This window comes from Mytilus californianus, unplaced genomic scaffold (assembly GCF_021869535.1).
Source record: "Mytilus californianus isolate M0D057914Y unplaced genomic scaffold, xbMytCali1.0.p SCAF_22, whole genome shotgun sequence".
NCBI classification, from domain to species: Eukaryota; Metazoa; Mollusca; class Bivalvia; order Mytilida; family Mytilidae; genus Mytilus; species Mytilus californianus.
Genome location: NW_026262671.1, coordinates 4,694,753 through 4,766,841, shown reverse-complemented (window position 1 = coordinate 4,766,841; position 72,089 = coordinate 4,694,753). Strand labels below are relative to the sequence as shown.

The window sequence follows — 72,089 nt, the reverse complement described above, 5'->3', positions numbered from 1 at the left end:
AAACAAACAATAACCAAAGTTATGTATGGTTTTTAAGCATTAAGAAAGTCATTTTGCTAGAAAACTTAAGACTCCTTGTTTTGAACACTTTAAAATATGTTAGGTAAAGCACTGTCTATATATTACATGGACAAATGTTATTTAATGACTAAAGCACTTGTCTTGGCACACTGGGTGATTCTAGGAAGTAGAAGCTGACTTGGCTGCTTTTAATACACTTGACTCTATACTAAAGTAATCCTTATCCTTGTAACAGTTTGTGTAGTTGTTAATCTTAACACTTAGGAGGCTGTGAACTATCGGTGAGTCAATGTTTTTCTGCTGTCAGTTTGGATCCACTTGAGCATGCTGAAGGTCGTTATATCTGCATTGGAATGTGAAATAGCTAGTATTTCTTTGCTGAATTGAAAGTTTATGTCATCAAAACCTTCCGATCGATGTTTTGACAAAAACAATGCACTTTTCTATCAAAGCCGGTATTTACCTTTACACATCCTTGGCGTGTGACATAGACAGAAGTAATATGATTATCGAGTATTTAATCAGTTCAGTTTCTTGTATATTCCTCCATTAATTGTGGAGCACTACCCATAGGGTATAATTGTAGCAACTATATACACCTTAGAACATAAGGAAGCATTTAATTATGTACAGATGGCTGAATTTAGGCAATAATAATTACTAAAAATTAATATTATAACTAATTCATAGGATTGTCATCATAAAATTTTAAAAATAATATTCATAATGTGCTGAAGTGTAAGAATAAGTTAAGTAAGAACTGGATATATTTACAAATAAGAATTTAGAATTTAAGTGGTCTTAAATTAAACTTTCTTATAATTGTTAGTTAAAGGTGCTATACGTACATCAGAATTTATAATGAGAAGGTTATTTTATAGGACTTATGTAAAAGGGTTGGGGTTTAGAACAATTCATCATATATACATAAGTTTACCTTCACAGTTTAAAGTTACCTTATTTCGGATCTTATCATTATTCTTTAAAGGTAACTGGATATCTTAAAACTTTGCAAAATTTTTTTTATTTAATTTAGGTCCTAATACGTCATAAAATAGTAAGATGGTAAAGTAGGGAACTATTTTATTTTAAAAAAAAGTTTACTTATACTGTACTTGTGTTCAAGTTTTTAATCCTTTTTGTGCGCAGCATGTGCATCTCGTAGCACATATTTCTAGCCAGAGTTTCAATGCTTTCATACACAGTTGAGTAACAGTTTATGTCCTTGCTAGTACAGTCCATTATGAGCTGCAGTAAATTCCCTTCTTGTATGATCTTCTTGTATGTTGAGGTATCGATTTCATCCATTGTCTGTTCTATTTTTGAGCAATATTTAGATCTTATTTGCTCCAATTCTTTGCAGCGTAGAATAAAATGTTCCAGATCTTCATTTTCCTGTTCACAGATTGTACATATCGGGTTAACTTTCGGATCGAACTTAGCTCTTTTGGCTTGTAATATGTACGTTTGAGTACTTATTCTTGCTTTTATTTCTCCTGCCTTTACATCTTTACTATTGATTTTTACGCTTTTCCATATATTGTGTGCTTCATTTAATGGATTGTTCTGTATCTCTATGTATTTAAGTGATGTTTTTTCCATTTTTTCATAGTGACATTCATTTTTCCAGTATTCCTTGATCTTTATTCCTACTAGTCTTTTCCATTCGATTTTCTTAAGTGGTTTTTCTATGTAGTAACTACTAGATTTCAAATTGTATTTTGATAGAGTTTTTTCCACTCTGTTGATAAAGTCTTTTCCTCTTTGGTCTGAGAATGCTATTTGTCGACGCAGGATTTCACATTCTATGGTTCCTGAATTTCGAACAATATTCATGAAGAAGGTAAGTAGATTTTTGTCTAATGTGATGGCAATAGGTTCTGCTCCTACCAGGGTATAGACAGCCATATTTGCTGTATTATTTGGAAGCCCTTGAATTTGTCGGAGGATTTTTCTCTCTGCCAGTTCTAGCATATCCTTTTCTTTTGAAAGTAAGTTCATCACCTCAAGTCCGTAGATGCTTCTTGGTACTGCATATGTTCTCCATAGCTTGTATGCGACCATGGGTGAGAATCCCCTTCTGACATGTAAACCGGCTCCGAGAAGGCTGTATATTGTTGCCCTGCCGGTTCTTATTCTTTCAGAGATATTTGCCCGGTTTTGCTCGTTTCTTTTGATACCTAGATGTTTGGTTTCATTGGTTATATTGATGTCATCGTCTTCGAATTGCAGTGTTGTTATGTTTGAGCCTTTTGCATTATATAAAACTGCTTCAGATTTAGTTGGATTGATTTTAACTAGATCTCTGCTTGTATGGTGCTGTACTATGTCTAATATTCCTTGTGCGTCTGCAGTACTATTTGCCATGACAGCAATGTCATCGGCACATGTGGGTGCAGGGACTTGTATATTACCAATACATGCTCCAAGTCCACTTTTTAAAATGCTATCCAGTATGACGTTGTTGTAGCATTTATATAGCGTTGTAGATAGTTTTGCACCTTGTTGAATTCCTTGTAACACCATTACATCTTCTGTACATTGACCTTCCCATTTGACCTTAATGCTCATGCCTTTATACATGTTTCTCAGTAGTATCCAGAGTTTCCCTTTTATTCCATAATGGTACAACTTGTTGAATAGTATTTCATGGTTTAGTTTGTCAAATGCTTTTTCTGCATCAAGAGTTATTAAAATCATCAGTATCTTTAATTTTTTACTTTCTTCGATTGCTTCTGATGTGAGGAAAGCTGCGCATAGTGATGATACTCCTTCTGTAAAGCCTCTTTGCAAGGAGTTTTGTATGTTATTAAATACAGAGTCAACTCTATCCTTCAGTATACTTTGTAATATTTTTGCAAAGGTTTTAGTCACAGTTATTCCTCTATAGCTAGATGGTAATGTTTTGTCTTTTTCTTTCTTTAGGATTGGTGTAAGAATCCCTGTCTTTAGGAAGATTGGTACATCCAGATATGTTAAAATTAAATTAAGCAAATGTACTATAAAGGGAGTTAACTCATCCATCCCATATTTGTAGTGTTCTGCCGAAATTCCATCCTCATCTGGTGCTTTTCCTGCTTTAAGTTTTTCAATAGCTTTATCAACCTCCTTTACATTGACATGATCAATGCCTTGACCTTTTTCCCGTTCTATGGATTCTATTATATTGTTTTGTATTTCTACAAGCTCTAGCTTTTCAGTGTCAAAATTTTCTTCTAATGTTGGCGTAGCTAGTTGTTGGAAATGTTCTTGCCAAATGTTCATTATGCTTGGTCCATCTTCTGCAGTCTTTTCATTCAGTTTCAGTATCTTGGTGTTAGTAAGTGGTGTTTTTCTTTGCATGTTAATAAGCTTGTAAAAAAGTTTTGTGCTTTCATAATTTTTCCCGCTGTTGATTCTCTCTGAGAGGCATAAGCTTGTCTTTGTGCTTTTCGAAGTATTCTTTTTGCAGCTGTCATTTTGATTTTGAGCTCGTTACTTCTTTCTTGAGGTGCTCCATGTTGCCTCCATACTTTATATGCATTTTTTGATTGCTTTGATGCCTTTTCTATTTGTTCATTCCATATCGCCTTTCCCTTTGATTTGATTTTGATTTTTCTTCTATACTTTGGGATTGCCGCTTCTCCGGCTTTATGTAGCAATTTTTCTAGATTTCTTATATCTTGCTCAATGATTCCTTTTGATTTTTGCATGAGGTTTGGTAGATCTTTATTGATGATTTCCTTATAAATTTGATGGTCACAGTCAGTCCATTTAGGTTTTGCTATGATAGTTGTTGCTTTTTCCCTTACTTTTTTCAGTTGGCTATTCAGTGTCAGAATAACAGGTACATGGTCCGAGGTATTCACTGGGTCAGTGTCAAGGACATCAATTTGTCTGATTTTATTTATTATTTCCGAGTTACTTTTGAAAAGGAAGTAATCAATTTGTCCTTTCGATTTACCATTCTGGTGATAAAATATCCTGTCACCTGTTTATTGTTCAATCAAACCATGGAAGTATTATATTGATATATCCTATAATGTGTTTGTATAACAGTCCATAAAGCTCAAATTCATTGTTTCTAAGAATTAACTTAACAAATGCAGTTAAATCTATTTTGTTGAGAATCTTTAAAGTATATTCTCCTGTGTGTCAATAAATTCTAATGCATTGATACCAATTTCTTCTAAATTGTCAATGATCATATTTGTCTACATTGGCGTACATCATAGGCAATAAGAATGCATACTTTTTTTTACCTCGTGTGACTCTATTTTATTAATGAAATATTTTGTATCTTGAATGTAAAAGTTATGCCTCTTCAATAATTGGATGTTGGATGTGTACTAATTGATAATTTAGTCTTAGATGCATGATTTTTTTAATTAGTTGTTAGTGGCTTTGAACTAGCTGTCAGTAACTGCGAGTACTCTCAGATATGTGCTTAGTGTCTATTTGTTGTTGGGATATACAAGTACCCGGCCACGTCCACTCTGTGTAGTATTTCTGTTTGTATCCATCTGATGAGTTAAGCATTTTTCAACTGATTTTTATAGTTCGTTCTTATGTTGTACTGTTACACCACTGTCCCAGGTTAGGGGCCGGGAGGGTAGGGATCCCGCTAACATGTTTAACCCCGCCACATTCTGTATGTATGTGCCAGTACCAAGTCAGGAGCCTGTAATTCAGTGGTTGTCGTTTGTTGATGTGTTACATATTTGTTTTTCGTCTTTTTTTTGTACATAAATTAGGCCGTTAGTTTTCTCGTTTGAATTGTTTTACATTGTCATTTCGGGGCCTTTTATAGCTGACTATGCGGTATTGGCTTTGCTCATTGTTGAAGGCCGTACGGTGACCTATAGTTGTTAATTTCTGTGTCATTTGGTCTCTTGTGGAGAGTTGTCTCATTGGCAATCATACCACATCTTCTTTTTTATATTTATAATTAGATCAAGTAAGTATCTCTCGCGCGGGGAGAGTTACACTTATTGATGATTGGTCGGTAACGAACATTAATGTGTCCTGCTAGCTGACCAGTTCGCAATGCCTCATTACTTATTTCTAGATTAATTTAATGAATTTTTGGAAGAAGGTACATGTGTCCTCCATGTTTTGAATTATTATTATTCTTTAAGAAATTATACGTCTGGGAATCTTTTTTTTTTTCTCTCCTTGCTTTAAATTTAACACTTCTCTCAACATGCCAAAATTGTAATGATTTATAATAAAAAGAAAATATTATCCTCCACACACATGGCCAAGATAACACTGATATATAATTTCTTATTCAGTTGAATTAATAATTAGAATAAAAATGTTCTAAGGTTCACGTATTGTCTTTTTTTTTTAAAAAGCAACTTGTCTATAGAATTAATTAATAATGATGTCTCGCACAAATCCATCAATCTATCAATCGGCACACATATGCAGATGTCGACTCGGGTAACGGAATCTGCCGAGGTTTGCCGATTGCTGTTTCCTAAGAATTTATCACAACTTTCGATTTCTTCGTTAATTTCCGTAATCGCGAAAGCAACCGAGAATGACGATATTGTAGGGCACCACACGCTGGTGTGTAAATAACGTGCCATGTTTCAAGTTAATTAACATGTCATTAAATTGCGCGCGGCATCGCAGATGAAACGTTTGAAGTCGGGTCGTAGTAGTTCCTGTCAATATAATACTTCCATGAACAGAACTATTATCCCTTTTTAATTAGCCGCCGGCCTGGTCAAAATGTAAACATGTTGCGTAATCAATAATGTCAGTAATACCAGATACTTTCGATACACCCGGGCTTTTACGTCTTTGATAACATTTGTAAATATCGTAGTAAAAAAATGGCGCCGGAAAATGTTCATTCATGAAACATTTTATACACGGGATTTGTTTTTGTCTTCAACCAGAGGACGGGAGGAGACCCCTGAAACCGGGATTATTGTAGTCCCGTCGGGAGGTTCACATGTATGGATCTCACGCATGTCTGGGGAATCCTGTAGAAGGCATTCAGGTAACATAAACATACAAAATGGCTGACAGTTCAAAGTATGCATAATTTATAGAGGGCAAACCTAATACCATTTAACAACGTAAAAGTTGAAAAGATTACAATATTCTTAACAATAAGAATACTTTAATTTCATGAATAAAAGGGAAAAAAACAACACCTACCTCGAAATAAATATCAGGCCCTCTAAATTTTCTATGAATTAAACGTAGAAACTGCTATCTCGTGTATTGATTTTATCTTCCGCGCAGGGCAAATCCGCGAAGTAGTGTTTGTGATACCTATTTTCAAAATGAAGCTGTAAGCTTATCAAAAAAGTAGTAACTAAAAATTTCAAAAGCATCTTTCTAGAATTAGTATTCAAACACGAGTACTACATTATCTAGGAGTAGAACACCGGAAGTAAGTTAGTCTGGATACTTCCGGTTTGAGGCCGATGCCTTAGGAAAGTAGTTATAGCAAACTTTTCAAAAATGGTGTAAACCTGAGAAATCTGACAAAAAGTCACTTTTTTCCATTTTAAATAAATGTCTTAGTAATGTTTATATTCGCATATCACATTTCGAACATAATTTAGAAATGAATAAATGAGTAAGAAATACGCCCATTTCTAGAATTAAAAACACAATTCAAGTACTCGCAAAGCGTTTTGTGTTCGTACCGACCGACAAAGCAGCAAACAATGTAGTTGTGGTATGACGTAAAACTACATAGAAGTCCTTAAGAATGAAATTATACATTTAACTACATCGAAGGCCGTTCGTTCCACAGAAAGCCATATAGTAAATAATCATGTCACTACCACGTCTCAGCTTAAGGCCTCCACTGAACATTTGAAGGTCCCCACTATGTATCTATGTATTGGTTACCTAAACTACACAAATAAAAACGTAAAATATCGTTTCATCTCGTCCTCTAGAATTCAGAGTGTTCTACTACTAACTTTCTGCTTTAACTGTTTATATTATGAATCTGATATTATTAAATTATATAAAGAAAAATAGCTTTCCAGATAAAAGCTAGTAAAAAAAAGAAGCCCGCCATCCCTCATTAACTCAACAAACAAAAACGTTTCTTTGAGCCTGTTTAATCACTTGGCGACAAGCAGTGTGCCATTCCTCACTCATTCAACAAACCAAAAGGTTCATGTGAGCATGTTTGATCATTTGGTGACAAGTAGTCCGCCATCCCTCACTAGCTCAACAAACAGAAAGGTTCACGTGAGCGTGTTTGAACACTTGGTGACAAGTAGTCCGCCATCCCTCACTAGCTCAACAAACAGAAAGGTTCACGTGAGCGTGTTTGATCACTTGGTGACAAGTAGTCCGCCATCCCTCCGTAGCTCAACAAACAGAAAGGTTCACGTGAGCATGTTTGATCACTTGGTGACAAGTAGTCCGCCATCCCTCATTAACTTAACCAACAAATGGTTCATGTGAGCCTGTGTAATCACTTGGTGACAAGTAGTCCGCCATCGCTCATTAACTTAACAAACAAAAAAGGTTCATGTGAGCCTGTGTAATCACTTGGTGACAAGTAGTCCACCATCCATCATTAACTCAAGAAGTCTCAACCAACAAAAAGGTTCATGTGAGCCTGTGTAATCACTTGGCGACAAGAATAGTCCACCATCCCTCATTAACTCAACAAACAGAAAGGTTCATATGAGCCTGTATAATCACTAGGTGACAAGTAGTCCGCCATCCCTCTCTAACCCAACACACAGAAAAGCTCATGCGAGCCTGTGTAATCACTTGGTGACAAGTAGTCCGCCATCCCTCACTAACCCAACAAACAGAAAGGTTCATGCGAGCCTGTTTAATCGCTTGGTGACAAGTAGTCCGCCATCCCTCATTAACTCAACAAACAGAAGGTTCATGTGAGACTGTGTAATCACTTGGTGACAAGTAGTCCACCATCCCTCATTAACTCAACAAACAGAAAAGTTCATGCGAGCCTGTTTAATCACTTGGTGACAAGTAGTCCGCCATCCCTCATTACTCAACCAACAAAAAGGTTCATGTGAGCCTGCTTTATCACTTGGCGACAAGTAGTCCGCCATCATAGGCGGATCCAGGGGAGAGGGGGGCCTGGGGGGCCCGGGCCCCCCTTTCGTGGGAAAAATTTGGTTGATTATATAGGGAATCACTGAAGCATGATCGTAGTGGGCCCCTTTTTATGGCAGTCAGTGCCCCCCCCCCCCCCCCCCCCCCCTTTATAAAAAGTTCTGGATCCGCAACTGGTCATCCCTCACTCACTCAACAAACAAAAAGGTTCATATGAGCCTGTGTAATCACTTAGTGTAAACAATATTTATATTTACATTCACAGAAAGGTTCATGTGAGCATGTGTAATCACTTGTTAACATAGTAGCCCGTCATCCCTCATTAACTCAACAAACAGAAAGGTTCACATGAGCCTGTGTTATCACTCAACAGTACGTCATAGTTTTTCGCCTTAGATATGCATGGCATTTTGCCACTAGACGTTCGTTTCTTGTGCGGCATCTCCAACATTACGGTAGGTATAGCGTCCTATTGGGATACTACTAAATATCGTCTAAAGGACTGTCATTTTCCTAAACCAAACATCCACCATCAAAACGTAATACCGTAAAGGACAACACGCTGAGACATTAACATACACTTCATACGGCTGGAATACTATTAAAAATGTCAAACAAACTGTCACTGTCCAAGACCAAACATCCACCATCAACACCTAATACTGTAAAGGACAACACACTGAGACATTGACATACACTTCTTACGGCTGGAATACTATTAAAAACGTCAAACAAACTGTCATTGTTCACGACCAAACATCCACCATCAACACCAAGTACCGTAATGGACAAAACGCTCAGACATTGACATCCACATCTTACGGCTGGAATACTATTAAAAATGTCAAACGAACTGTCACTGTTCACGACCAAACATCCACCATCAACACCAAGTACCGTAATGAACAACACGCTGAGACATTGACATACACTTCTAACGGCTGGAATACTATTAAAAATGTCAAACGAACTGTCACTGTTCACGACCAAACACCCTCATCAACACCTAATACCGTAAAGGACAAAACGCTGAGACATTGACATACACTTCTTACGGCTGGAATACCATTAAAAAAGTCAACCGAACTGTCACTGTCCAAGACCAAACTATCCGCCATCAACACCTTATACCGTAATGGACAACACGCTGAGACATTGACATACACTTCTAACGGCTGGAATACTATTAAAAACGTCAAACGAACTGTCACTGTCCAAGACCAAACCATCCACCATCAACACCTAATACCGTAAAGGACAAAACGCTGAGACATTGACATACACTTCTTACGGCTGGAATACTATTAAAAACGTATAAACAAACTGTCCAAGACCAAACATCCACCATCAACACCTAATACCGTAAAGGACAACACGCTGAGACATTAACATACACTTCTAACGGCTGGAATACTATTAAAATTTAAAACGTCAAACAAACTGTCACTGTCCAAGACCAAACCATCCGCCATCAACACCAAGTACCGTAATGGACAAAACGCTGAGACATTGACATACATTTCTTACGGCTGGACTACTATTAAAAACGTCAAACGAACTGTCACTGTCCAAGACCAAACATCCACCATCAACACTAAGTACCGTAAAGGACAACACGCTGAGACACTGACATACACATCTTACGGCTGGAATACTATTAAAAATGTCGAAAGAACTGTCACTGTCCAAGACCAAACCATCCACCATCAACACCAAGTACCGTAATGGACAAAACGCTGAGACATTGACATACACTTCTTACGGCTGGAATACTATTAAAAACGTCAAACAAACTGTCACTGTCCAAGACCAAACATCCACCATCAACACCTAATACCGTAAAGGACAACACGCTGAGACATTGACATACACATCTTACGGCTGGAATACTATTAAAAATGTCAAACGAACTGTCACTGTCCAAGACCAAACCATCCGCCATCAACACCAAGTACCGTAATGGACAAAACGCTGAGACATTGACATACACTTCTTACGGCTGGAATACTATTAAAAACGTCAAACGAACTGTCACTGTCCAAGACAAAGCATCAACCATCAACACCTTATACTGTAAAGGACAACACGCTGAGATATTGACATACACTTCTAACGGCTGGAATACTATTAAAAACGTCAAACAAACTGTCACTGTCCAAGACCAAACCATCCACTATCAACAACAAGTACCGTAATGGACAAAACGCTGAGACATTGACATACACTTCTAACGGCTGGAATACTATTAAAAACGTATAAACAAACTGTCACTGTCCAAGACCAAACCATCCGCCATCAACACCTAATACCGTAAAGGACAACACGCTGAGACATTGACATACACTTCTTACGGCTGGAATACTATTAAAAACGTCAAACGAACTGTCACTGTCCAAGACCAAACCATCCACCATCAACACATTATACCGTAAAGGACAAAACGCTGAGACATTGGCATACACTTCTTACGGCTGGAATACTATTTAAAATGTCAAACGAACTGTCACTGTCCAAGACCAAACATCCACCATCAACACCTAATACCGTAAAGGACAACACGCTGAGACATTGACATACACTTCTTACGGCTGGAATACTATTAAAAATGTCAAACGAACTGTCACTGTCCAAGACCAAACCATCCACCATCAACACCAAGTACCGTAATGGACAAAACGCTGAGACATTGACATACACTTCTTACGGCTGGAATACTATTAAAAACGTCAAACAAACTGTCACTGTCCAAGACCAAACATCCACCATCAACACCTAATACCGTAAAGGACAACACGCTGAGACATTGACATACACATCTTACGGCTGGAATACTATTAAAAATGTCAAACGAACTGTCACTGTCCAAGACCAAACCATCCGCCATCAACACCAAGTACCGTAATGGACAAAACGCTGAGATATTGACATACACTTCTAACGGCTGGAATACTATTAAAAACGTCAAACGAACTGTCACTGTCCAAGACCAAACCATCCACTATCAACAACAAGTACCGTAATGGACAAAACGCTGAGACATTGACATACACTTCTAACGGCTGGAATACTATTAAAAACGTATAAACAAACTGTCACTGTCCAAGACCAAACCATCCGCCATCAACACCTAATACCGTAAATGACAACACGCTGAGACATTGACATACACTTCTTACGGCTGGAATACTATTTAAAACGTCAAACGCACTGTCACTGTCCAAGACCAAACCATCCACCATCAACACATTATACCGTAAAGGACAAAACGCTGAGACATTGGCATACACTTCTTACGGCTGGAATACTATTTAAAATGTCAAACGAACTGTCACTGTCCAAGACCAAACATCCACCATCAACACCTAATACCGTAAAGGACAACACGCTGAGACATTGACATACACTTCTTACGGCTGGAATACTATTAAAAATGTCAAACGAACTGTCACTGTCCAAGACCAAACCATCCACCAACAACACCTTATACCATAAAGGACAACACGCGGAGACATTGACATACACTTCTTACGGCTGGAATACTATTAAAAACGTCAAAACGAACTGTCACTGTCCAAGACCAAATCATCCGCAATCAACACCAAGTAGCGTAATGGACAAAACGCTGAGACATTGACATACACTTCTAACGGCTGGAATACTATTAAAAATGTCAAACGAACTGTCACTGTCCAAGACCAAACATCCACCATCAACACCTAATACTGTAAAGGACAACACGCTGAGACATTAACATACACTTCTTACGGCTGGAATACTATTAAAAACGTCAAACAAACTGTCACTGCCCAAGACCAAACCATCCACCATCAATACCTAATACCGTAATGGACAAAACGCTGAGACATTGACATACACTTCTTACGGCTGGACTTCTATTAAAAACGTCAAACGAACTGTCACTGTCCAAGACCAAACATCCACCATCAACACTAAGTACCGTAAAGGACAACACGCTGAGACACTGAGATACACATCTTACGGCTGGAATACTATTAAAAATGTCAAACGAACTGTCACTGTCCAAGACCAAACCATCCGCCATCAACACCAAGTACCGTAATGGACAAAACGCTGAGACATTGACATACACTTCTTACGGCTGGAATACTATTAAAAACGTCAAACAAACTGTCACTGTCCAAGACCAAACATCCACCATCTACACCTAATACTGTAAAGGACAACACGCTGAGACATTAACATACACTTCTTACGGCTGGAATACTATTAAAAACGTCAAACAAACTGTCACTGTCCAAGACCAAACCATCCACCATCAACATCTAATACCGTAAAGGACAAAACGCTGAGACATTGACATACACTTCTTACGGCTGAAATACTATTAAAAATGTCAAACGAACTGTCACTGTCCAAGACCAAACCATCCACCATCAACACCTAATACCGTAAAGGACAACACGCTGAGACATTGACATACACTTCTTACGGCTGAAATACTATTAAAAACGTCAAACGAACTGTCACTGTTCACGACCAAACATCCACCATCAACATCTAATACCGTAAAGGACAAAACGCTGAGACATTGACATACACTTCTTACGGTTGAAATACTATTAAAAATGTCAAACGAACTGTCACTGTTCACGACCAAACATCCACCATCAACATCTAATACCGTAAAGGACAAAACGCTGAGACATTGAAATACACTTCTTGCGGTGATGATACCACTGAATATCGTCTAAAGAACTGTTAGTTTTAACATAATTTAATTGTATCTGATTATTGATGACTTATCAATATACGCACTGACAGAAATAATTGAGACAATCATGCATTCACTTCGTGCCTATCCCAGGCCAGGAGTCGGTTTCACAAAAAAACTTACGACTAAGATTAATCGTAAGTCATGAACAATTCAGTATACTTACGATCAATCTTAGTCGTAAGTTTTTTTGTGAAACTGACTCCAGGAAACTCGTCAGCTGTTGTATTATGTATATATTATAGCTTAATGTTATGTGTTATTATTTAGGAGATTGTTGTGTTCATTTTGCAGATCTTTTAAAGTAACTGTTGATTTATTGACATTTTTATGCCCCCGCCGTAGTGGAGGACGCATTAAGTGTTACCCTTGTCCATCCATCTCGTCTGTCCCGTCTGTCCGTCCCGAAAATTAGTTTGCCTCAACCAAAAGTTATGAAACTTATGCTTAAAATCACAAAACGGTCTTAACTACGTGAATTCTGCATCTGTATGTAAAAGTTGACTCATGCATATTTACAAGCGGGGGCATCTGTGGCTCATAGACACATTCTCCTTTTATTTAGACTCGGGACGGCATAGAGATTGAGCTATTGTACATTAACATGTCTTCTTTTAATTAATTGTTTGTTGATTGCTTAACGTCCAGTGGCAAATATTTCTAGTGTATGTAGGATGAAACAAATGAAAAATTAATCAGTAGGTTCTGCAAGATAGATCGAATAAGATGAATGCTAGACACTGTGTGTCAAGGCCAGGGATGAATGATAGACATTGTATGTTGCCCACTAACAGGATGAATGCTAGACAATGTATGTTGCCGACTAACAGGATGAATGTTAGACACTGTATGGTACCCACTAACAGGATAAATGCTAGATAGTGTATGTGGCCCACTAACAGGATGAATGCTAGACAATGTATGTTGCCGACTAACAGGATGAATGTTAGACACTGTATGGTACCAACTAACAGGACAAATGCTAGATAGTGTATGTGGCCCACTAACAGGATGAATGTTAGACACTGTATGGTACCCACTAACAGGATAAATGCTAGACAATGTATGTGGCCCACTAACAGGATGAATGCTAGATAGTGTATGTGGCCCACTAACAGGATGAATGTTAGACAGTGTATGTGGCCCACTAACAGGATGAATGCTAGATACTGTATGGTACCCACTAACAGGATAAATGCTAGACAGTGTATGTGGCCCACTAACAGGATGAATGCTAGACACCGTATGGTACCCACCAACAGGATAAATGCTAGACACCGTATGGTACCCACTAACAGGATAAATGCTAGATAGTGTATGTGGCCCACTAACAGGATGAATGCTAGACACCGTATGGTACCCACTAACAGGATAAATGCTAGACAGTGTATGTGGCCCACTAACAGGATGAATGCTAGACACCGTATGGTACCCACTAACAGGATGAATGCTAGACAGTGTATGTGGCCCACTAACAGAATGAATGCTAGATACTGTATGGTACCCACTAACAGGATAAATGCTAGACAGTGTATGTGGCCCACTAACAGGATGAATGCTAGACACCGTATGGTACCCACTAACAGGATAAATGCTAGACACCGTATGGTACCCACTAACAGGATAAATGCTAGATAGTGTATGTGGCCCACTAACAGGATGAATGCTGGACACCGTATGGTACCCACTAACAGGATAAATGATAGACAGTGTATGTGGCCCACTAACAGGATGAATGCTAGACACCGTATGTAATTCATTTGTTTTTATATTTCGGTGTTCTTGTTTGTCAAAATTGTTATGCATAACTCCTTATTGCTTGCCTTTATCCTCAGCCCTTATGACACATTATTTCCCGCCTTGTTATCTACCAAATAACTTGATGTTATCCTGTATCATTTTACAAAAATTGGTCATGTAATGTATGATAGTATTTGTTAGATTTCTGTCGGGACCACTTACTATCATATGAGTGGTAGGAATGAGCGTCATAATATATGATAAGGGTTAACATCTCGATTGAATATTTGATTATGAACTGATTGTAGCATAACAATGTAATTAAGAATTGAATGCTTCTTCTTGTAATTTTATAGGGTTGTATTTATATTAAAGTAATTATGATTGATTGACTGATTTTTGTTTGCTTAACGCCCAGTGGCAAATATTTCCCGCATATTTAGGATAATAATCAAACAATAAACCCGTCCTTCAGGGTTAGACTAACCTTGACCTCATTTTCACGGTTTGTTAGCCAATGTTAAGCTTTTGTGATAAGATCCGTATCTCAGATACTTTAAGTAGTAGGTTTACTACATTAGGTGTACAGTATGATAGAAAGGTGAAAATGTCCGTCTGACAAGGTTCATCGGACCTTGACCTCATTTTCATGGTTCATTGTTCACTTTGCAAACATTTACAAGTTTTGTTATTCGGTCCTAGATGTATTTGGACCTTTTATGCAAATAAAAGGTATTTATTAATCCTTCAGGATAGTCAATGTTCGTATCGAACTGTGTCATGGTATCTTTGTCATTTGAACCATTATTAATTGAAAATTTTGATTAAGAAAAAACCTATGTTAAATAAGAAAGTTAAAAATCATATATAATTTATTGGGACGGGTGAAAAATGTAATATGGGATATAGAATTAAATTACAGAGATAATTTCACTTGTACTACACTACAGACAAAAGGAATTGTGCTCAATTCTTCATAGTGGTCACAAGGGATTGTGCAAAGTCCACACTTCATAGTGGACACAACTGCACAGCCTCATATATCTTTTTAACAATGAGCTTGTTCAAATAAGCGTTTAACTGTTAAGTTATCATACATTCTTGGCTTTCAAATATTCGGCTTTGAGCGTTCCTGAAGAAGGTACATCCAGAAAAGCGCTTCGGACGCATGAAATTTATAACGTGTTGTTTTCAGTTTTAAGAGAGAGAAAAAATCAATTATAAACAACAACAAAAACAACATCCAAATTCTATCAGAGTCTATGTCCATACTTAAAGTGGAGAAGTAGTCTAGAAATTGCAGATTCCACCATGACTGTAATGTATTTAAAAAAATATTTCACAGTATCAGTATTACTTTTGATGCATCAGCATATGCACATCAATATGTCCAGGAAAAAAGTTTATAAATTAAGTTTTTTTATCTACTTCGAACTTTCGATGTGGTCCCTTAATCATGACAGACATATTAGATCATATTAGCTCTTACTAAATTTTTGATGTGTAAAAATCCGGTTTTATTTCGCACAACATCTTGGAAGTATTTGGATTCAATGATTTAGCCTTCCAACTGATTCGAGCAACACTATCTTGTGTACACGAAACACGCGTCTGGCGTACTAAATTATAAGTCTGTTATCTTCATGATCTTTGATGAGTTTTTGTTACTTGGCCCGAGGACACAGTTATCGTCCTTTGATTTTCGTTGTCAAATATAGTTCCTAGTGTGAACAGTGTATAACTTGCAAATTTTTTTCATACACCTTTCAAATTTATTTCTTAATATATTTTGCATGAAATATTAAGTAAGGGGTTTAAATAATATGTTAAAACATTTGGGTGCTGAATTTTAATGTTAAGTAGTGATTTGGTCCTGTTAAAAAACGTCAAAAATTAGAATGTCTGAAGCTGTCAAACTGAATTTTAGACCCCCTTAACACAGAATTGTCCATATTTTGAGTAAGAGCTGGTAGACTTTTCTATAATTTTGATATTATTTGTTCCAAAAGTAGTACACTGCACTGTAAAAATCTTTTTGAGATAGAGCAGGTGCGATTTTTTTAATTTCAATTTATTGTCTAAAAGAAATGCACTACGAAATAACTGTGTTCTCCGGGCCACTTATATTTGAAATAAAATGCTCAAAATTGTTCAGATTAAACAAAATTATCAACTTATACAAAACTCTTTCAAAGTGTAGAAATTCATGCTCGTGACAACATGGGTTTATTTTGCCCCATCTAACGGTGTTTATATATTTTAACTCGTTCGCTATGCCTGTGTCTGTAATAGCGTTTTGGTCTTCAATGAACGCAATCTATGTATTACTGGTAAATTCAAGGATTCCGTTACCACAAATTTTGTATCACAAATACATGTATGTAGTGTAATGAAATCCGAGTTCTATATCTTAATTAGATTTTGATAGTTTGTTCTTGTGATGTGTTGTTATACCACTGTCCCAGGATAGGGGAGGGTTGGGCCCCCGCAAGCATGTTTAACCCCGACACACTCTGTATGTGCCTGTCCCAAGTCAGGAGCCTGTAATTCAGTGGTTGTCGTTTGTTGCTGTATATCATACTTGTTTTTCGTTTATTGTTTTGTACATAGATCAGACCGCTTGTTTTCTCGTTTGAATTGTTTTTCTCATTTTGGGGCCTTTTATAGCTTATAGGTATGGGTTTTGCTAATTGTTAAAAGCCGTACGGTGACCTATAGTTGCTTAATTCTATGTCATTTGGTGTCTGGTGGAGAGTTATCTCATTGGCAATCTTACCACATCTTCTAATTTTTATATTATACATGTAGTTGTCTCATTGGATATCATACCAAATCTTCTTATTTTTTATTATACATGTAGTTGTCTCATTGGCAATCATACCACATATTTTTACTTTTATATTAAACATGTAGTTGTCTCATTAGCAATCATATCACATCTTCTTAATTTTATATTATTCATGTAGTTGTCACATTAGCAATCATACCACATCTTCCTAATATTATATTAAACATGTAGTTGTCTCATTGGTAATCATACCACATCTTCCTATTTTTATATCATACATGTAGTTGTCTTATTGGCAATCATACCCTATCTCCTTATTTTTATATTATACTTATATAATTGTTTTTGGTTGCCATTACGCTCATTTATGAAATAAGACTTAACATACAAAATTGAAACTGTAACGAGATGATGTAAAATAGCTAGATTGGTAACATTTTGACATACCCCAAGGATGACTGTGGTATAGAAATATGGTCATCTTCCAACCTTGGCCGTTTGTTTTGCAATGCGGGTACAAATTAGCAGCCACTTTCGGTCAGAATGGGGACGTTTAATCCGATGCCCCTTGTAAAGAGATTGTACGTTGAAGAACCTCGAAACAACTCTGATTTATTCAGTCGTTTTCATAAATAAATTAAATGTTGACTTCTAGATGTCTTTTTTTGTCGTTTGATTGCTGTCCAACAAATGGCTCTGTGGCTAACTTTTTCTTTTATGTTACCATCTGGTATCAACTAATACTAACTGGCAAAACAGATCACTACTTAGAAAGAAAACAATTACACACAGTTCAGTATACTACATTAAAATTAAACTAAAGGTACTGCAAATTAGGCTCATAAAAGGACAATCCCGTCCCACATATAAAGCAAGGGAAGTCATAATTTGTTTTGGGAAATCCGAGTTATAATTCGGAAAAAAACTCAGAATAAGATGTGCATAATGATGTTTTATGGTTACAATTGTGAGAAATGTTCAACATATTCTCTAATGAGGCGTTAAGGGGAAGTTGCGGATACAAAATGGGTTCCCCATCCAAAAAAAAAAAAAAACAACAGAAAACAATGCCAAACTCCACATGTGGAGCAGGATCTGCTAACCCTTCCGGAGCACCTGAGATCACCCCCAGTTTTTGTGGTGGGATTCGTGTTGCTTAGTCTTTAGTTTTCTATGTTGTGTCTTCTGTGTTATTGTTTGTCTGTTTGTCTTTTTATTTTAGCCATGGCGTTGTCGGTTTGTTTTCGATCTATGAGTTTGACTGTCCCTCTGGTATCTTTCGTCCCTCTTTGATAAGGGAAATCAAGTTCCGAAGTTTTGAGTCAGGCAGTCGTACTAACAACATCCGCCCAATTTGTAAAATTACATGTATTTCATCCTAAAATCTTTAAATTGTTAACTACTGCATGGGACTTGGGTCTAATTTGAACAGTGATGTTAAAGAGTGTGGTGTTGATCGGCTTTTCTTCGGTTAACAATGTTTTTCTCGGGGTAACAATTTGCCTATTACCCTATTAGCTGATATTGATCGGCTTTGCCTCGGTTAACAATGTTTTTTCTCGAGGTAACAATGTCCTTTATTACCCTAACATCTGTTATTGTGTTTAATTATATTGATATAAAAGTGTCTCAGTAAAGTTTTGTGTGCAATGATTTCCATTTTGCCTATCTCGATCATACCTAAGAGAAGATTGATACAGTATGAATCAAGTAAATGCTGGGTATACGTTGAAAGACAGCAACCTAACAACATAAAAAGGCAAAAGACATCCCAAGTGTCTTTACAATAACTTGAATAAGGTCAAAGACTACAGAATTTGTAATTTGTGGTTTCAACACAAGCAACATAATGTCAAATGTTCATGAAATACAACTGAATGTTTTCCTTATATATTTATGTCATATTTATCTGTCACTGTTATTCTTTTAGACAAAGGAAGTCTGTGATACGCTACAACTAGCAACAGACTTCCAAGAAAAACTAAAACTAGAAAAAAACGATACCTTATATATCTAAAATTGAATACTTTTCAAGATATTTTATCTGTTAGACTGGACCATGAACATTGAAGGAATATACTATCAAATGTAAAGTACTTTTCTGTGTTGTTTTTAGGTATTTGTCTTTTTAATCTTACAGTTTATATTGATTTTCTCTACCGCTTTGAAAATAACTAATGTGCATGGGTAACACGTGTCGCTTCTTTAATTTATACTCCTGTTGGGTGCAATAATTGGTATAAATAAAAGGAGAACTAGGGTATACGTCAATAAGACAGTCACTCAAACACACAACAACTAAAAGACATCTATAGGTAGACATATAGTGCAGTCTTGAAAACTAGAAAGTTGTCAATGAAATATTGGTAGTTTTGTCTCCCGTTCTCTTAACAGATAAACATTTGTTGGATAGGTATAGTAAAACGGATCGGCGTACATTGCTCCGGTTGTCCTCATAACTAGTTATCCATGGATCTATTTCGTAACACATTCCCCAAATTATTTTTTTGAAAGCACCAAGGTCAGTAAAATACCAACGATTACATGGTTTATCTGGTGTATAGGTCAATAACACAGCAACCCAACTGCACATATATTCTAAAGATATACACAGATTCCAAACTAAAACATACAGTCTTAAACAATAGACAAGGTCTAAACAACATGTCAAGCTCTAAGTCGTCCCGAGTCTAAATGAAGACATGAATAAACATCTAGCAATGTACTGGCTTTTGACACAGCTTATCTTTTACACGTTCTGTAATTGAGTACCATCGTTTGCTTTATTTAAATAGTTTAATATTGGACCTTCTATTCATTTTGCAAGTTTTAAGGTACGTAACATAACTCATTGTTGAAGGTAACTGGAAGGAAGTCATCTTCTTTTCCTGGTGGCATACACATGGTCTTTCCCTGGTGACAGGTACAAGTCATTTTACTGGTGATCGTTACAGGTCTTGTCCCTGATGATAGTCACATGTCCTTTCCCTGGTGACAGTTAAAGGTCTTGTCCCTGGTGATAGTCACATGTACTTTCCCTGGTGACAGTCACAAGCATTTTCCCTGGTGACAGTCACAAGTCCTTACCCTGGTGACAGTCACAAGTCCTTTCTTTGTGTCAGTCACAAATCCTTTCCCTGGTGACAGTTACATGTCCTTACCCTGGTGACAGTCACAAGTCCTTTCTTTGTGTCAGTCACAAATCCTTTCCCTGGTGACAGTTACATGTCCTTTCCCTGGTGACAGTCACAAGTTATTTTCCCTGGTGACAGTCACAAGTCATTTTCCCTGGTGACAGTCAGTCACAAGTCATTTTCCCTGGTGACAGTCACAAGTAATTTTCCCTGGTGACAGTCACAAGTCATTTTCCTGGTGACAGTTACAATTCCTTTTTCTTTTGATAGTCACAGGTCCTTTCCCTGGTGACAGTCACAAGTCATTTTCCCTGGTGACAGTCACAAGTCATTTTCCTGGTGACAGTTACAATTCCTTTTTCTTTTGATAGTCACAAGTCCTTTCCCTGGTGACAGTCACAAGTCATTTTCCCTGGTGACAGTCACAAGTCATTTTCCCTGGTGACAGTCACAAGTCATTTTCCCTGGTGACAGTCACAAGTCATTTTCCTGGTGACAGTTACAATTCCTTTTTCTTTTGATAGTCACAGGTCCTTTCCCTGTTCACAGTCATAGGTCTTATCCCAGTTAATAGTCACAGGTCCTTTCCCTGTTCACAGCCATAGGTCATATCCCAGTTAATAGTCAAAGGTCCTTTCCCTGGTGACAGTCACAGATCCTTTTCCTAGTGATAGTCACAAGACATTTCCCTGGTGACAATCAGAAGTCATTTCCCTGGTAACAGTCACAGGTCCTTTCCTATGAGATAGTTACACTTTGTACTAGACCGGTTTGCTGGTCCAAATTTTCAATGAGCTAGTTCGCAAGGGAACGGTCTGTATGAAGAAGTTACCATAGCGGTCGCATTATTCTCAGACAGACATTGCTCTCATTCCTTTATACCGCGTACTTAGCGGGGAGGGGCACACGTATCTAAAGGTGCATTTGTTAAGAGTAATTGTAGCAAATTCCCCAGGAACTAAATAAGAAGCAATTATAACATTACATGTATGTTTCATAAGAATCCGTACTTTTATACACACAGAAGTAGAAGTATACTTAACAACAAAATTATTTTCATTTACCTGTGTATAATATGACGCAGGTTTTATCAAAAGTGATGATTTTCTAATTTTTATTAACTATGTATTTGCATTCAGGTATCACAGATCAAATTTATTCGTTCATTGTGTGTTAATTTACGTTTTTTGATTGAGTTAAGCCTTCCAATTGATATCTTATAGTGTGTCGTTCTATGTTGTGATGTTACACTATTGTTTCAGAAAAAGGGAGAAGGTTTGGTACCATTAAAACGTTTAATCCCGCTGCAAATGTTTGCACCTGTCCTAAGTCAGGAATCTGATGTACAGTAGTTGTCGTCTGTTTATGTAGTTCATACGTGTTTCTCGTTTCTCGTTTTTATATAGATTAGACCGTTGGTTTTCCCGTTTGAATGGTTTTACACTAGTAATTTTTGGGGCCCTTTATAGCTCACTGTTCGGTGTTAGCCAATGCTCCGTGTTGAAGGCCGTACCTTGACCTATAATTGTTTACTTTTATAAATTGTTACTTGGATGGAGAGTTGTCTCATTGGCACTCAAACCACATCTTCCTATATCTATTTTAATTGGCATCCAAATATCATATTGTATTTCTAAATAAAATTCAACATTCATGTCTACACGTGATTTCTGTGACAACGTCACATTAATGCATGGGAAAAACAAACGGAAAGCATGATATAACTCTTAATTATGCAGTTGTAGCATATTTATGTAATTATAAGAAATGAATGCTTCTTTTTGTAATTTTTTAGGGTTGTAAAAGCGTTGATCTGCGCACATTTTAAGTATTAAGCGCTTTCGTGCTTCATACAAAAAGTGCTTCGGTCAACCTTTTTACTTCCCAATAAAATTACAAAAGAAGCTTTCAATTCTTAAATAACAAAATAATCTACAGAAAATTAATTTTGAAAACGGGCCCCAATAAATTGATTAATAGATTGATTGGTATTTAACGCCACTTTCAGCACTATTGGCTATTTCGTGGCTTTAACTCACAACCTTAGATGGAATACTTAGACCACTCGGCCACCGAGGTGTCACTTGTGGAGCAGGAGGAACCGCTTGCCCTTACGGATCACCTAAGTTCACCCCTAGGCCAAAAAAAAAACCATTGATAAGTCATTATATCTATTGATGAGGCATCCTATATATAGTAGCGATTTTTTTAATGTCTATTGTCTAAAACTAAGACGGCACATACCAAATACAATAAAGAGCTGCGCCATGAGCGTATGATACGACAGTCGCTTTTTCAACGAATAGAGTTTCAAAACTCCACAATGTCAGATTAGAAATTAAAAAAAAAAAAAAAAAACTAAATGGAGCTTATTTATGGATCATATAGATTTATTTATAAACCAGTCACCAAAGTTTCATTAAAACTGCTCAAAGCATTTATGAGTTATTGTCCGAAAACTGGAAAATCCCCCCTTTTTATGAATAAAGTCCTAATACTTCAAAATGTAAAATCAGAAATGTTAAAGAGTCAAAAGGGAACTTATGTCAATATATATAAACAATTTACCAAAGTTTCATGAAAATTGTTCAAAGCATTTTTGAATTATAGTAAGAAAACTGTAAAATCCCAAAATGTTATGAATAAAATCCCATAACTCGGAAACGTAAAATCCATAAATTATAAAAATCGAAAGGGAGCTTACGTCAATAGATATAAACAATTCACCAAAGTTTCATGAACATTGGTTAAAGCGTTTTTGAGTCATTGTCCTACATGTTGACGATGGTCGGATGGACGGACAAACGGTATATCATAATACGTCCCATAAACGGGCGTATAAAAACCATTGAATCATGTTAATTTTCTAACACTAAGACGTCACCAAATACAAAAAACATTAATACATGTTAATTCTCTAACCCAAAAGACTTGACCGAATGTGAAAGTTAGCAATGAAAACAAAGTTTCGGGGACGAAGGACAGTGGGTACAACATTTCTTAAACACGGGGAAATTAAATTCTTCAATGTTTTACTCGTTCTCCGCGAGGACGCTACTGCATGGCCATACGTCCACAAGAAAATGTTTCGGTATATAGTAAAAATGCAAAGAAAAACTAAACTTCCTATATCATGTTATCATTTCCCTCTTAATGTAGCAATCAATGAGAACATCAGGCTATAGGAGTTTTGTGAAAAATTGATTTGATATGGTGCTTTGGGAATACATTTATCGCGTGCAAACCTCAATGTATGTTTATACTGGCTGTATACGTATTTATATAAAGAGAGAAATAAAAAGAACCAGTTAAAAAGTTCTTCTGATTGTGCGGTGGGTCTATTTCGAATAAGTTCTTCTTTTCTTTTTTTTAAATATGAACACGACTTGATTTTAAGCACGGGTTTGTTTGTGCAGAGGTTCCTTGAATAGAGAATGAGTTTAAACGACTGTTATGTATCAACTCTTCGTGTCATAGAGTTTAGAATTTCATTTCCATATGAAATCTTATCAATTATTAGTAACAACAAAATTGTATTTCTGGCAACTAAAAACAAATGTTTACGTTTTATTTAATGATTTTTATGATCTCACTAGCCCTGCAACACTTAAAATTACAAAAATCATAAATTAAAACAATGAAAACCTATATCGAAGCCCTCCTCTACTTAATATACATATAAAGGCACGTACAATCCTTTGTGCTTGAAGAGTGGCAAGCGCAGGACAAGAAATCAACCAAGATATTTGACTTCTTCTGAGCTAACAGTACGTCAGTGCTTTTATTATTGTCTCGTTTTCACTACATATTTCCTCTTCCTGTGTTCATTAGAACTGAGGCCTTTTAAGGCAACAAGGCGTTGTTCTAACGTACTGCTCAGCAAGGTAAGTATTACTAATTATATGATAATTTTCCCTCACTATGATCAGATTTTTTTTCAACTTTCAAGAAAGATAATTAAAAGGACTTTTCAAACCGTGAGAAAATTGGAAGTTTAAAAATTCACTATTTTCAAACGTTTCTAAAGAAAGATTAAACATAGGAAGAATCTACATAAAACGGACTTCTAAAGCTTATATAAATGAAATAAATATGATAATGATTTTTTAAAATACACAATCACAATGAAAGGACGACTGGAAGATTTGATTGACGGCAACATGTTAGAATTTCTAATTTTGAAATTAATATCCCAAAAACTAAGACCAAGTAAAAAAACATTGATGTATTCATAAAGAAAATTTTTAATTACTTATTAGATATAAGAAGATGTGGTATGAGTGCCAATGAGACAACTCTCCATCCAAGTCAAAATTTATAAAAGTAAACCATTATAGGTCAAAGTACGGTCTTCAACACGGAGCCTTGGCTCACTCCGAACAGTAAGCTATAAAGGGTCCCAACAATTACTAGTGTAAAACCATTCAAACGGGAAAACCAACGGTCTAGTCTATATAAAAAACGAGAAACGAGAAACACTTATGAACCACATCAACAAACGACAACTACTGAACATCAGATTCCTGACTTAGGACAGGTGCAAACAAATGCAGCGGGTTTAAACGTTTTAATGGTACCAAACCTTCACCCTTTTTCTGAAACAATAGTGTAACATCACAACATAGAAAGACACACTATAAAATATCAACTGAAATAGCTTAACTCAATCAAAGGACATATTAACACCAGTGAACATACACTGAACAAATAAATTTGACCTATGATACAATGTAAATACAAAATAAATAAACTAAGGGAAGAATAATAAAAGTAACATGTTATACCGGTATGAAATGTTAAACAATTTAAGAAAAACATTAATATATTCAAAGTATTTTACATCAATTTATACACACAGGAAAAGAATAAATCATTTTTGATTAAATCTCTGCTATCGGAGAAGGCGTAAAAGAAGCTTTAAGCGTATATAGTTCAGAAAATTTCTAAACTCTGTCAAAACCTGGTATATTGACATGATTGTCAAGAGAATTGTTTAGTTATCAAAATTTGTTTTACATCGATTCATGAGAAAAGAGCTAATTCCCGGAATAGCGGAAAAACTCTTATCATGGGCAAATGTAGGAGGACGGAAATAGATATTGAAACTTTAACTTAAACTTTGAACTGTGTTATTATTTTACATCATTAAAACGGAAATTAATATATGTATCATCAATATACCAATTTAAAAAAAAATCTATATATTGGTGATTGGCGATTTGATTATTTTAATACAAATTTAAGAACATTTTCGTTGATTTAATGTGGTTTCTATACAAATGCGCATCTTTTTTTTTTTGAAAGGATCACTTCAGTAATATTTCAGAAAATTTAACAGACAAATGCATTTACTTTTTCCATTTTCAGTTACAGTTCAACGAGCCAAAGTTGCATGCAAAATTTTACCATAATATGTGACATAGCTCATTATTTTACTTTGCCCTTTATAGAATTTTTATTTATGAAAACTGCCGACAGAGTGTTAAGTAATAGCATTTTTAATGTGTTATATATATAGTGTTCGCAAGCTATTACTTGAATGGCAACATATAACATAGTAATAGTTAACTCAAGCGCTCGATTTTTCACTTGAGTAGAATGGTTTCTTATTATGCCACACAACCAATTCATCCAATCAGCATTAAGAACATGTAAAACCTACTCTGGTAAAACAAAGGGCTTTGAACGTTGTGTTAACTAAAACTAGCAATCAAATTTACATGAATGAAACTTTACTGAATGAGTAATGTATTTGGATAATTTTTAGCCCACATTTACGTGTCTATGAATTTGAAATCCTATTTCAGGGTAAATATGCTACTTAGTATGATTATTAAGATGTTTTCTTTCAGAAAATCAGCACTCCGAAAGCTATGTTTAGTTGTAGCGGCGACTTCCGGAATGTCATTTAACTTATGTAAACCTCTCAATATAACAATCATCAAAATGTCATTCATGGGTGAAAGACTAAAAATTTTGTTTCATCTTTTGTTCATAATGCAAAGTTATTAACCTATTATGTCTGTTTGAGTTGCTCACCTAATTTTGTCAATATAACGGAACTATAAACAACTGTCATACAAGTGGGAGATTTCGCTAGCTATAAAACCAGGCTTAACCCACCATATCTTCGGACAAAACATTTCTATGCAGCATTATATTTGATTTTTATAAGGATCAGTTGTTTAACATATAAGACCATGAACGGTCAATATACGAGACTTAAGGGCGAATCCATAATTTTTGAAAGGGGGGGGGGGGGGGGGGGACATAATTCCAGAAAACGGAATATATATTTAAATCGGTATAAATATTGATTTTGTTATCAATAAATTAAAACCCAAATAATTATTATTTTGCAGTTATATATCATATTTGTTTTTCGTTGATCAAGTTGTTTTGAACATACATCAGGCCCGCCGTTAGTTTTCTGGTTGGAATTGTTTTACATTTGTCAATTCGGGGCCTTTTATTATAGCTTGTTGCGCGGTATGGGTTTTGCTTATCACTGAAGGCAATCGGTGACCTATAGTTGCTAACTTCTGCGTCATATCTGAGATTACTATAAAACAGTGTTATAAAGCAATCTCAGTTGGTAATTTTGGTCTCTGGTGGAGAGTCAGTGTCTCGCTGTGAACCATACCACGGCTTCCGAAGATATTTGTATAAAGTATTGCCGATTGACGAACAAATGTCTGCAATGATTTTTTAAAATACACAATCACAATGAAAGGACGACTGGAAGATTTGATTGACGACAACATGTTAGAATTTCCAATTTTGAAATTAATATCCCAAAAACTAAGACCAAGTAAAAAAACATTGATGTACTAGTATTCATAAAGAAAATTTTTAATTACTCATTAGATATAAGAAGATGTGGTATGAGTGCCAATGAGACAACTCTCCATCCAAGTCAAAATTTATAAAAGTAAACCATTATAGGTCAAAGTACGGTCTTCAACACGGAGCCTTGGCTCACTCCGAACAGTAAGCTATAAAGGGCCCCAACAATTACTAGTGTAAAACCATTCAAACGGGAAAACCAACGGTCTAGTCTATATAAAAAACGAGAAACGAGAAACACTTATGAACCACATCAACAAACGACAACTACTGAACATCAGATTCCTGACTTAGGACAGGTGCAAACAAATGCAGCGGGTTTAAACGTTTTAATGGTACCAAACCTTCACCCTTTTTCTGTAACAATAGTGTAACATCACAACATAGAAAGACACACTATAAAATATCAACTGAAATAGCTTAACTCAATCAAAGGACATATTAACACCAGTGAACATACACTGAACAAATACATTTGACCTATGATACAATGTAAATACAAAATAAATAAACTAAGGGAAGAATAATAAAAGTAACATGTTATACCGGTATGGAATGTTAAACAATTTAAGAAAAACATTAATATATTCAAAGTATTTTACATCAATTTATACACACAGGAAAAGAATAAATCATTTTTGATTAAATCTCTGCTATCGGAGAAGGCGTAAAAGAAGCTTTAAGCGTATATAGTTCAGAAAATTTCTAAACTCTGTCAAAACCTGGTATATTGACATGATTGTCAAGAGAATTGTTTAGTTATCAAAATTTGTTTTACATCGATTCATGAGAAAAGAGCTAATTCCCGGAATAGCGGAAAAACTCTTATCATGGGCAAATGTAGGAGGACGGAAATAGATATTGAAACTTTAACTTAAACTTTGAACTGTGTTATTATTTTACATCATTAAAACGGAAATTAATATATGTATCATCAATATACCAATTTAAAAAAAAATCTATATATTGGTGATTGGCGATTTGATTATTTTAATACAAATTTAAGAACATTTTCGTTGATTTAATGTGGTTTCTATACAAATGCGCATCTTTTTTTTTTTGAAAGGATCACTTCAGTAATATTTCAGAAAATTTAACAGACAAATGCATTTACTTTTTCCATTTTCAGTTACAGTTCAACGAGCCAAAGTTGCATGCAAAATTTTACCATAATATGTGACATAGCTCATTATGTTACTTTGCCCTTTATAGAATTTTTATTTATGAAAACTGCCGACAAAGTGTTAAGTAATAGCATTTTTAATGTGTTATATATATAGTGTTCGCAAGCTATTACTTGAATGGCAACACATAACATAGTAATAGTTAACTCAAGCGCTCGATTTTTCACTTGAGTAGAATGGTTTCTTATTATGCCACACAACCAATTCATCCAATCAGCATTAAGAACATGTAAAACCTACTCTGGTAAAACAAAGGGCTTTGAACGTTGTGTTAACTAAAACTAGCAATCAAATTTACATGAATGAAACTTTACTGAATGAGTAATGTATTTGGATAATTTTTAGCCCACATTTACGTGTCTATGAATTTGAAATCCTATTTCAGGGTAAATATGTTACTTAGTATGATTATTAAGATGTTTTCTTTCAGAAAATCAGCACTCCGAAAGCTATGTTTAGTTGTAGCGGCGACTTCCGGAGTGTCATTTAACTTATGTAAACCTCTCAATATAACAATCATCAAAATGTCATTCATGGGTGAAAGACTAAAAATTTTGTTTCATCTTTTGTTCATAATGCAAAGTTATTAACCTATTATGTCTGTTTGAGTTGCTCACCTAATTTTGTCAATATAACGGAACTATAAACAACTGTCATACAAGTGGGAGATTTCGCTAGCTATAAAACCAGGCTTAACCCACCATATCTTCGGACAAAACATTTCTATGCAGCATTATATTTGATTTTTATAAGGATCAGTTGTTTAACATATAAGACCATGAACGGTCAATATACGAGACTTAAGGGCGAATCCATAATTTTTGAAAGGGGGGGGGGGGACATAATTCCAGAAAACGGAATATATATTTAAATCGGTATAAATATTGATTTTGTTATCAATAAATTAAAACCCAAATAATTATTCATTTGCAGTTATATATCATATTTGTTTTTCGTTGATCAAGTTGTTTTGAACATACATCAGGCCCGCCGTTAGTTTTCTGGTTGGAATTGTTTTACATTTGTCAATTCGGGGCCTTTTATTATAGCTTGTTGCGCGGTATGGGTTTTGCTTATCACTGAAGGCAATCGGTGACCTATAGTTGCTAACTTCTGCGTCATATCTGAGATTACTATAAAACAGTGTTATAAAGCAATCTCAGTTGGTAATTTTGGTCTCTGGTGGAGAGTCAGTGTCTCGCTGTGAACCATACCACGGCTTCCGAAGATATTTGTATAAAGTATTGCCGATTGACGAACAAATGTCTGCAATGATTTTTTAAAATACACAATCACAATGAAAGGACGACTGGAAGATTTGATTGACGACAACATGTTAGAATTTCCAATTTTGAAATTAATATCCCAAAAACTAAGACCAAGTAAAAAAACATTGATGTACTAGTATTCATAAAGAAAATTTTTAATTACTCATTAGATATAAGAAGATGTGGTATGAGTGCCAATGAGACAACTCTCCATCCAAGTCAAAATTTATAAAAGTAAACCATTATAGGTCAAAGTACGGTCTTCAACACGGAGCCTTGGCTCACTCCGAACAGTAAGCTATAAAGGGCCCCAACAATTACTAGTGTAAAACCATTCAAACGGGAAAACCAACGGTCTAGTCTATATAAAAAACGAGAAACGAGAAACACTTATGAACCACATCAACAAACGACAACTACTGAACATCAGATTCCTGACTTAGGACAGGTGCAAACAAATGCAGCGGGTTTAAACGTTTTAATGGTACCAAACCTTCACCCTTTTTCTGTAACAATAGTGTAACATCACAACATAGAAAGACACACTATAAAATATCAACTGAAATAGCTTAACTCAATCAAAGGACATATTAACACCAGTGAACATACACTGAACAAATACATTTGACCTATGATACAATGTAAATACAAAATAAATAAACTAAGGGAAGAATAATAAAAGTAACATGTTATACCGGTATGGAATGTTAAACAATTTAAGAAAAACATTAATATATTCAAAGTATTTTACATCAATTTATACACACAGGAAAAGAATAAATCATTTTTGATTAAATCTCTGCTATCGGAGAAGGCGTAAAAGAAGCTTTAAGCGTATATAGTTCAGAAAATTTCTAAACTCTGTCAAAACCTGGTATATTGACATGATTGTCAAGAGAATTGTTTAGTTATCAAAATTTGTTTTACATCGATTCATGAGAAAAGAGCTAATTCCCGGAATAGCGGAAAAACTCTTATCATGGGCAAATGTAGGAGGACGGAAATAGATATTGAAACTTTAACTTAAACTTTGAACTGTGTTATTATTTTACATCATTAAAACGGAAATTAATATATGTATCATCAATATACCAATTTAAAAAAAAATCTATATATTGGTGATTGGCGATTTGATTATTTTAATACAAATTTAAGAACATTTTCGTTGATTTAATGTGGTTTCTATACAAATGCGCATCTTTTTTTTTTTGAAAGGATCACTTCAGTAATATTTCAGAAAATTTAACAGACAAATGCATTTACTTTTTCCATTTTCAGTTACAGTTCAACGAGCCAAAGTTGCATGCAAAATTTTACCATAATATGTGACATAGCTCATTATTTTACTTTGCCCTTTATAGAATTTTTATTTATGAAAACTGCCGACAAAGTGTTAAGTAATAGCATTTTTAATGTGTTATATATATAGTGTTCGCAAGCTATTACTTGAATGGCAACACATAACATAGTAATAGTTAACTCAAGCGCTCGATTTTTCACTTGAGTAGAATGGTTTCTTATTATGCCACACAACCAATTCATCCAATCAGCATTAAGAACATGTAAAACCTACTCTGGTAAAACAAAGGGCTTTGAACGTTGTGTAAACTAAAACTAGCAATCAAATTTACATGAATGAAACTTTACTGAATGAGTAATGTATTTGGATAATTTTTAGCCCACATTTACGTGTCTATGAATTTGAAATCCTATTTCAGGGTAAATATGCTACTTAGTATGATTATTAAGATGTTTTCTTTCAGAAAATCAGCACTCCGAAAGCTATGTTTAGTTGTAGCGGCGACTTCCGGAATGTCATTTAACTTATGTAAACCTCTCAATATAACAATCATCAAAATGTCATTCATGGGTGAAAGACTAAAAATTTTGTTTCATCTTTTGTTCATAATGCAAAGTTATTAACCTATTATGTCTGTTTGAGTTGCTCACCTAATTTTGTCAATATAACGGAACTATAAACAACTGTCATACAAGTGGGAGATTTCGCTAGCTATAAAACCAGGCTTAACCCACCATATCTTCGGACAAAACATTTCTATGCAGCATTATATTTGATTTTTATAAGGATCAGTTGTTTAACATATAAGACCATGAACGGTCAATATACGAGACTTAAGGGCGAATCCATAATTTTTGAAAGGGGGGGGGGGGGGGGGGGGACATAATTCCAGAAAACGGAATATATATTTAAATCGGTATAAATATTGATTTTGTTATCAATAAATTAAAACCCAAATAATTATTATTTTGCAGTTATATATCATATTTGTTTTTCGTTGATCAAGTTGTTTTGAACATACATCAGGCCCGCCGTTAGTTTTCTGGTTGGAATTGTTTTACATTTGTCAATTCGGGGCCTTTTATTATAGCTTGTTGCGCGGTATGGGTTTTGCTTATCACTGAAGGCAATCGGTGACCTATAGTTGCTAACTTCTGCGTCATATCTGAGATTACTATAAAACAGTGTTATAAAGCAATCTCAGTTGGTAATTTTGGTCTCTGGTGGAGAGTCAGTGTCTCGCTGTGAACCATACCACGGCTTCCGAAGATATTTGTATAAAGTATTGCCGATTGACGAACAAATGTCTGCAAAGCAAATAATGTTTTGGTCAGGCTACATTTTTCATTTGCCTGGCCAGATGTCAGGCACAAATTTCATACTTTCAAGAAGACTGGTCATATGATCATATTACTACATTACGATTTGTAAATGGAAAATATTTTCTATGAAGCATTTTATTTTTATTTTTGAAGATCAGCTGTTTAACATAATTCAACATACAAGACTTAGGTGCGGGTCCAGGATTTGTTTATAGAGCGTTATTTTAGCAAAACGGAATATGTACCGCGGTAATTAAGAGCAATAAAATTGAGAATGGAAATGGGGAATATGTCAAAGAGACAACAACCCGACCAAAGAGCAGACAACAGCAGAAGGCCACCAATGGGTCTTCAACGCAGCGAGAAAATCCCGCACCCGGAGGTGGTCCTCAGCTGGCCCCTAAATAAAATGTGTACTTGTTCAGTGAAAATGGACGTCACACTAAACTCCAAAACATATAAATGAACTAAAATTAAAAAAAACATGCAAGACTAACAAAGGCCAGAGGCTCCTGACTTGGCGGGACAGGCGCAAAAATGCGGCGGGGTTAAACATGTTTTGTGAGATCTCAACCCTCCCCCTATACCTCTAGCAAATGTAGAATAAAGAAACACATAGCAATACGCACAGTAAAACTCAGTTTAAAAGAAGTCCGAGTCCGATGTCAGAATAGGTAACAAAAGGAACTAAGCAAAATGACAATGATACATAAATGATCAAAGGACTACTAGCAGTTACTGACATGCCAGCTCCAGACCTCAATTAAACTGATTGAAAGATTATGTCTTCATCATATGAAAATCAAGTACAATCCCTCCCGTTAGGGGTTTAGTATCATACCATCATAAAATACAGGAGGAGAAAAAAACCCATATCATGCCAACAACTGGGTTTAGAATAAATGTGTTTATTTCCGATGCAAAGACCCTATGAGTGAATCAATATTAATACCAAAATATGCAATCCTTAATGACTTGACTACAGTATCGTAACTATATCCTTTCCGAATAAGTCTGTTTAAAGGTTTGGTTAGCTTTTGATGTGAAATTTTTTTAACGTTTTTATGTTAAAAAATCATATAAATCGTGAGAAACATGAGAAATGTTTTTATCAAAAGGCGGCTTACGCCATCTGCGTCCCCCTTGATCCGCCACTGCGTCTGCAACCTTGTCATAAAAATTTCCGGAAACAATTCCTGAAACGAGTTGTATATTATGTGCATTAGTTTCCCGCCCCATGTCAAAATATGTTTTCAGTTACGATTGACGGCTTGTGACAGAAATGACAATAACAGACAGTTTTGGTCAAACATACACCAAGGTGTATTCAAGATTTTGTGACTACACAAAGAAGTATGTTAAAATAAGACGTGCATTTTGAAAATATTGGTCCGAGGTTGTCATAGATGATAGACATAGGATACTGGATAGTTTTTCCAAGGATTTGTATATCTTACTATAATACAAATCCTTGGTTCTTCCAAACAGCAGTGAAATACACACATGTAATTATCATAATTTCCCAGTATATGTATCTGATATTACGACCTATTTAACGTAGTAGGAAAATTTTAAGAAGAACAGAAGTTTTCATATCTAATGATATGAGTTGTCTCCCCTTAAAGGTGATGTACTTGTTTGTTTGAATTAAATGGGGAGTCCTTAATTTCTCAGTCTGTGCCAAAAAAATTTTCAGCTACTAGCCAAAACCACCAAAATCATAAGTTTTTACTACATGTATATGTTAAAACAAAATTTCTGTAAATTTTCACTTGCCCTAATGAATTTTAACTAGTCTCTGGCACCGGGCTAGTGGTTAAAGGCACAGACTGATTTCTGTATTCTTTTAAATTTCATGTAATTTTTTTATCTTTAAAAATAGATTATTTTGTAAAATTCTAATGAAAATAATTTTACTATTATTTCTTCTGTATTTGATTTTTGTTCATAAATTATTAGTTCTTTTCTGTAAACAGTATTTTAATACCTAATGGATTCTTTTATTTTCATCAGTTATTCTTTATACTTTTGTACCCCATAATGCATTATTCTCTATCCTTTATTTTTTTACTCCATTTTCCAAGTTTTCTCTATTCATTACATTTTTTGCTATTATTCTCTTTTCAGTAAACCCAATCCCAACCCTCATATGTTATCAGGTTATAGAAAATCCAGAGCCTTTCCCTTAGTACTCTTATATTTGACAATTACAGTGCTAATGATAATGCTAGTTTTAAATAAAGGTATTAGCTCATAAAAGAAAAATATAGACCTATTCAAGTACATCTTGTAGGGTGCGCTCAACTTTTCTCAGCAGGATGTTTATTAGATTGTTAAGGTTTTTGAGGACTTTTTTGTAAACAAACGCCTATGCACAATATGGACAAACAAAAGTGAGTAATTTATTTTTTTAATCTTTTTGGTTTTGTTATTGTCCAGCCTGCGACTTTTGTCGCAGAAAGCTCGACATAGGGATAGTGATCCGGCGGCGGCGTTAGCTAACTTCTTAAAAGCTTTATATTTTAGAAGGTGGAAGACCTGGATGCTTCATACTTTGTATATAGATGCCTCATGTTACGAAGTTTCCGTCAGTCACATGTCCAATGTCCTTGACCTCATTTTCATGGTTCAGCGACTACTTGAAAAAAAAGTTAAGATTTTTTGGAATGTTAAATTCTCTCTTATTATAAGTAATAGGGTAACTATATTTGGTATGTGCGTACCTTGCAAGGTCCTCATGCCCGTCAGATAGTTTTCACTTGACCTCGACCTCATTTCATGGATCAGTGAACAAGGTTAAGTTTTCGTGGTCAAGTCCATATCTGAGATACTATAAGCAATAGGTCTACTATATTTGGTGAATGTAATGATAGTAAGGGGTACATGTCCAACTGGCAGGTGTCATCTGACCTTGACCTCATTTTCATGGTTCAGTGGTCATAGTTTAGTTTTTGTGTTTTGGTCTGTTTTTCTAATACTGTATGCAGTAGGTCAACTATATTTGGCATATGGAAATATTTAATGATGTACATGTCAGTCTGGCAGGTTTTATTTGACCTTGACCTCATTTTCATGGTTCATTGCTTATGTTACGTTTTTGTGTTTTGGTCTGTTTTTCTTACACTTTAAGCAATAGGTCAACTATATTTGGTGTATGGAATGATTGTAAGGTGTATATGTCTAGCTGGCAGGTGTCATTCCACCTTGACCTCATTTTCATGGTTCAGTGGTCAAAGTTAAGATTTTGAGTTTTGGTCTTTTTTTCTAATACTATATGCAACAGGTCAACTATATTTGGTGTATGGAAATATTTTATGATCTTTATGTCAGTAGCGCAGTTTTTATTTGACCTTGACCTCATTTTCACAGTTCATTGCTCAGTGTTAAGTTTTTGTGTTTTGGTCTGTTTTTCTTAAACTATAAGCAATAGGTCAACTATATTTGTTGTATGGAAGAATTGTTAGCTGTACATGCCTGTCTGGCATGGTTCATCTGACCTTGACCTCATTTCCATGGTTCATTGGTCAATGTTTAGTTTTCTTGGTTAATGTTAAGTTTATGTGACAGTTGTAAGAAAGCTTTATATTTAGGACTATCAACACAATATCAATGATTAGTAAAGAAGGCGAGACATTTCAGCGTGTGCACTCTTGTAAATTAGGCCGTTAGTTTTCTCAATTGAATTGTTTCATATTTTTAATGTTGGGGCCTTTTATAGCTGACCATACAGTATGGATTTTTGTCCTAGTTGAAGGCGGTAAGGTTGCCTATAATTGCTTACATCCACTTCATTTGAACTTTGGTGGATAGTTGTCTCGTTGGCAATCATACCATATCTCCTTATTTTTATATTATTCATATTCATGAAAATCTCTGTAATAAAGTCTGTGGATTTTCCATAAAAATCTTGGCTTCATTTACCACAAAATCAACATTTTCTATTAAATGCAATAAAACAATTAGCCATGATTATTGTGAACAATGTTTTCCTTTGTGAAGTGCATACATGTGATGGACTGTGAAACTCAGATCAGGAGATTGGGAAATTTTGGTCTGGAGATTAGGACTCAGATCAGGAGGTTTTTAATCGACATAAATTTGGTCGTAAATGTAACTGTGTGCTGTAAAAATTGTCTTTTAAAGTGTGTTTTCTTCAACTTTCCATCCAATGTATTATGTTTATAGTACCCTTGTACTTGTAAAGTTTCTCTATTTTATATTCTACATGTTCAATCTAACATTCTTTTTTTTTTAGTATGTTCTTTAAATTTTTTACTTCATATCTTTTATAATAGTTTTTATTTGCATATTCAGAAACTTATTCAATCTAGAAATAAGGGTCATAGTTATTATGTAAATTTCAATTTAAGCCTTGAAAGGAAGTATAGAACCCTCAAATAATTTTCAAATTTTTATATTTTTTTATTTGTCCTAAGCCATTTAAAATCATTTAATTACCATCCTTTTATGATTATTTGTTCAATTTATATTTTATTTATATTCTTTTAAAAATTTTCATTACTTTCCTTTAAATCAAGGGAAATAACCCAATAAATACACAAAGTTTTTATTATACAACGGCAGTTAGCCTGAGGTAAAAATCGTTGATTACCAGTATGTGTGACACCCAAGCTGACAAGTAAAGCCATATAATTATGCATGTTAATTGATTTACAGGTAAAATATAACTTCAGGTAATGTCGTTACACCAGATGTCTGAGATGATATGTTGGGCAGAAATTTTTCATTCATGAAAAATTTCATACACAGGATTTTTTTCTCTTCAACGGGAGGTCGGGAGGAGACCCCTGAAAACGGGATTATTGTACTCCCGTCGGGAGGTTCACATGTATGTAAGTGTACAAAATGGCACATCTCTTTTATTGAGTATGTTTGCTGTTATTGTCTGGCCTGCTACAAAAGTGGCAATATGCGAGACTTCTAAAGGTATTATTATCTGGCAGTGGCGGCGGCATAAATTATTTGTTTAAAGCTTTTCGTTTCAGAAGGACAAAACCTGGATGTATTTTAGTTTTTGATTTTGCTATTTGATAATAAAGACTTTCTGTTTTGAATTTTCCTTGAGATACCAGGAGTTTGGTATTTTTGCTATTTTACTTCATACCTTGTATGCAGATACCTTATGTTAAGAAGTTTCCATCTGTCATATATCCATTGACCTTGACCTCATTTTCATGGTTGAGCGACTGCTTGATAAAAAATCATTGTTTTTGTTGTCATGTGAATTTCTCACTTATGAGTAATAGGATAACTATATAAAGTATATATATATATGGGTTCCTTGTAACATCTACATGTCAGTCATACAGAATTCAAGTGACCTTGACCTGATTTTCCAGGCCTCTACAATAACTTATTTTTCAACTTGCCCAATGGACAAGTACATACCAAAACTAACTTGTCCGAATGGAATTGTAACTTGTCCAAAATAAACCTTTATATTTTTTTGCATTTTAGGTTGATTCAATGAACAACATGAATTAAAACAATAGAACAGAATTTGATTTATATCTCTTGATATCCTTTTTCAAAAAATATGAGCCCAGAAAAACTGAATCTAGTCCAGTCTAGTCACAGGACTTCGGTTCTAGTTTTCATCAATGCCAAAGTCTCATCAGACTCTGCACAAAAGGCACAGAGTGGTAGGCCTGTCAGTCTACACTCATTTGGTTTGTATCCTGGTCTTTTAAGTTGATAACCCCCAAGGGTGACTGGGGAATAGAAGTATGGTCATCATTGGTCTTCCTCCGACCGGCAGTAAAACCCTTGCTAAAGTGGGGCGTCCGTTTGGCTGTGCGGGATGTACAGATTTGCAGCCATGCCTGGTCAGAATAGGGACGTTAAATCTGATGCCTCGTGTAAAGAGAGTGCCACACTCTTTGCACGTTAAGAACCCTTGCAACAACTCTTTGAGGGGTCCGTAGGTGACCTGTTGCAAGGCTAAATTTCTGTCCCTATCCAATATACCCTCATTTCCCGTGGCAGTCTAAATTTCTCCGACCTTAACCCCGGACGCCCCTCTTACAGAACCTACCTATTGTACTTATTGTTAATTTGTTCTCGTCCTGAATATGCATGAAATATTTGCCACTGGACATTAAGCAACCAACAATCAATCAATCATCAATTTAAGTTGATAAAATATTGATTATTATGATTAATGCCTTACTACAATCAGCTTTGTTTTTAATATGTCAAAATGTTAATTCAAACACAATCAAATATTGTTTTGTCTAAATATGATCAAATATGATTTTATGAATTTTATGGTCAAAAAATTTATCATATATTTATCATAAAGCAAGAGTATAACTAGGAAAACAGGTACTGGTTTGTCTTGGTCCCGAAATGTCTCCAACGATGCCGAACTGTCTAATAAACATGAAGCCATTTGTTTCTGTGACGGTGCCGAACTGTCTTGTTACCTTATCTACATGGTAAGACTGGTTTCCTATGCTTTTATCTATTTTTAAAGTATCTGACAAAGAACCAGTTTTAAATTATCGATCGCAAGTAAACATTGTTATGCGTTTACTTTTCTACATTGGCTAGAGGTATAGGGGGAGGGTTGAGATCTCATAAACATGTTTAACCCCGCCGCATTTTTGCGCCTGTCCCAAGTCAGGAGCCTCTAGCCTTTGTTAGTCTTGTATTATTTTTAATTTTAGTTTCTTGTGTACAATTTGGAGTTTAGTATGGCGTTCATTATCACTGAACTAGTATATATATTTGTTTAGGGGCCAGCTGAAGGACGCCTCCGGGTGCGGGAATTTCTCGCTGCATTGAAGACCTGTTGGTGACCTTCTGCTGTTGTCTGTTCTATGGTCGGGTTGTTGTCTCTTTGACACATTACCCATTTCCATTCTCAATTTTATGTCAAATAAATATTTGTTTTTATCTTCTTTTCTTGTTTTTGTTTTGTTTATTACTTTGATCATCAAAGTTGGATTTAATTTATTTTCAACAGAATGATTTTTACTTGTCCCGTTGGACAAGCTTGATGTGGCTTTTACTTGCCCAACCTTTTTTTCCTCTGGTACGGGACAATTGGACAAGCGTTATTGTCGAGCCCTGTTTTCAAGGTTCATTGGTAAATTTTAAGTTTTTATGGTTTGGTCTGTTTTTTAAGTACATTTACTATAAGCCAGTGTGAAGCATCACCACCAGATATAGGTTCCCCTGACACAAAGAAACAATGATTAAAAAAAAGTATCTATTCTATTCCCTGTACAGTAAAAAACTATTTGCAGTACAATTTATCCGCTTTTTTATTTACATGAATTTCTCTCAAAACAATAGTTTAATAAAATAAATTTAATTTCAAAATACAGAGTTGTTCAACTTCAAGCTGAAATATGATACAACTTTGTTCTACGAAAATGTCAGTTGAATAGTTGAAGGATAAATGTGTTTTAGCAAGTTTGAATTCATCACATGCTTCTTTGAACAGATACTGATGATTTGATGAGAGAGAAAGCAAATTAGGGATGATAATCAGCCCTAATTAGTAGCTACATTATTAGGAATTAGTATCACATCACTTTACTCAGTTGGAAAGCAAGTCCTTGGAAACGTCCGTTGTCGTCAAGCTCTATCAGCAACAATAGCAGGGGGAATTAATTAGGTGTCGCTACAGTCGTCTGTGACGTCAAAAAGTCCGCCAAATCAATCGGCTAAAGGATTGACGTTTAAAGTATTTATTTCAACTTGTCATGCTTTTATTATAATTGAATTTTAAAATCTGTAGGTTTTGCACCCAATATAGATTCAATACGTCATACAAACATTATCAAAAATAGCTTGTTATTGCTATTTCTTTATCCTGTCCGTTCTTAAAAATTTCAGCCATCTTTTTTGTTCGCCAAAAACATCGATTTTTCATAACTTGACGTTTGCGTATCCGAATACGGAAGAGAATGGTAATAATCTTAAATGAAACCGGGTAAACTATTTCAAATTTCTACACAATTTTGAAGCCATCATTTTTTACTAGTATACATCAATTTTGGTGACCACCAGTCATGTCAATTTGAACCCTGTTTTGGCTGCGTTTCTACAGTAAAGTTCAACTTCTTTTCATTGTACCTGTTTCCAAAGTACTCTAAAATACTGATTTATTATAGATATGAATGAAATTGTGATTAAGAATTGTTGTTTTTATCAATTCCATACGATACCTCCATTTTAAAGTAATTAAAACCCTTTTTGATCCCCTACACAAATTGACGGTGACATTGTTTTCTTTTTCAACATACGTCATATAACGTTTACAAAATATGGGTCAGGGTCATGTGCATAGTGAAAATTTACACATTGGACAAGTGAAACAACAAACAAAGTTCTTCTTTATGGCGTTTGAAACTATAGGTCTAAGAAAATTTCATTTATACTGGAAGCAAATATGACAAATTAATGGTGGCCTATGGATAAACAAAAGCACAAAATAGCAATAGAAAATGCATTGCAAAGAAAATTTCTGGAGGAAAAAACATATGAAAAAGGAAATGAAGGTCAGTTAATTATATTTATATTTTATAAGTTAAAAACCTTGCTTATTAATTATCTCTTTACTAAGTAAGACTGTAAGCTACATTATTAAGAGCAAACACTAGCTTTTCTAGTCAAACAAAAAATTAATTTATAAAGGTGTTCTTACAAAATTGAATTTATTCAAATGGCGAATTCTTGTCAAATTTAATCATCATTGATTATTATTAAAGTAAAATGCACAAGATTTGTCATACCAACTTTCATTTCTGAGATTAATATCTAATTATTCAGGTAAAATATACAATACTTTGTTTATAAATATGTAAAGCAGCAGATACAGCAACCTGAAGAGAAGATTAGCCCCATTTAAGGCATTTTTTTTTCAAAAAGTTTTACTTTCATAATCTATAAAATACCCTGAGAAATTGAACAAAGGCTACTGTGAAAGCTAATCAAATAGCTGAATTTTACAATAATAATGATTTTAAAATTCAAAATTATGTCACTTTCACTTATAATTTTAAGCATTATTTTTTTACAGAATTTTTGTCATTTTTTTGGTAAACTTTTCCTTTTTCTGTAGGATATTTTCTAGGCAGTACTGTACTGTTCAACTAAGAAACATAGACTTGAGTTAAAAGGCTTTTTTACTTTGAAGAAACTAAATTTTGACTCTTGGTCCCACTTTATTAAAATATAAAATATAAATGGTCAGTACTATTTTTTTTATATTTAAATTGTATACAGTATGTTTTATTGCATTAAACATTGCTAGCAGTAGTTAAAAAAAATCCATTAGGAGTGATCCCATATCCCATTATAAAAATTGCAAACTGAAAGTAAATTTCATCAGCCAGAGCTAATTTATATCAATTCAGCTAGGTTTCTAGATCTAATTTTTACCAATTTTTTGTCTTTTAATTTTTACCTGTAATCCTTCTCTGAAAAGTAGGGAAGTATCTCTTCTTAATATTATAATAACATAGTTGTTAATCGACTTTCTTTTATTTTCTTCTTGATTTTTGTAAAATAAACTCCTTTTTATTCATTTTGGTGGGTTTTTATTTTTGACTGGTGATATCAAGGGGAGATAACCACTTGCACAAATCGGCAAAAAAACCACTGCTTCGTGTTGAACATAACTTGACGTTTGCGTATCCAAAACTGTATTGCCTAGATATTCATATCGAGTGTTTGTCTTAATGAGATGCTTTATTAAATTTAAATTCAGCCCATCATTTTTAGTTTCCTCGAAAATATTTAGATTTTTCGATCAGGAGCCTTGGCAATTTTCACACAAACTTCAAGTTTGAAGATAAAATAAAGAATAAAGGACTTTGAGTTGATGTGTAAGTTTTGACGAGTTTAAACTAAGTATATTCAAGATTATTTTGATCAATAAGTTTTTACCATGACAGTGGTATTTTAGTGAGTAAAAGTGAGGTTTGTCTAATCCGTAGTTTTACTGAATTTTCACGGTCACGTGACTCTATTGTTGCTGATAGACTTGGGGTCAAACCGTGACCTGCTTTCCAACTGTACTTGTCAGCAAAACGTAGAATAAAATGGAAATAAGAAGAATTTGACCTTTGTCCCCACCACTTAAGGGTACATATTACCGGTAGGGATGCTTCTCAATGATAGCAATAGGTCGACTATATTTGGTGCCTGGAATGATTGTAAGGTATACCTGTCTGTCTGGTAGGTATCATCTGACCATAACCTCACTTTCATTTTTCATTGGTCAATGTTAATGTTTTTGTGTTACATATAATATAAAAATAAGGAGATGAGGTATGATTGCCAATGAGACAACTATCCACCAAAGTTCAAGTAAAGTGGACGTAAGCGATTATAGGCAAAAATTTGTTGAAATGTTGTGAGCACTTATCCCTTGGCAAGTTAATTAAGTTTCCGAAAAAAAAGTTACTTGCCCTGAATTTCCCAATAAATATTGAAGTATTCTACTGTAAGCCTGTATGATTCTTAAAACTGTTTTGTTGTACACAATGTGAGTCCAGGTCAGTTCGCCCTGATTCACGTTCGCCCTAATACCTGTTTGCCCAGAGTCCATTCACCCTGATTTTTATTGTTGTCAAGTTGCATAATCATGATAATGTTTATTATTAAACAGAGTATGTTAAAAAAAAATTGAGAATGGAAATGGGGAATGTGTCAAATAGACAACAAACCGACCAAAGAGCAGAAAACAGCAGAAGGCCACCAATGGGACTTCAACACAGCTAGAAAATTCCGCTTCCGGAGGTGGGCTTCAGCTGGCCCCTAAACAAAAATGTGTTCTATTTCAGTGAAAATGGACGTCATACTAAACTCCAAAACATATAAATGAACTAAACTTAAAAATCATACAAGACTAACAAAGGCCAGAGGCTCCTGACTTGGGACAGGTGCAAAAATGTGGTTTGTTTGTTAAAAAATTCGCAGAATTTTTGTATAGTTGCAACCAAAAAATTATTTACCTCGGATTTGCATAGTAGAGTACTGGAATACAATGTACTTATCTTTATTGATATTTGTTAATAGTTTTAATAATTCTTGCCAGTCAATCTATGCAGTATAATAATAAATGAACTTATAAGTATAGGGGGAGGGTTGAGATCTCACAAAACATGTTTAACCCCACCGCATTTTTGCGCCTGTCCCAAGTCAGAAGCCTCTGAGTGGCCTTTGTTAGTCTTGTCTGTTTTTTAATTTTTGTCTCGCTTGACGGAGTCAATAAGCGAGACATAGGTATGCTGTTTCCGGCGTCGGCGGCGTCAACAATGTATTAGTTTGTGATTAGGTCTAGTTCATGGTGAACCACAAGTTGTAGGTCAATGATATTTGGTATACAGTTGTATTAGCATTGGCACATCTCATTTCCATGGAGATTATTTGGACCTGCCCCCTCAGTCATGGTCTATTGACTTTGAAACTTTTGCTTATTTTATATGTATTAGTTTGTGATTAGGTCAGTTTATGGGGAACAATTAGTGGTTGGTCAATGATATTTGGTATACAGTTGTATTAGCATTGGCACATCTCATTTCCATGGAGATTATTTGGCCCTGCCCCCTCAGTTATGGTCTATTGACTTTGAAACTTTTGCTTATTTTACATGTATTAGTTTGTGATTAGGTCAGTTTATGAGGAACCATTAGTGGTAGGCCAATGATATTTGGTATGCAGTTGTATAAGCATTGGTATGTCTCATTTCCATGGAGATTATTTGACTCAGCCCCCTTAGTCATGGTCAATTGACTTTGAAAATTTTGCTTAGTTAACAAGTAATGTATTAGTTTGTGATTAGGTCAGTTCAAGGGGAACCATTAGTGGTAGGCCAATGTTAATTGGTACTCAGTTTTATAAGCATTAGCACATCTCATTTCAATGGAGAATATTTGGCCCCATCCCCTCAGTCATGGCCTATTGACTTTGAAACTTTTGCTTAGTTCACATGTATTAGTTTGTGATAAGATCAGTTTAAGATGAACTGCTAATGTTAAGTCAATGATATTTGGTATGCAAATTTATTGGCATTTGTAAGTATTGTTTCCATGGAGATTATATAGCTCCACCCCCTCTTCATGGTTCATTGACTTTGAAACTTTTACATAGTTTACAAGTTAATGTTAGTGTTTAGGTTTGTTTAAAGGGAACAACTTATAATAAGTCAATGATATTTGGTATGCAGTTGTATTAGCATTGGCGCATCTCATTTACATGGAGATGGTTTAGCCATGTCTCTCAGTCATGGTTCATTGACTTTGAATATTAGCCTAACTTGTTAAGTATTGCCATTTTAGTTTCAACATTTCTCTGTGATAACAGTTTATAGTTCATTTATATGTTTTGGAGTTTAGTGTGACGTCCATTTTCATTGAACTAGTACACCTTTTGTTTAGGGGCCAGCTGAAGCCCGCCTCCGGGTGTGTTGAAGACCCATTGGTGGCCGTCGGCTGTTTTCTGCTGTTTGGTCGGGTTGTTGTCTCTTTGACACATTCCCTATTTCCATTCTCAATTTTATTATTAATCCTTTTCATGTTTTACAATTAATACATCATTGTTTTTACTCCTTCCAAGCTGACTAGTTTATCAAAACAAAATGTTGTTTTTAATGATTAATCCATTAAAGACAATTATTACAACAATCAGCATGATCAGTGAGAATTATTATAATGAACAATTAATGCTCCGAAACAAGCCATGAACTTTTAAATATTTTCATGTGTTTTCATGAATTTTGAAAAATTTATACCATATAAATATCTAAATAAGTGTATTCAATTTTAATACCCTTAGTATTAATATTGTTTTAATAAAAGTAGGTAGAACGAACCCAGGGCGAATGGACTCTATGGGAGAACGAACTAGGGGCGAACGGTCCCAGGGCGAACGGACCCGATACCATACAATGCAATATAAATGGTGTTTGTGATATTTGTTTATGTGTATGAGGTTAACATTAAAGAAACCCAAACCCAAAAGCAAAACAACTAAACAAAAAACAGGAAGGCAATTTATGTTTTCCCTTTCCCCAACATGTTATTTTTATGCCCCACCTATGATAGTAGAGGGGCATTATGTTTTTCGGTCTGTGGGTCCGTTCGTCTGTCTGTCCTACTTCAGGTTAAAGTTTTTGGTCAAGGTAGTTTTTGATGAAGTTAAAGTCCAATCAACTTGAAACTTAGTACACATGTTCCCTATGATATGATCTTTCTAATTTTAATGCCAAATTAGAGTTTTGATCCCAAATTCACGGTCCACTGAACATAGAAAATGATAGTGCGAGTGGGGCATCCGTGTTCTATGGACACATTCTTGTTTACTTTATTTTTCATCTGACAAGCTTGGTTTTTTGCAGAATATTGATGGGCCACCAAAATGTCCCTTTTATCTATTAATTTGTCAACAAATGAGTAAGTCTTTGATCAGCAAGTTGTTGGTGTTTCCTACAAATTGTGAAACAATTTAATTTTAATTTCTGATGTTTCTTCACTGGAGAGCAAGTGAAGTTTGTGTACGCCACAATGTCTGGATTCATTTTTCCCCATGTTCCCTGTCTTTTGAATTTAATCCCTTTTTTCCCCATATTCCCTGTCTTTCAAATTTAATCCCTTTTTTTTTTTCTTCACCGTAGACCCTGGTAAATTTTGTATGCCCCATTTGTGGAATTCCCATTGCCGTTTTCCATCTCTTTCTCCGCCTATGTTTTTTGTTTTTATTTTTCTTCATTTCGTCTTCGTTATTTTCGTTCCTTTTGTCTTGATTACCCAGTTAAGTTGTTTTTATCAGGTATTTATTCAACTCGATAAAACTCAATCATGAAAAAATTTAAATAACACTTCCGTTAGATGGCAGATAAAATCTAAACAATGATCTTGGGTCAATGGAGAAAAATAAAGCAATGTGTATGAGACCTAGACTCTCATACTTAAAATTTTTGTCTCGCCTGTTTACCAGATTGTCTTTTTGTGAATGTTATGCATACAGGTGAGACATTTACCTGTGTCAACAGGTTATTATTCTGGTTATCAATCTAATTCCCTGTTTTTCAATACTTGTCTACATGAACATTGAAGTTTTGATTTAAATATATATTTTTCATGTATTGTGAAGTTTTGATTTAAAAATATATTTTTCACATGTTGGTCATTGGTTTCTTTTACATGAAGTAGTACATCTTAATATGTTGTGAAAATATTTCTATATTTTTTATTAAATTGAATTTTGTCCAGTGTATTTTTTTTACTTGTCCACGGGCAACCTAGTTCAAAAAATTTACTTGTCCGGTTGTTCAAATGTATGAGTCGTGCATAGCAATTCCTCACTCCTGATGGATCATTGATAATTTAAGGTTTATGTGATACTTGTAGTTAAACATTATCTTTAGGAATATCAGCATAAAATCAATCATGGTTTGTAAAGCAGGCGAGACATTTTAGTGTGTGCACTCTTGTTTTTAATAAAAAAAACGACAAGAAGACTAATTTAGTGACAAGAAAACAAATTAAGCGTGAAGAAATCTAAATTATTTCAAATAAATTAACTATGAAGAAACATGCATTTAAGTCACGTAATAAAGTGTTATATTTTTAATTATACATGTATTTAAGTGATTTTTAATATTTATCAAGAAAACAGCTGTTTTTTGTGTATTTTAAAGGATACCGGTATGTATAACAAGGTTCAGTTGTAAATACCCCAGTTTATTAAATGAACTACAATGTACATTTGTACATGTAAATTTTATGTTAAAATTATAAAAGGGGAGATAATCAAGAACTTGCTGGTTTATTTACACCAGCATACCTGCCAACCCTCCCGTTTTGAGTGGGAGACTCCCGCTCAAATGACGAAATTTCGGAAATCTCCCGCTTTCTGCTCCCCTCCCGCGTGGGAGTATCGAATCTCCCGCTTTTGGATATTTTACCTTGAATTGACCAGTCAACATTCATAACGTTTTTGTGTCACTGATGAGGGTATTTTTTACCTGTAAATCGCAGTTCATGTGAAAATTAAATGGCTTCACATGACAGCTTGGGTGTCAAACATAATACTAATTAACGATAATTAACGACTTATACCTCAAGCTTTGTATATTTGAAAACACTTCAAAGAAATTTCGGGTTACTTCCCCTGTGTAATCCTGTTTTAAGTTACCCTTCTTAAAATAATGTGAATTGGTTAAAGAATATAAATTAAATGCAAATTGAACAAAGAATCATAGAAGGATGGTAATCTAATGATTTTGAAGACCTTAGGACAAAAAATATAATTATATTTTGAAAATCATTTAATAGATCTATGCCTATAAGAGATGTATTTCACTCTGATGATCGAAATGTGACTGTTCATACATATAATGCACCTTCCTTTACACTAAAGATGATCACTTGAAACAAACTTATCTTTGAGGTATGCTGGCCTGAAGGGACATAAATGTCAAAGATAATGAAATAGTAAAAAAACAAACGAACACACCTTTTATAGGATATAGCCATGATTGAAGAAATAAAGTATATCTATTTACTCTTATTTGTGTTTTGTAAATGAATAAATAAACAGGTCATATTTTTCACTTGAAAATGTCGTTCGCGCAAAATCTCCTCCTCAGCTGTCTTAGCTGAGGGGGAGATCTCCCTCTTTGAAGGTTTCAGAGGTTGGCAGGTATGCACCAGTGCTTTTTAATTCTTTTTTAACAGGATTTACATTTTTCATTCAGCAACTTTTAAACAAAAATAACATACATGACCTACTTACAAAACTAATAAAACAATGCAATCATACAATATAAATTCTATATAAAAATAGTTGTTAACTAAAAAATCAGTTGTATGAATGAAAGATGGGAGACAGTGTTCTCAATAAGGCCATCAATGAGTCATGAACTCGTGAAAATCTATCTAGACTCGTCTTTTCAAAACTGCTGAGCCTAAAGATGCATATAAGGATTGTAAAATTTTGTAGATCAACTAAGCGAACATACATGTTTCATCATTTTATAGCAAATGTTTGAAAATTATCTAAAAGTCATTTGTCAAACAGACAGCAATCAATCAATGATAGAGGTCAGAATGGTATTCAACAATAGATCATTGTCTTTATAACATGCTATTATTATTATATCTACTTGAAAAAGAAACATTTATATTTCTAGATTGAACATCTGTTATTGGTATATATTAGATCCTTGTCCAGTCAATTAGATAACTGTCTAGTCAATGTAATCCTTGTCCAGTCTAGTTGCTATTATAGGTAAGTGTACATTATATGTGATCTATATGTAGGACCATTTACTACTGAAATTTGTTTGAAATGTAAGAGTGTCTAAACTCTAAAAGTAAAGATAATTAACATATACATGATATAGTTTATGTCTTGACAGAGTCAAAAAGTGAGACATAGGTATGCTGTTTCCAGTGGAGGTGTCAACAATGTATTAGTTTGTGATTAGGTCAGTTTAATGGGGAACCACTAGTGGGAGGTTAATGATATTTGGTATGCAGTTGTATTAGCATTGGCAAATCTCATTTCCATGAAGATTATTTGGCCCTGCCCCCTCAGTTATGTTCTATTGACTTCGAAACTTTTGCATAGTTAACATGTATTAGTTTGTGATTATGTCAGTTTATGGGGAACTACTAGTGGTAGGTCAATGATATTTGGTGTGCAGTTGTATTAGCATTGGTACACATTAACACTAAGATTTTTTGGGCCTGCCCCCTCAGTAATGGTCAATTGACTTAAAAATGTTTGCATAGTTTACATGTATTAGTTTGTGATAATTAGGTCAGTTTATGAGGACCACAAGTGGTAGGTCAATGAAATTTGGTATGCAGCTGTATAAGCATTGGCACATCTCATTTCCATGGTGATTATTTTGCCCGACCCCTTAGTCCTGGACTATTGACTTTGAAACTTTTGCTTTGTTTACATGTATTAGTTTGTGATTAGGTTAGTTTAGGGAGAACCACTAATGGTAGATCAATGATATTTGGTATGCATATATTTAGCATTAGCACATCATATTTGGACCTGTACCTTCAGTCATGGTTCATTGACTTTGAATATTTTGCAGAACTTGTTAAAGTATTGCTATTTTAAATTCAACATTTCCATTTTACTATCAAAATAACAAAAAGGCGAGACATACATGTATCTCTGTGTTAACAACAGTTTATTTCATTCTAAATACGGTAACATTAAACAAGAAAAAAAAAACCAAAGAATAATTACAAAATTATATTCCTACAAATATAGATTGGTTGAACTTAAGCATTGAACTTGTGCTAAATGAAAAAAAAAATTGTGAGGTATATGTCAATGAGATAGTAACCAATCAATGAAACATGTCAGGGGTTTTTCTGGGTATTTTGGGAAAAAGGACCCTGGCCAGTTTTGGGAATTTTTTTACGCGATTTTCAGTGAAATTGGGAAAACAACAAATATACCAGATGTGAGTTTTATTGTGTTTAGTTCATTAAAAATGATATTTTTTTGTGAAAATAAAGTAAGAAACTACATGATTGCAATTTATAATTTCATTTTCTGTTCTTTTTGTTTTTAAATTTCACAACAAGGCACTCAAGATTATTTTAGTATCAAAATGATGAGTTCTTAAAGCACACGTGTGATTAAAATTTATCGCCTTTTTTTATCTTCAAAGACAGTTACAGTTAACATGGTTAATATAATAAATAATTCAGGGATATATGTACATGTAAGATGTTTTTTACAGGCCAAGCAAGATAACACTTTTTGAAATTCACTTGCTCTTCCAGATTTTTACTGGCCCTTCAAAATTGAGAAGAAATTACCTCTTGGATCTGTAGTTATATGTTTACATTATAAAATCATCTAATATCAACATTTTTCTTTGATAAAGAAAAGTAATGTCACATTTTATTGGATTTTGACATGAAAATTTGTGAACTAAAAATAATTGAGTTTCTGTATAAAATATTTCCTGTTTCTTCTTTCTTTTTCATCATGTTCATATATCTTTTTGTTTTCAATTCTAGTGTTTATATTTCATAGCTGTATTGTGTGACCTGCTTGGATTTTTTTATATTCATTTATTGTATTAGATCGGCAAACCCAGAATTAGTCTTATCCGTTCCCAGAAACTGATCCAGTATTGTAATTGTCTACATTTCTGGTTTATGTCAGCCATTGTTGTTGATGTTGTTTTTGTCAATCAGATATGTTTTTACTCGGATTTACACATCACTTGTTGGCTATTTTTGGCATAAAGCTAGCGATTGAAGAAAATAAACATCGCTGTCATGAGTAATAAAGATGAAAATGAATTTTGAGATCATTTGGGAATTTTGCTCCCAAAATTGGGAAAAATGTAGGGTTTTTGCCATTGGGAATGGGTCCGAATACCGGACCCCGTGGAATGCTAGAAAAATCCATGCATGTCAAAATGGTCTTTGAAAATAGACAATATATCATGTATATAGATATAAGAAGATGTGGTATGACTGCCAATCAGACAACTCTCCATCCAAGTCAAAATTTATAAAAGTAAACCATTATAGGAACATGTTATCTTAATTGTCATATGATCAAGGAAAGGCAAATTAAAAAAAAAATTGTCAATCTGAAATAGAAACATTTATGTTTTCAGTTCAAATATCACGCGTTGCAGGGGATATAGAAATACCAAGGGTCCATCCATTCTTCTTAGCGCTCTCACATGTACAATTCTTGCCAGATTTTTATGAAACATATATATCATAGGTTTATATCAGCAATGTCTTATACTAGTTTAAAAATTTGTAAGGGTTCCGCGGAACCCAGTGTCTCGCCTACTTTTGCTGTTAATCGCAGGCTCAACAAAAATAAGGAAAAAAAATAATAAAAATATTCCTCTCTCTATACTATACTTTGATTGTAAGTAGCTTCTGCCCAAGTTTGGTAAAAATCCAGGCTGGTTTATGAATCTAATAAATGTTTTAAAAACTTAAACTGCAGACTGTATGTAATGTTAACTGGAAGAAAAACTAAGTCCATTTATAAGTAAAATACAGAAAAAATGGAACAAAATTTTAACAAAATTTCCTTCTAGATACTAGCTTTTAATCATAAACAAGCTTCTGTCCAAGTCTGGTACAAATCCAAGATAGTTTAAGAAAGTTGTTAGAATTTTAAAAACTTTAACCACAGAGTGAATGTAATGTTAACTGGCAGAAAAACTAAGTCCATTTATAAGTAAAATACGGAAAAAATGGATTTTTTTTTTTACAAAATTTACTTCTGGATACTATCTTACGATCATAAACAAGCTTCTTTCCAAGTTTGGTAGAAATCCAGGATAGTTTAAGTAAGTTATTAAAATTTCAAAAACTTTAACCACAGAGTGAATGTAATGTTTCCTGGCAGAAAAACTTAAGTCCATTTATAAGTAAAATACGGAAAAAATGGACTTTTTTTTTTACAAAATTTACTTTTGAATATTATCTTATGATCATAAACAAGCTTCTGTCCAAGTTTGGTAGAAATCCAGGATAGTTTAAGAAAGTTATTAAAATTTCAAAAACTTTAACCACAGTGAATGTAATGTTTCCTGGCAGAAAAACTAAGTCCATTTATAAGTAAAATACGGAATAAAAAGATTTTTTTTTTTACAAAATTTACTTGTGAATATTATCTTATGATCATAAACAAGCTTCTGTCCAAGTTTGGTAGAAATCCAGGATAGTTTGAGAAAGTTATTAAATTTTCAAAAACTTTAACCACAGAGTGAATATTTGTGGACGCCGCCGCCGCTGACGACGGAATGTAGGATTGCTATGTCTCGCTTTTCGACAAAAGTCGAAGGCTCAACAAAAATCAGTGCCGATCTATTTTTTAAAAGAGTTATGGAAATATTAATTATATGGAAAATTGTATTGTTAGCATTCTCATTTGTGCAATATATTCTTGCCAAATTTTTATGAAACTTATATCATAGGTTATTAATTATTTTTAAATGAGTTATGCTCCTTGGAAACATTAATTATATTGAAAATTGCATCGTTAGTGCTCTCATTTGTACAATTCTTGCCAGATTTTTATATCATAGGTTAATATTGGCAATGTCTTGGACAAGATCGAAAATCAGTGCTGATCAATTATTTTTAAAGGAGTTATCCCTTGAAAACAGTAATAATTTGGAAAATTGCATCGTTAGCACTCTCATGTGTACAATTCTTGCCAGAATTTTATGAAACTTGTATCATAGGTTTGTATCAGCAATGTCTTTCTTTAGTTCGAAAATCAGTGCCGATCAATTATTTTTAAAACAGTTATGTCCCTTTGGAACATTGATTAAATGGAAAATTGAATTTTAAGTACAAAAATATAAAAATTTCAAAAAACTTGAACCACACACTTTATCGGAAAAATTTCATTGGATATATAGCAGTTTGACAAGCACTAATTTTGATCATTGAGAAGCTTAATATTTCCTTAACAAACAGAGTACGTGATTTAAACGTTTAGCTGATTTTTACAGAGTTATCTCCCTATAGTGTTATGTACCACCTAAATGACAATTTTTACCATTTTTTTCTCGCCTGTGACGAAAGTTGCAGTATGCCAGACATAGAGATTACTATCTGGCAGCGTTGGCGTAAACTATTTGTATAAAGCTTTATATTTCAGAAGGTAGAAGACCTGTATGGATGCTTCATACCTTGTATGCAGATACCTTGTGTTATGAAGTTTCCGTCTGTCATATGCCCCTTGTCCTTGACCTCATTTTCATGGTTCAGTGACTGCTTGAAAAATATTTACAGTTTTTTTGTCATGTCAATTTCTCACTTAAAATGAATAATAGGATCTTTGGTATATGGGTTCCTTGCAACGTCTACATGTCGAACAGATAGGGTTCGACTGACCCTGACTTCAATTCATGGATCAGTGATCAAGGTTAAAGTTACGTGATCAGGTCCCTTTCTCAGATCGATACTACAAGCAGTAGGTTAACTATATGTGGTATATGGAATGATTGTAAGGGGTACATGTCAGACTGGCAGGTTTTGTCTGACCTTGACCTCATTTTCACGATTCATTGGTCATTGTTAATTTTTTGTGTTTTGGTCTGTTTTTCAAGTACTATAAGCAATAGATCAACTATATTTGGTGTATGAAATAATTGTAAGGTGTACATAGATATAAAAAGATGTGGTATGAGTGCTAATGAGACAACTCTCCATCCAAGTCACAATTTGTAAAAGAAAAACCATTATAGGTCTAAGTACGGTCTTCAACACGGAGCCTTGGCTCACACCGAACAGTAAGCTATAAAGGGCCCCAAAAATGACTAGTGTAAAACCATTCAAATGGGAAAACCAACGGTCTAATCTATATAAAAAACGAGAAAGAGAAACACTTATGAACCACATCAGCAAACGACAACTACTGAACATCAGGTTCCTGACTTAGGACAGGTGCAAACAAATGCAGCGGGTACATGTCTGTCTAGCCGGTGTCATCCAACTTTGACCTCATGGTTCATTGATCAATGTTAAGTTTTTGTGTTTTGGTCTGTTTTTGTCGAGCCTGCGACTTTTGTCGCAGAAAGCTCGACATAGGGATAGTGATCCGGCGGTGGCTACGGCGGCGACATTAGCTAACTTCTTAAAAGCTTTATATTTTAGAAGGTGGAAGACCTGGATGCTTCATACTTTGTATATAGATGCCTTATGTTACAAAGTTTCCATCTGTCACATGTACATTGTCCTTGACCTCATTTTTATGGTTCAGTGACTACTTGAAAAAAAAGTTAAGATTTTTTTAATGTGAATTTCTCTCTTATTATGAGTAATAGGATAACTATATTTATTATGTGCGTACCTTGCAAGGACCTCATGCCCGTCAGACAGTTTTCACTTGACCTCGACCTCGTTTCATGGATCAGTGAACAAGGTTAAGTTTTGGTGGTCAAGTCCATATCTCAGATACTAGAAGCAATAGGTCTAGCATATTAAGTGTATGGCCTTTTTTTTGTCTTACTAAATGACACCATGCCCTTTTTTCACTTCTTCGGATGACTCCATTGTCTCAAAAATAAATGCCCTTTCTTCCTGTCTTCATGTTTCTGACAAGTTTATGACCCTCAGCTTATTAACATTAACAACAGGTGTTATAAAGTTGTGATTATAGTTAATCCGCTTATCGCCATCGGATGGGTCATTAATCCGTTAATTATTAATAAACCTCATAATTGACCACCATAATAATTTTCCCCAGTAAAATCAGTCAGTCTGCATTTTAATTTCAATATTTCTCAAGGCCAATGACCACAATTTGCAGTTTGTTTGTCGTAGTTTCGTCATTTGAACAAAATTGTTTTCCCCCGGACAGTTCGCTTTTTAATTTCAATATTTCTAAAACGATCACAATTTGCAGTTTGTTTGTCATAGTTTCGTCAAATGATCGTATTTTCATGATCTTTGGTATAAAACGTTCAATTTCGATTAAAAAAGATAGCACTTTATTCAAAGCGTTCAGAAAAGTAATCACGAGTCATTCCTTTACTGTTTACGATATACTGCGCATGCGTGAAAGTATTCGTATGAATTTATAGACACTAAAACGTAAAATACAAAATAAATTTAGTTTAAAATAAATGAGAGAGACAAATATAGTTCTTACTAAGCAAATTAAATTCAAAAAATTATAATTTTCTGTTTTTTAGCTCACCTGACCTGAAAGGTCAAGTGAGCTTTTCTCATCACTTTGCGTCCGTCGTCCGTCGTCCGTAAACTTTTACAAAAATCTTCTCCTCTGAAACTACTGGGCCAAATGCACCCAAACTTAAACACAATCATCATTCAAGTATCTAGTTTAAAAAATGTGTCCGATGATTCCGCTAACCTACCAAGATGGTCGCCATTGCTAAAAATAGAACATAGGGGTAAAATGTAGATTTTGGCTTATATCTCTGAAACCAAAGCATTTAGAGCAAATCTGACCAAGGTAAAATTGTTTATCAGGTCAAGATCTATCCGCCTTGAAATTTTCAGATGAATCGGACAACCCTTTGTTGGGTTGCTGCCCCTGAATTGGTAATTTAATGGAAATTTTTCCGTTTTTGGTTATTATCTTGAATATTATTATAGATAGAGATAAACTGTAAACAGCAATAATGTTCAGCAAAGTAAGATCTACAAATAAGTCAACTTGACCAAAATGGTCAGTTGACCCCTTAAGGAGTTATTGCCCTTTATAGTCAATTTTTAACCATTTTTCATAAATTTTTGTAATCTTTTACAAAAATCTACTCCTCTGAAACTACTTGGCCAAATCTAACCAAACTTGGCCACAATCATCATTGGGGTATCTAGTTTAAAAAATGTGTCGGATGACCCAGCCAACCAACCAAGATGGCCGCCATGGCTAAAAATAGAACATAGGGGTAAAATGTAGATTTTGGCTTATATCTCTGAAACCAAAGCATTTAGAGCAAATCTGATAGAGGTTAAATTGTTTATCAGGTCAAGATCTATCTGCCCTGAAATTTTCAGATGAATCGGACAATGCGTTGTTGGGTTGCTGCCCTTGAATTGGTAATTTAAAGGAAATTTTGCCGTTTTTGGTTATTATCTTGAATATTATTATAGATAGAGATAAACTGTAAACAGCAATAATGTTCAGCAAAGTAAGATCTACAAATAAGTCAATTGACCAAAATGGTCAGTTGACCCCTTAAGGAGTTATTGCCGTTTATTGTCAATTTTTAACCATTTTTCGTAAATTTTTGTAATCTTTTACAAAAATCTTCTCCTCTGAAACTACTAAGACAAATTTAACCAAACTTGTCCACAATCATCATTTGGGTATCTAGTTTAAAAAATGTGTCCGATGACCTCGCCCGCGAACCAAGATGGCCGACATGGCTAAAAAATAGTACATAGGGTAAAATGCAGTTTTTGGCTCATATCTCTGAAACCAAAGCATTTAGAGCAAATCTGACGAGGATCAAATTGTTCATTAGGTCAAGATCTATCTGCCCTGAAATTTTCAGACCAATCAGGCAACACGTTGTTGGGTTGCTGCCCCTGAATTGGTAATTTTAAGAAAATTTTGCAGCTTTTGGTTATTATCTTGAATATTATTATAGATAGAGATAAACTGTAAACAGCAATAATGTACAGCAAAGTAAGATCTACAAATAAGTCAACATGACCAAAATTGTCAATTGACCCCTTAAGGAGTTATTGCCCTTTATATTCAATTTTTTACAATTTTCATAAATTTTGTAAATTTTTGTAAGTTTTTACAAAATATTTTCCACTGTAACTACTGGGCCAAGTTCATTATAGATAGAGATAATTGTAAGCAGCAAGAATGTTCAGTAAAGGAAGATCTACAAACACATCACCATCACCAAAACACAATTTTGTCATGAATCCATCTATGTCCTTTGTTTAATATGCACATAGACCAAGGTGAGCGACACAGGCTCTTTAGAGCCTCTAGTTTTTAAAAACGAACCAATCCGTAAATGAATCCGGATTCATTCTGAATTTATTATCTACTTGTCACTTCCCGTTTACATTTCATTTGTAAATCGAAAGTAAACGTGATCAATTCTCGATTAGTTTACAATTTACAGTTATTAGAATCGTTCCAATAAGAATTTGTACAATTCCTTGGTTCCAACTTTATAGAAATGAATTCTAAATATCGATTTAAACGTTTTATAAGGATATTGATTATGCAGTGTAATAGTCTTACAAAGTTTTACAAGTTCATTTATACTGTGAATCCTGGTTTAAAAAAAAAGGGGCTCAACTTTTGTTGATCAGGACTGTCCCCTGAAACAAATTGAAGTGAAATTTTGAACTAGATTTTCAGATCTTATATCCTAATCTTCATATTTAAGTGCCACATCAATCAAATCATGTAATTACTGCCTAGTAAATTTATGCCTTAATCCTTCAAAGTCTGACAAAGATGTATAGCTAGTAATATACATACATCCTTGGTCCCTTGCTCTTACCCGAAATAATGCTGATTTTCATCTTTATTTAAAGATACATATACAATATTATTTTGAAACAATACACTTGCTATCTTGAGTTCTGATTCCATCAACAACTGCCAGTCCATACTTTACCAATGCAGTTTGACAATTTATTGCCTTTCTTGTTTTCAGCACACTGTAGGTGCCCTTTTGTTAATTTTCCATACACTGTAGGTGCCCTTTTTATACATTTTTGTGCGCTCTAGATGCCCTTTTTCAATTAATTTACCATGCCCTTTTTGTGTGATAGGGGAAACACTAAGGACTGTAAGGTGTACATGTCCAACTGGCAGGTGTCATCTGACCTTGACCTCATTTTCATGGTTCAGTGGTTATAGTTAAGTTTTTGTGTTTTGGTCTGTTTTTCTTATACTGTATGCAATAGGTCTACTATATTTGGCAGAGATGCAAACAGTTTTTTTTTCTGTCAGACATTGGGGCCTACAGCATGTACAGGGTAGCAAGTTTTGTCAGACCCATCAAATTTTTGCCAGACCTACATTTTTAGCTCACCTGACCCGAAGGGTCAAGTGAGCTTTTCTCATCACTTGGCGTCCGTCGTCCGTCGTCGTCGTCGTCGTCCGTCGTCGTTAGCTTTTTACAAAAATCTTCTCCTCTGAAACCACTGGGCCAAATTTAACTAAACTTGGCCACAATCATCATTAGGGTATCTAGTTTATAAAATGTGTCCGATGACCCCGCCAACCAACCAAGGATGGCCGCCATGGCTAAAAATAGAACATAGGGGTAAAATGTAGATTTTGGCTTATATCTCTGAAACCAAAGCATTTAGAGGAAATCTGACATAGGGTAAAACTGATTATCAGGTCAAGATCTATCTGCCCTGAAATTTTCAGACAAATCTGACAACCTGTTGTTGGGTTGCTGCCCCTGAATTGGTAATTTTAAGGAAATTTTGCAGTTTTGGGTTATTATCTTCAATATTATTATAGATAGAGATAAACTGTAAACAGCAATAATGTTCAGCAAAGTAAGATCTACAAATAAGTTGTCATGACCAAAATTGTCAGTCGACCCCTTTAGGAGTTATTGACCTTAATAATCAATTTTTAACAATTTTTCGTAAATTTTTGTAATCTTTTACAAAAATCTTCTTCTCTGAAACTACTGATACAAATTTAACCATACTTGGCCATAATCATTATTAGGGTATCTAGTTTAAAAATTTTGTCCGATGACCCCGCGAACCAACCAAGATGGCCGCCATGGCTAAAAATAGAACATAGGGGTAAAATGCAGTTTTTGGTTTATATCTCTGAAACTAAAGCATTTAGAGCAAATCTGACAGGTGGCAAAAATGTTCATCAGATTTAAATTTATCTGCCCTGAAATTTTCAGACAAATCCGACGACCTGTTGTTGGGTTGCTGCCCCTGAGTTAGTAATTTTACAAAAATTTTGCAGTTTTTTGTTATTATCTTAGATATCATTATAATATCTAATATCTAATACTATTTATTATGATTTTAACCTTATTTTACATGATTTCCAAAGCATCAGTAAATACAGGTGAGCAACACAGGCTCTTGAGAGCCTCTAGTTTTTATATCAGCTTTTTATACAGTAAGAGAACGGAGATAGGATGTCTTTACAGTGACAGCTGCTTTAGTGGATTATTTTTAGAAAATATCTAAAATTCAATTGAGTTCTTTTATTTAATAATTACTACAATATATTTTAAATTTTTTTATTGTGTACCACTGAACATCAGGCTAGGACCATTCTCCATTTTTTTTGACAGTGCTCTAAGATTTTTAATTGATTACAACTTTCTCAGGAAAGTGAGGACTGAAAAGTCAATTCAGTTTTAAATTTCCCTCTTTAAAGTTCCCAGTTACAACTCTCATCACAGGGATACATGTACTTACAAAAATCAATCAGATTGATATTTAAGCTGTGTGCAGCTTGTTTCCAGATCTTATTTTTTGTTATCCTTGTATATTTTGATATATTTGTAAATTGCATGAATAAATATGTTTAAACTTCAAAAAGCAACATTTGAAAATTTTATAATTTTTTTACCATTATGTTGGTACACAAAATTTTGTTTTAATGGAAGACTACTTTTCATATAATAAATGTCACATTTTAAGTGTTCAGATACATTAACTTTTATTTTGGTGGATAATTACTCATCAATTGAGGTGCCCCTTTATTGGAAGAAGATTCGTGTTACAGTTACAGAAAGAATGAAAACTGCCGTTTCTCTCCCCAATCTCATGTATCCCCATTGTTTACCGCAAAAGTTTGATGTTTGAATCATCTAAAGCAAACATACTTACTAACTTTAATTAATAAATTTTCAACAAGGCAAATTTCAATTCCCCACTAATAGGTTAGCACCAAAAATGCTAAATCTTACTAAAATCCTAGAGAACTGCCTGCCGGTCATTAGGTCTTGCACAAAAGCCCAATTTGCCGGACCTGCTCAATTTCTGCCCCCTCGGGCCGACAGGTCCGACGATTAGTTGCATCTCTGATTTGTTGTATGGAATGATTGTAAGGTGTACATGTCTAGCTAGCAGGTGTCTTCTGACCTTGACCTCATTTTCATGGTTCAGTGGTCAAAGTTAAGTTTTAAGAGTTTTGGTCTTTTTTTCTAATACTATATGTAATAGGTCAACTATATTTGGTGTATGGAAATATTTTATGATGTACATGTCAGTCTTGCAGGTTTTATTTGACCTTGACCTCATTTTCACGGTTCATTGCTCAGTGTTAAGTTTTTGTGTTTTGGTCTGTTTTTCTAATACTATAAGCAATTGGTCAACTATATTTGTTGTATGGAAGGATTGCAAGCTGTACATGTCTGCCTGGCATGGTTGATCTGACATTGACCTCATTTTCATGGTTCATTGGTCAATGTTTAGTTTTCTTGGTTAAGTCTGTATCTTAGAAACTATAAGCAATAGGTCAACTATATTTAGTGTATTGAATGATTGTAAGGTGTACATGTATTTCTTGTTTGGTTTATATGACCTTTACCTCATTTTCTTGGATCATGTTTAGTTTATGTGATAGTTGTAGTAAATCTTTATATTTAGGACTATCAACATAATATCAATGATTAGTAAAGAAGGCGAGACATTTCAGCATGTGCACTCTTGTTCAAATACTAATTGCAACTTAGTTCTACCAAATTTGGTGTATGGAATGATAATGAGGTGTACATGTCTGTCTACTTGTATCATCTGACCTTGACCGCATTTTCATGGTCCTTTGGTTAACGTTAAGTTTTTGTGATTTGTGTTTTTGTGTTTTTGACAGTTTTTATTATACGGCTGCAAAAAGTTTTTGGCGTTCATATAATGCTATGATGTCGTTGTCGTCCGAAGACACATTTGATTTCTGGACAATAACTTTAGTTAAAGTGAATGGATTTCTATGAAATTTTACCAGAAGGTTCAATACCACAGAAGGAAGGTTGGGATTGAGTTTGGGGGTAATTGCCCCAAAAATTGAGGAATTAGGGGCATAAAAGGAGCCAAAAACAAACATTTTTCTAGTTTCCAGACAATAACTTGTGTTTAAGTGTATGGATCTCTCTACATTCCACAAAGTGAAGGCTGGGATTGAGTTTGGGGGTAATTACTCCAAGGAGGGATTCAAAAAATTTGGTGGAATTTTTTTTTCCAATTTTTTGGGGGTTCAAATTGTTTTTCTTCAAAAATTTTTGAAAAGTTTCAAGTAGAAATCTTCAATTGCACAGTATTGTGCAATAGCCCAGTATTTTGCAACAGCACAGTATTGTGATATCATATTTGGTACAACACATTCCTGAAATCCACCTAAACTATAAATACCCATTTGGAATTAAACGCAAACCAGAGCTGCTGAAAATTGTCTGACTGTCAGGCATAGCTATCAAGACAGACCCTTTGTCAGGTAAACTATTTCGATCATGTCAGGTCCAATAAAAGTTTTTTAAAATCCAAAACGAAGTGCCAATGTTGACATCTGGGAATCAGTGAAAAGTTCGATATACTCTGGTATTTACCTCTATAATTTGAAGATGTAAAAGGAGAGTATCGAACATATCAGGTTTAACTGACATTACGATTGTGTTGATTTAAACCCTGGCCCAATGCTAATTATCAAGTGATAATAGTTTGATTTAACTAACAACAGGTGATCGAATATTAATTACTTAATACATGCAATATGGCTCCTGTTTATGGTACATGCCAAAGATGATTAAAGTAAATACTGGTATTGATAGAAAAGTGGAATCTTCTTGGCAAAACATCAGGAAGGTTTGATGCTGAAAACAATTGTTAATAAACTTTCAACTCAGCATAGAAAAACTCACTATTTCACACTCCAATGTGGACATTAAATGACCTTCAGCATTCTCAAGAAGTTCCGAATTGATAGCAGGGTCAACAATGACTCAAAGACAATTCACAGCCTTCTAGGTGTTTAGATTAACAACTACACAAACTGTAGCAAGAATCAGGATTACCATAGTGCAGAATCAAGTATTTTAAAGGCAGCCAAGTTGGCTTGTACTTCTTACATGACCAAGTGTTCCAAGACCAGTGCTTTATAGTTATTGAATAACATTTGTCAATGTAATATAGAATATGCTAAAGCTAATATATTTTAAAGTGTTTGAAACACAGTAGTAAGTTACCTATACAACTCATTTACCCAATTCATTTCCTTTAGAATTGCTGACATGCCAGACAATGATCCTCATACACAAACAAAGGCTGGTATACCCATCTCTGTCGTGAAGTTATATTTTTTGTCTGGACATCCAGGCATAAATCAGAGTGCTCTTAAACTTGATCTTTCAAATAAAGTAAATATTTAGGAAGACATGCTCAAGCCTTGTATATAATTAAATTGAAATTGTGTCATTTTATTTAATTCACCAAAATTACATCACTGTAGTTTCATGAATTTGGCTTGAACATTGAAGTTGGTATTTATATATTCCTAAGTAAACCTAAGTGCATGATAAAATCCATAGGACCTATCGTACATAATCCAACTGTATTTTGAATCACTATCTGAAGCAACTTCACATCCTTCTATCTACCATGTCTACCAGATGTACATACATAAGAAAAATAGGGCAGTATCATATTTTGTCTCGTCTGCGACGAAAGTTGCAAAAAGCGAGACATAGGGAATGCTTTTGCTGTGACACTTCATCACTTGTTAAGTTATCTCTTAAGTTAGTTTGAAAGGAACTACTTGTGATAGATCATTGATATTTATTATTAAGTTGCATAACTATCAGTACATATCAGTTTTACGACTATTTTGAGACCCTGCCCCCTACTTGTAGATCATGGTCCAGTGACCTAATTAGCAATTTTCAATGTTAAGTTTTCTGCTTTTAAAAGTAGATTGATACAATAGACAATATTTTCTATAAAGTTACATTGCTGTCTGTACATCTCAGTTTGTTGACCATTTTCAGGCCTTGCCGACTAGATCATGGTCCAGTGACTGAATTAATAAGCAATGTTGCTGTCCATCAGATTGTCTTTTTCTGAATTTTATTCTGACAGGCAAGTCATATCTCTGTGTCAACAGATCATTCTCTGAGTTGGAAATTGACAATCACAAACAATAATTGGTGACCTGGCATGGCAATTTCTTGGAGTCATACTTCGAATTATTACCTGGTAACTTTTTTGTTCAGAGTATTTTTTTGAAGAATAATGATTTTCTTGTAAAGAGTCTTCAAGATGCATTATATAGCTAAATGTGTTTGAGAAAAATTCGCACCAAGCCATCATGATGAACTGGAATGTTTTTTTTTTAAACTCAAGATATGAATAAACACAAATAGTGAAAACCAAAATTGACCCTAAATGGCCAACTACACTTTTTTGAGAATCAATAAAAAGCAACTTCATTCTCGAAAAAGTCAATTCTAAGTTGCTCTATAGCTGGTAAAATTTTAATTTAAAAGATATTAGTGCATTAATATACTCATGCAATAATATGTTCTTTGGAAATGTGATGTAGCACCATTTCCATGCCATAATAATTGAAAGATGTCTAAATATCTGATGTTGTTAGCCTTTCCTGAAAAGTAATATGATAGATTATAATCAATCTGGACTTTAAAATGAAAAGCCCAAGACTTCCCATCCTTCACATTGGTGCTTTTAAACACTTACTGTTGAAATAAATTCAATACTGTAAGAAAGCAGGATGATCTATCTGTGATCATTAGATCATTTTATTTTTTATTATACAGCAATATTGAGTTGTGGGATGCTTGATAATTAGACAGATATCCTTACTCCAAATTATAGGACAAAGATAGAAACAATTACAGGTGACGAAACAGCCTTCAACAATGAACCCATACCATATAATAATATAAAAATCTTTAAAAAGCACTGATATGATAAAATGTGGAACAATCCCAAAGAGAAAATCAACGACCTATTACAACAATGAAGGAAAAAACAACAACTACTACACTACAGGTTTCAAGGCTGTGACATGAAAAATGTGAGAAAAACATTTGTTTAATGTGATTGCCCTGCTTGTTTGTTGACAGTTTCGAGAGACTGGAAATTAATGAATTCAATATTGTGCATATGTTTGTCTTAATGCTGGTAAATAAAACTTTTGAAATTTTTAGGTATGGGGAAGTGTAGTTGATGTTCTTGTGTTTGATGGAAAAGATCACACCCTGTTTGTAGAATACCTCCCTTAGGTAAGTAATCAAATATGCAAGGTTAAGAGTTTGAGTTTAGTTTCAGTTGGCCTAAAAAGCCATGTCAGCTTTTGCAATCCCTTTGCATCAGTTGGCTCTCCGTCTTCTGGAGTAAACTTTTTCAGAGATCTTCTCCTCTGAAAATATTGGACTAATTTCAACAAAACCTGGGCTGAATGATCCTTAGGGTATCTAGTATTTTGCGTATATCTGAAAAAATAAAGCAGTTCAAGCAAAACTGACATGGATCAAATTGATAATTATGTACGGATTTATCTGCCATGAAATTTTCAGACCAATCGTAAAACCCTATTTTGAGTTATTGCCCCTGAAACAATAATTTAATGAAATTTTCTGTTTTTGGTTATAATCTTAAAAACTGTTATAAATAAAGCGAAATTGCAACAGCAAAAATATTCAAGTCAAGATCTACAAATAATTTTACTGACCAAAATTGTAAATTGATCTCTTAAAGGAGTTGTTGTCCTTATAAGACAATTTTTAATAAATTTTAAAGTTTTTTGCAGAAACTATGATAGATAGAGGTAAACTTCAAATTGCAAAATTGTTCCACATAGTAAGATCTACGAAAATGTTACATTACCAAAATTGCGTTTGTTCCTTTATAGCTGGTATTTCCCTTGAATGATTATTTTTACCAAAAAATTTTGTTATCCCTCCGCGACAAAATGTCAAGGAGCATATTAATTTACCCCTGTCCATCTGTCCGTCGGTCCGTCCGTATTAGGATACATTGTTTGTCCGGCTATCTCCTCCTACGTTTAGGAGGTACAACTTTAATATTTTGTAGGATGTTCATACACATAATGAAGGTGTGCATGGCCACAGGATTTTGATTTCTTTTAAATATTCTGAAAATGACAGGTAGTTGGACTTAGTCATTTTTAGCTCACCTGGTCTGAAAGGCCAAGTGAGCTTTTCTCATCACTTGGCGTCAGTCGTCCGTTAACTTTTACAAAAATCTTCTCCTCTGAAACTACTGGGCCAAGTTTAACCAAACTTGGCCACAATCATCATTAGGGTATTTAGTTTTAAAAATGTGTCCGATGACTCTGACTGCCAACAAAGATGGCCTTTGTGGCTAAAAATGCAAGTTTTGTCTATTATTCTGATAACCGTTATAAATAGAGGAAATCTGCAAGGGTAAAATTGTTAAGAATGTTGAGCTCTACCAATTGTCTATATACGTCAAAACTGTCAGATGATTTCCTGTAGGAGTTATTGCCCTTTAATGACAAATTTTACCACTGTTTTCATTTTTGCCTATTATCTTGAAAACTATAATAGATAGAGAGAAACTTTAAAATGCAAAAATGATCAAATGGACAAGTTCCACAAATTAGTCTTATGGTTGAAATCGTCAGTTGACTCCTTATTAGAGTTATTGCCCTTTGATGATTTGTACAATTTTTTTTTGCGTTTTTGTCTTATATCGTAAACTTATAATAGATAGAAAGAAACTTAAAAAAAAACAAAAATGATCAGCAAGACAAGATCTACAATTAAGGCTGATGGCGGAAATTGTTGGACGACTCCTTATTGGAGTTATTGCCCTTTAATGACGATTTTCACCATTTTTTGGCGTTTTGCCTTATATGATAAAAATTGTAATAGATAGATAGAAACTTAAATAATCAAAAATGGTAAGCAAGACAAGATCTACAATTAAGACAAATGGTGGAAATTGTCCGATGACTCCTTATTGGAGTAATTGCCCTTTATGACAATTTTTACCATTTATTTTGCATTCTGCCTTATATGATAAAAATTATAATAGATAGATAGAAATTTAAATAATCAAAAATGATAAGCAATAATCAAAAATGATAAGCAAGACAAGACCTACTAACAAGTTAAATTTTGCTGATGATTAATGATTAGTAGACTGTTACTCTTTATCATGTTTATAGGAGTTATTGCCCTTGAATTAGGAATATTTTTTTACCCATTATTGTGTTTGGAGCAAAAGCAAAATAAGATAGAGAGACACTAAACAGACTTCAATGATCAGCAATATAAGATAAAAAAAAACCAGAGATTTTTGTCATTAATTCTATTCTTGTGTACAATGCTGAAGAGTGTCCTTTGTTGAATATGCATATAGACCAAGGTGAGCGACACAGGCTCTTTAGAGCCTCTAGTTTTGGTACTAGCTGCATTAAAAGATCATGGTTTGTCCGGCTATCTCCTCATACAGTTTTGGAGATACAGCTTTAATATTTTATATGATGTTCAAACACATAATGGAGGTGTGCATGGCCACAGGATTTTAATTTTTTTTCTCAAATATTCTGAAAATGACAGGTAGTTGGACTTAGTCATTTTTTGGTACTAGCTGCATAAAGAGATCATGGTTTGTCTGGCTATCTCCTCCTACAGTTACATTATCATACAAAGTGTTAAATTTATAATTTCCTATGGTCAGGCGGGGGCATCATTTGTGTCTTACAGACAGCGTAACAATTTCAAGTTGTATGCCAACATCACTGTTTGTCAAATCTAAAATATGTGGAACTATACTCATGCATATGGCAGAGCAGAAAAGAGGGGGGCATTGTCCATATCTAGTTTTTTGCAGACACTATGATCGATGCCAATAAACTTTAAATGGCAAAGATGTTTAACAATGTAAGTCCTACAAATAAGTCAACACGATCGAAATTGTCAATCAACCTCTTATTAAGTTTGAATATCCCTTTGAAATCTTTTGCCTCTCTTTTATAGGAGTTGTTTCCCTTGTCTGACATTTCCTAGCCAATGTTTTAATATAATAGGAACTAGGTTATAGGGTGCTATAAACAGTTTCGTATAAAAACTAGGGGTTATTCCACGACTAAAAATAGCAATGGAGGAAAATCCATTTTTATTTACATAATTGGTGAAAAAGTATCATGCATTTTGTATTTGATGGTAAAAATTAGTTAGTTAGCTTTCAACCAAAACAGGCTGACTGATTAAATTTATTGTATAAATTAGATTGAATATACATGTTCTAAGGGGAGACAATACTGTAAACTCGCTGTGTTTTTGGTAGTGAAAGTTGAAAACTTATTTGTATCTACTGTAGTTTTTTCCGAAGCAGGAGAACGTAGCCTGAAGCGCGATTTCTTTAAAAGACCAGGTTAAAATCTATGAAATTCATACAGTTCTGATTATCTGAAATGTGCCTGTATCATGCCTACATGGGTATGCGCATGACCTGATTTCAGCACTGTTCAGGTTTTTCATGTTGAGATTGGGCACTTTTTTTTTCATTTTCTCTGGATAGAACTTTTTTATTATGTTAAAATTACTCTTTATTTTTATTTCATTATAAACTAGAGAAAATTCTGATTCCAGTGATATCTATTTTTATACAAGTATCTTTATTAACCATTCCACCACTAAAGGTCGCTTATGTATGGTCCCTCAAAATATGACGTCATAGAAAAAAAACTGTTGATTGCACCCAAAAGTGTAAACATGTCAGCATGACAAGATGTATCCACCTGGAAATTTTGATAAAAACGAACCACTTATTTTTGCCTCTGAAATATCTTTTTTTTCAAATTTTACGCAGTTGTTGGCTGCTATCATGAAAACTATAGGGGTAACTTAAAAGCATAAAGTGCAAAAAGGTTCAGCACAACAAGATGTATCTTCCTTAAAAATTGGACAAAAACCTGTCACCTGTGGAGTTATTGCCCCTGAAATATTCTTGTTTTGAAGTTTTTGCTGGTACAAAATGAATTGATTATCATGTAGGAGCTAGATTAAAAATACCATTACCAGCATGACAAGATCTATAAACCCTGGAAATGTAAAAAAATATATATCAACCTGTTTTTTTGAGATGTTGCCTCTGAAATATACATGTTTCCCTTTTTTCCGTTTATCTGGAAAACTTATAGGAGCTAGCTATAGGTTAAAAGTGAATACTAAATGATCAGCATGACAGGATCTTTTTACTCAGATATTTATCAGTTTGAGCTGTTATCTAAAAACTTATAGGAGATAGATTAAACTTGTAAATTGTAAAAATTATCTGCAACACAAAGACTAACTATAGTATTTGCATATAAAAATCATAATTAGCAAACTGGTGATATTTTCACCAGGTAAGCAATACAGGCATAAGTGTGCCTCTTGTTTAATTTCATATAGCACAATAGTCAGTAATTTACAAGTCCATAAGGATCATGTAATTTAAATTGACAGTTACAAAAATAGCTCAATAATAACTCTACAGTATATATTTGAAATAGTTTTTTTTCTATTTTTAGGATAAAATGGAAAATTGGAATAAGGTAAGATTGAATTTTAAGTCCAATTGTCATGTGACATTTTGTTTTCCATTTTCTTACAGAAAATACAAGTATGTGATAATTTGAGATAAAAATTTTACATGAACTACAAAAATAGATATTCCAAGAACACAAATCAAACAAATGTTATACAACTCTGACTTGGACAAAGAAATGTCTTCTACAAACATTTCACAAACTAAGATGTTGCTAATAACTCATAGCGGAAATAGGCATGAACTACATGAAATTTCATACCTGTTTTTGTTTTGTTGTTTATAAATCATTAGCAACTTGCCAGAAATCTTCTGCGGTCTTGGTGTCAGTAACTTGGATCTGATCATCATACATTATTTAGTGGCAGTTTAGTTATACAAAAGCATTTGAATCAGTATTTAGTAACTAATGACAAACAAAAATGCAATTTAGGTTTTTTCAGTTTCAGAAATTTATCGAATGATTTTCAAATATAAGTGTATAATTGGTACATATCCTCTCTTCATAAATGATATTTGAGGGGTCTGTTATCTTATTCTTGCATGAATAGATATTTCTTGTATCACACTGCACGGAGTGTGATACGAAAATCTGTGTTAATTTGATTGGCTTATCCATCATCACAAGAAGATATTACGGCATTTCCATAAGTTATTCATTAGGTCAATGATGACTTTCAAAGGTTAAGACGATGTACATTTCGTCCATGGCAACGGACATTTGTGATTTCTTCTATAATATACAAAACACTCACATATTTCACCTAACAATTATCTTCTTTTTGTCAAATTTTATTACATTCTGAAGCATACAAAAAGTCTTAAAATGTCTGATGTTAAAGTTTGACACCAGAAAAGGACATATGACGACATACTGGAATGTGCAAAAGACTAGATCAACATTTCGCGGATTTTTAAATTTTACACATTGAGAGTGCTGACCATAAGAGAAATAGGTTTAACAACTTGTGAAAATTGGATATCGCTTGATATCAACTCTCGTTATTTAATTTGAATAGTAATAATAAACTCACCAAAGGCTCTTTTATTAAGTCTCCCAAACAAAGTTTGGGAAGACTTGTTGGTTTTGCTCAGTTCTTATTATTCTTCTTCTTCTTCTTCTTCTTCTTCTTCTTCTTCTTCTTCTTCCGCCACTTTTGAATTTGAACTTGTCCGCACCCGTTCTCCAAAACCGCTTGTCAAATTAACTTAGGGTTTCACAATATGTTAGAATAACATGTCTAGTGGTGCAATCAGGGTTTTGTTTGTGCAATGGGGTTTACAAAGGGGTACTTTGAGGGGCAAAAAGAAAGGAGGGTTTTACTATAGAACCCTATGGGATTTTATTTTTTTAAATTTTCAAATGATTATAAATTGAAAACCGTTTGAAATAGACACAATCTTTTTAATTGAAAATGTTCTAAATGATAAAGCACATTAAATGAAATACAGGGTTAGTCCCCAGGGGTCACCCCACCCCCTGCCATTTAAGAAAGTTCTCATACCTTGTAAGTGGTCAAGATCCCCACCCCTAAACCATATATATTCTGGTTTGTCATGCTAAGATGGTTTGAATGATATACAGGGTTAGTCCCCAGGGGTCATCCCGACCCCCTGCCATTTGAGAAAGTTCTAATCTCTTGTAAATGGTCGAGATCCTCACCCCTAAACCATATATATTCTGGTTTGTCATGATAAAGCACATCAAATGAAATACAGGGTTAGTCCCCAGGGGTCACCCCACCCCCTGCCATTTAAGAAAGTTCTAATATCTTGTGAATGGTCAAGATCCCCACCCCTAAACCATATATATTCTGTTTTGTCATGCTAAGATGGTTTGAATGATATACAGGGTTAGTTCCAAGGGGTCATCCCGACCCCCTGCCATTTGAGAAAGTTCTAATATCTTGTAAATGGTCGAGATCCCCACCCCTGAACCATATATATTCTGGTTTGTCATGATAAGGCACATCAAATGAAATACAGGGTTAGTCCCCAGGGGTCACCCCCACCCCCTGCCATTTAAGAAAGTTCAAATATCTTGTTAGTGGTCAAGATCCCCACCCTAAACCATTTATATTCCGGTTTGTCATGCTAAGATGGTTTGAATGATATACAGGGTTAGTCCCCAGGGGTCATCCTGACCCCCTGCCATTTGAGAAAATTCTAATATCTTGTAAATGGTCGAGATCCCCACCCCTAAACCATATATATTCTGGTTTGTCATACCAAGATGGTTTGAATGATATACAGGGTTAGTCCCCAGGGGTCATCCCGACCCCCTGCCATTTGAGAAAGTTCTAATATCTTGTAAATAGTTGAGATCCCCACCCCTAAACCATATATATTCTGGTTTGTCATGATAAAGCACATCAAATGAAATACAGGGTTAGTCCCCAGGGGTCACCCCCACCCCCGGCCATTTGAGAAAGTTCTAATATCTTGTAAGTGGTCAAGATCCCCACCCCTAAACCATATATATTCTGGTTTGTCATGCGAAGATGGTTTGAATGATATACAGGGTTAGTCCCCAGGGGTCACTCCCACCCCCTGCCATTTAAGAAAGTTCTAATATCTTTGTAAGTGGTCAAGATCCCCACCCCTAAACCATATATATTCTGGTTTGTCATACCAAGATGGTTTGAATGATATACAGGGTTAGTCCCCAGGGGTCATCCTGACCCCCTGCCATTTGAGAAAGTTCTAATATCTTGTAAATGGTAGAGATCCCCACCCCTAAACCATATATATTCCTGTTCATCATGTCTCGAACATTTGAATGACGTATATGGTCAGTCCCCAGGGGTTCCCCCCACCCCCAATGTTCTAGTATCTTTTAAATGGTCGAGATCCCCACCCCTAAACCATATATATTCTGGTTTGTCATGCCAAGATGATTTGAATGATATACAGGGTTAGTCCCCAGGCATCACTAATGCATATAACTATACTGGACTTTGTCCAATGTCAGGCGACCCTGGGAATTACGAATTATGGGAGCTTCGTTTGGGAGACTTTGTAACAGCATCCTGTTACAATCATTTCTTGTTTTTATATTGAAATTACATAACTCTAGTTGATATCAAGCGATATCCCATTCTCACTCGTTATGAAACCTATAATTATTGCCAGACTTAACCATGTTAACAGTTATTTCATTTATTTTTTATTACAATCTGTTAAATGTAAAATCTTTGTATTACTTACAGACACTTCTTACAGCTGCTAAGAATGGAAATGTAAAAGATGTGAAAAAATGTCTTAAGAATAAAGCAGACATTGATAATCAAGATGTAAGTAATGTTGTATAAGTTTAAATGATTTTAATTTTTATCACTTTATCTTAGTGTTGAATTTTATTTGTAAATAAGCAATTTTGCTTTAAACTTGAGTTTTAATATATTGAAGGACCTTTTGTCTGATTTTGAAAAAATACCTTAAATTGTAAAATATTAGAATTAGCTCTTGCCGCGATATAGCCTTTTTAGCGCTAAGGCGGCATAAAGCAACCACCAATCAATCAATCAAGATGTTAGTAAAAAGTAAAGTAACAAAAATACCGAAATCTGAGGAAAATTCAAAACGGAAATCCCTAAGGCAGATTTTACAGTATTGTGTTCTGCCTCCTACTTTCATG

General features: G+C 34.4%; 1 long non-coding RNA gene across 1 annotated transcript; it reads left to right on the top strand.

The window, feature by feature from the left end:
- The first annotated feature begins 24,295 nt into the window (after positions 1-24,295).
- LOC127732156 (uncharacterized) lies at positions 24,296-71,747 on the top strand. Its single transcript, XR_007996086.1, has 5 exons — positions 24,296-24,375; positions 48,583-48,680; positions 64,078-64,152; positions 68,436-68,459; positions 71,662-71,747. It is a non-coding gene; the product is annotated as an uncharacterized LOC127732156 (long non-coding RNA).
- The last annotated feature ends 342 nt before the right edge of the window (positions 71,748-72,089 follow it).